The following is a 72,089-nucleotide window of genomic DNA, read 5'->3' as shown; positions in this document are numbered from 1 at the left end:
GTGGATGATGGCTCCAAAAAGGAAAGTAGACTTCACTAACAATCTAGAGTTGCGAGAAGGTATGAGTGCCAGTGCATTGTTGGATGATGAATAACCTTTAGAAGGGCATTAAGAGATAAGGTTTCCATGGACGTGTCTAAGCGTAGATGGAAGGGTATTTATAGACATCTTGAGAGTCCTTGTAGGAAAAGTAATCCCAATTAATTTGAGAGATATTTAGGAGAGAATCCAATTCTCTTAGTGTTATGATTACGTTGCCTAATCCCCATGATATCCTAATTTGACTTGAACTAGGGTTTCCTTACTTAGAAGACAAGTAACATCTTCAATGGGCTTAAGCCTAGAATGTCGGACTAAGATTGTCGGACTACACCTAAGCTATTGGCATTATGGCCCTTTTCACCCCAAGGTGCCACGTGTCATGGGCCAGAAAATCATGGTCCAACAAATATCTCCAACATGCAGTGTATACTCCTCCAAATAACTTCCAACATGTTTATTGTCCAAGGATTCTATAGCAACTTTCCACATGCATTTTTTAAAAACGATCATGTGGTATATGTTAGAGGAAAGTTCATCAAGTTCTCTACCCAAATATTAGTTAGGTACCAAAGCTTCCCTACATATCTGATGATGATTATACAATCTTTCTGAAGTCGGCCAAACATTTCAGTTTGGATTTTTGTGAGAAACTTGTTCATAGATGTACCTGGAACTTTCTTACACTCAATGTTTTCAAGAATCATCACCCCGCACCATGTTCAAGTGATTTTTTGTATCATGAATGGTGCACATGTATATTTTGCTCACATCATGTATCATATGATTATCTTTCAAGCCAGGATATACAGGTCCAGTAAGAGAAGTAACATTTTCAATAGGCTTAAGTCTAGCATGTTGGACTAAGACTGTCAAACTACGCCTTATGGGTTATTAGCACTTTAGCCCTTTTCACCCCCTAAGGTGCTATGTGTCATGGGGTAGAAATCATGTTCCCACAAATATCTCCAACATGCAGTGAATACTCCTCCAAAGAACTTCAACTTGTTTATCGTCCAAGGAGTTTATAGCAATTTTCCACATACGTTTTTGAAAAACGACCATGTGGTGTATATCAAAGGAAAGTTCATCAAGTTCTCTCCCCAAATTATTAGTTAGATACTGAAACTTCTATACACATCTTATGAAGATTATACAGTCTTTTTAAAGTTGGCCAAATATTTTAGTCTGGATTTTTGTGAGAACAAGTGAGAAATCTATTCCTAGTTGTACCTAGAACTTTCTTACACTCAATGTCTTCAACAACCCTTGCCCACACCTACAAAAATTGAAGGTCAAGTGATTTTGTGTATCATGAATGGTGCACATTTACCTTTTGCTCATATCATGTATCATATGATTCTCTCTCAAGTCAGGATATACAGGTCCAGTGGGACTATCAAACTTCTCTGTCGTGTTCACAAAATTTGTCTAAATTAGGACATCTATTCTGACTTGAATGATGTATCTGCCCAAACTCCTCATCCTCTCAAAAGAAAGCATGTGCATTATTCTCTAGAAGCAACTGAAAAAAAAAAGGAGAAATTTGAAGGAGAGATTTGCAGAGTATGCAACAAACCATGTAAAGTTTATGAGCATGGTCTTTATCTTTGTGGAAGGTGAATCCATTGGAAGTGACTCTATTTCTGATGAGGATGAAGATACTGAAAAGTTGAAGGCTAATAGTGATAATGGCAAAGATGAATACTTTTAGGGAATGACAGAGGACGAGAGAAGGGTGCAGGACTGGAAGAGGAATTAAGCTTTACAAGATCCAAACAATCAAGTGGTGATCATTACTAATGAGACTTTTTATGTTTGTTGGTGGTGTTTAGGTTTTTTAAGTCATTTTATTTAGTTCTATTAATTCTATAACATCTTATCCATGTACTATGGGATACTTGATTTTCTTTTTAAATCGTTTATTATTTTGTTGAACATATTACTAACGGCCTTTTAATTTTGGAGGAGTCTCCACTTCTTTTAAGTAGAATAAGTATAAAGTTATGGAGAGTCTCCTCTTGTTCTACTGATTGCAGTGTGTATTTAATTATGTTCATTTAACTGCTTATTGGCTAGTATACTTTGCTTACTTTATTGACATTTTGTTGTGTTTATACTTGTCAGATATGTGTGCATCATACATGTTGTTTGATCTGTTTGTACTATTTATTATGATTGTTGACTTGTATATTATGTTAATCTGTTCGCACATTCATGCTATTATCTATAAGAGTGTTGCCTCCCTTCTAGCAACTTTGTCTTACTTTTTCTCTATTTGCCTTTCCATGGCCAAATTGGGTGGAAATAATGTCAAAACAAGTCAAACAATGTCAATGTTACTATAACATTGTTAACCTTGTTCAATTTCAATTCATATTTCTCAAAACTTAAAGGACAGTATCTATTACGGTAGAAATGAACAAGGTTAATAATGTTACAGTAGTATGGACATTGTTTGACTTGTTTGGACATTGTTTCTCCACCATTTTGCCATGGAAAGGCAAAGAGATGAAAAGTAAGACATAGCTGCTAGGAATGACGCAACACTCATATAGATAATAACATACACGTTGCGAATAGATCAATATAATATACAAGTCAATACTCATAACAAACAGTACAAACAAATCAAACAATATGTATCGTGCATACATATCTGACAAGTATAAACACAATCAAAATGTCAAGAGAGTAAGCAAAGTAAACCAGCCAACATGCAGTGAAATGAAAACAATTAAATACACATGACAATTAGTAGAAGAAATGGAGACTCCCCCTTAAGTTGATCTATTTTATACTTATTCAACTTAAAAGAAGTGGAAACTCCCCCAATTGAAAACTAGTTAGTAATATGTTCAACAAAACAATTGATGATTTAAAAAGAAAAACAAGTATCCCATGATACTTGAATTTGATGTTCGAGGATTAATAGAACTAAATAAAATAACTTTAAAAAAAACTTAAACTCCATCGACCAACATAAAAAGCCTCATCAACAACAACCACCACTTAATTGTTTAGATCTTGTAAAGCTTAATTCCTCCTCCAATCATGCACCCTTCATTCGTCCTCTGTCATTCCCTGGAAGTATTCATCTTCATCACTATCACCTTCATCCTCCAACTTTTGAATATCTCCATCATCGGATGAGACACCATCATCAAAACCAAGGTCGCTTCTAGTGGATTCACCTTCCTCAAAGAAAGAGACAGGATGATAAACTTTGCATGGTACGCAACATACTTTACAAATTTCTCCTTCACATTTATCACTCATTTTTCAATTGCTTCTAAAGAGTCATGCACATGTTTTCTTTTGACAGGAGGAGATTTTGGACAGATGTGTCATTTAAGTCGGAATGAATGTCCTGATGTAGACAAAGTTTGTGAACCAGGGAAGTTTGACAGTCTAACTGGACTTGTATGTCCTGGCTTAAGAGAGAATTGTATGATACATGATATGAGCAAAATGTACAATTGCACCATTTGTTATACATCACATCACATCACATCACATGACCTTTAATTTTTGTAGGTGCAGGGCGATGATTGCCAAAGACATTGAGTCTAGAATCGTAAATTTTTCTGGACACGATTGACACACCCGGACTTGGGATGTCCACCTAGCCTCCGAATCGAGCTATGATGACGGACATTAGGAAGGTGACGAAGATATAAAGTGCAGTGACATGGAAAATGTGAATAAATGTAAACCTAAAAGTGCCTAAATATAAAAGTGCGCATGTGAGCGGGATTGAACCCAATTCACACGTGATGCAAAGCATAAGTAAAGTACAGTAAATGTAAAAGAAGTATTATACCATCGGGAGTATCCCCATAACAACGTTTTTCTCGAAAGTTCTCGTCGACACGAAAGCTCTGCCACTAAAACCTAGAGGGGCGAAAAACAAGGGTAAGTAGGCCTCAAACTAAAGCTTTGTAAAAACCTTTTCGAAAATATAATAACCCCTGTCGTAAAACAAGTATAGTTTTCAAAATATACATACTACGCATAGTATGAAAATACTTACTGTAACCTGCAATATCTCAAGAATTCAATACGTCACAATATTTCGTGAATAAACACCTAACGTCCGATAAGCACATAATCTCACATAACAACATATTGTATCAAGTGCTCATCAACATATACTGACACACGAGTTCATACAAAGGTATTCTAACATGAATAGAACTAGGTGCAATAATGATTTATGCTCTAGTACTACAATCACGTGAAGAATGGCACTATGCGCATCATATACGAGTCCTAATTGCCTATTGAAATCTAGGACAAGACTAGCCCCTATAATGGATCCAAAGTGATCGTGCGGTGTGATGTGAACATACACGTGAAGCCTGGTCTAGCCCTGACCCTGGTGAGTACTAACACTAGTGTAGCACATAATGAGCAGATAACGTAAATATGATCATGCCACAATAATTCAATAATTCTAGTCAATATAATATTATTCATGGCTGTAAATATAATTAAGGAATCCTCGTATAGTATGCTTACCTATGCATCCCGTAAGATGATAACAATTTCCTAATTTCATTATTACGACATTTCTTATAAACTCTAATTAAAAGCTAATTTAATTAAGGAAACTAAACAAATATATATATACACACACACACACACTATATAAAAGAAAAGACCCACTCACAGATACTTGCGATGTCGTAGCCGTTCAAACGAAGGAAGTCGGAGTCTCCAATAGTAATTGCACCTAAGCATAATATTGGGACCCATTAGTAAAACCCAACTAAAACGACTAAATTTGGGAGAATAGATTTGGAATCAGGGCGTCGAAATATGCTAAGAAATGTCCCAGCCAATTTTTCGTAAAAAGTCAACGGTCAACCCTAAAAAAGTCAACCGAGATGCAACTACATTAAAACTTCGGAATTTCACTAAATGGATGAAAAAAAAGAACTCAGGGCATCGAAATTAGTATAGGAAGGTTTCCGAGAAAATTTCATAAAAGTCAACACAAGTAATATTTAAGAATATCCAAAGAATATTCTAGGAATATTTTCAAAAATGGGCCAGATTGGGTCAATGGTCCAAAAGTTTGGGCCGGGTTTGGGCTTGGGCCCTCTTTATTTCTTTTCTTTTGGTCGAGTCGACCCGGTCCCAATTGCGGGTTCGGTCGCCGAAATTAACGAAAGAGAAAGTCAGAAATTCCCAACTCCAATCAGGGTCAAAACTCAACCATTATCAGCATATAAGTAGTCAAATTGAAGCTAGGGAGATAAAGAGTAAGATTATACCGTCGTGGTCTCTTGTCATGGTCGAAGTTGGCAAGAAAAAGGTCTAAAACTGACAGACTTCGCCGAAATCTAGGAAATAGTTTCCTTAAGCTATTTTTTTGTCATAAAACCAGTCCAAAACCACTTATCACATTTAGATTTACACTAAACGACGAGAGATATTGATCTCGATGCATTTTCAACTCACCTTCACCGGAAAATGACGATCCTCACCGGAGAAGTGGACGTCGATGTATGGGTTCAAGATGAGGAAAAAAAAGGATGATGGTGCGCTAGCTTGGGTTGGTTGGTGCAGTTCGCCGGAGTCGCAGCGACAAGGTGGTGGTGGTTCCCAGTGTCGTTGGGTTTCATCAAGGGAGAAAGAAAGGGAGTCTTACTAGAGAGAGAGAGAGAGAGAGAGAGAGCGAGAGAGAGAGAGAGGTGGAGTGAGGGAAAAGAGATCGAGAGAGAGATCGAGAGAGAGATCGAGAGAGAGAGAGGGAAAAGAGATCGAGAAAGTTAGGAGGAGTGACATGTGGCAGAGATGAGTGGTGGGTGTGGGCCCCCACAACATAAAAATCCTACTTAAAATAATATAAAATAATATATTAATAACTAAAATAGTAATTGTCCTTTTTCAAAAATAACCTTTCAGATTCGTAGTTCCGTAAAATCTCCATCGTAATTCAGATTTCGATTCTGCATGCGTCTAAACGTTTGAGTATACGGTAAATTAATAGCTCATACGTGTCACGAAATGGCAATCAACGAAGTTAACAATCTCGCCTCTAGGGCATTTTCGTCAATTCATTGTTTTAAAATTAATAAAATTGTAAAATTAGGAAGGGGTTGTTACAACGATCATCCAAGTAATTACCTGTTCGTTATATTTGTTTTTGGCTGAGTTTTGGTTACACACACAAACTGGAACGAAAGAAAATAGACAGGAACGAAGGAGAATACACTACTACAAATTTTGACTTTACCTACAAAACTACTTTGTCTGCAAAGGCCAAAATTTGTCGGCAAAGAGTCTTTTCCGACGAAAAAATTTGTCGGCCATTTTGTCTCGCAAAGCATGTCACCTAAGAGTTTTCCCGACAAATTTTGGTATTTTGTCGGCTAAGGTTCAAATTTTACCGACAAATAGTTTTTTGTCGGCATTTCCATGTGTCCCAACAAATATTTTCGTCGGTAAAAGGCATTTTAGCCGACCAAAAGTACTTTTAAGCCAACAAAATATGTTTGTCACCATGGATATTTCGTCGGCATAGTCTTCTCTGTCTTGACAAAACTGGTTTCGTCGGGAAGGACATTTAATTTATAAAAAAAAATTAATAATTACTTTAATGCTCAACAACTACATAAACATATCAAAATACAATACACAGTTGTTAAGAAATAATACTTTATTGATTGATAAATTTTTAATGTACATCTAGAGTGCTTATACGAAAGCATATGTTACACAATAATATTATCCTACTGTCATTCCTCAAAATTGGCTGCCATGTACGAGAACTTGGTGATCACAGGACCCCACCATCTGTGTACGTGGTTGATTTGTATTGGTAGACCAAACAACAAGTACACATAGTCCAAAATGAACGATATCTTATGAGTAGATTTTCTTGTAACATAACAATGATGATAACAAAAGGAATGGTATCATGGTTATTATTTATTTTGTGTCAACTAACAAGCTACTGGGGTATATTACAAGACATATATTATTCAACATCTATGGTCTCAACAAAGCAGCTAAAAACAAGAAAGTCATGCTTTAAAAAACTTGTAAGAAGATATATGTATTACTTCAATGATATTCAGTGATGCACTAGGATATCTAATAAGGGAAACTTGACGCAAGTTTTAACCAACTAGACAAGCCTGACTTCCAAGTTAGACTAATTTCTTGAAAAAACCTTATTTAAGCATGAAGATACTTATAATAGGAAACATTAAATAGTTAACTATTTAAGATAATGATTTTCACCTTTTTTTTTTGTTGATTTTTTAAGAGTATATTTATGGAAGCAATATGCAGCCACATAAAATTAATTGAATCTAAAGTGGTATTTTGGCCATATGAAGCGTGTATTATATAGAAAGTAACTGTCTTCATACCTAAACTGGACTAAGGTTCATTTAGAGGTTATATCACTCTTGCTATGGGTTATTTGCAAGAAACATTTACCAAATACATCTAATCCATCACTGAGTACTCAGATGTCATGGTACATGACATGAGCTTTCCTTACTTTACTCTTCATCACCAATAGCCATGCATTAGCCACCTTAATTCTCTTTCTTTTATTATCCTTTACTCATTCTTTTAACGTCATTGTTTCTCTTCATCAAATAAGGAGGGGTCAATCTCCCTCTCCCAACTTATGTGGATGGAACCATCATTCCTATCGAACTTATGCAACATTCATCCTTGCCCTTGGTAAACACTTGGTCATCTCGTCTGAACTATTTTCATTTGAGTGATCTTCTCAACCTGTGGTTAATGGGCTATTGTGATGGAACCTTAAATTTAAAATAAAGTATCAGAAAAACCGAACTAAGGAGAACGAAGAGATCCTGACTTGTATATAGGAGAAAAAGTCCTCTCGAGAGAATGTATCACACTCTGAACCTAGAATGGGTAGAAAAATTGAAATCTGATACACAAACTAAAATTAAACAAAAAGGAAAAAGGAATAAAAATTAATGTCCTCTTATAAAAACAATTCATAATTCTTTATGAGGCTAAATTAAATGAATACAACTTCTATCATTATGTCTAATTCAATATCATCCCAAATATGAAATGAATAATGAATAGATAGTTATATTTCAAACTACTGTATGGGAAATTAATTAAAAATAATTAACAAATGAAAAAGATTAAGCAGGTCATAATTCAATGGTAAATAAAATTAATTGCAATAACTCATTTATCTTATCTTTACATCCAATTTAAAAAATTATTTTAAAAAAATCCAAATGTGGCCTGAAATAAATAAAAAGATTTTAAAAACAATTAGAACTTGTATATGCTCAAGGTCATCCACAAAATAAAATAGTGGTGGTGGGTTTAGGGTATTGGGCATTTTATTTTTGTAGAATTTTCAGGTCGAGCCGTGGGTCCACTCCAACAACACCGATACTGTCACCACTTTACCACCTGCCCAATCCGTCAAGTATGGGATTTTATTACAAAATGTCTCGGTGTTATTTAGAGTGGGGTAATTATATATAAATTGCTTACGTGAGATGACACACCCTAACCCGAAGACTAGGACGTGCTGGCCGTCACGTGAGTGTGACGTAACCATAACGCAAGCGGAAACGATTTAATAAAAAAATACGAGTCAACGAAAACCACTAATTGCAGTTATTTACAACCTAACATTCTATATGCATAAGAGTGTACTAAACACACATAAACAGAGCATAAGCGTCTAGGTGCAGTCAAGTAGGACCATAACTATTTTACAACACCCTCGGGTGAATCCTACATTTATTTAGTCTGTCAGAACGCCGAAGCAGTCCTCGTAGGCCACCAACGCCTCAACTATCAACTAGAACCTGGAGGGGCGAAAAACAGAAAACGTGAGTGGGCGAAAATCAAGCTTTTCCAAATCATTTCATAAATCCACATTTATAACCCCTTTTTGGAAAACCTGTATACTTTCCCAGAAAAATAGTATATAGCATATATATCTCAACTGTCTCAATCATCAATCTTATAACAGATTCAATAAAGAATGTACCATGCCAATTTCAACAGTGTAGTATGAATGCATTAACATAATATAATCAGGTAAAAGAAATAATCAATCGGAGGCCCTCTAATAGCCCTGAACGATTGAACCTAGAGCTCAACATCTATCAATCTCACTCTCTGCCGGAGTCACTCCGCGTGACCTGTCCGGCCTTCTGCACATAAGTCGGAACCACCTAATGTAGTCTGAACGACTCATGGTAATATTCGCTCTAGTGCTTCTCTCATCAATCATCTGTATACAATAACCTAAGGTCACCCACCAGTCATAATCTCACTAACACTCTACGACTGGCCCGTCGTACCCACTCCGCGTGGACTGTACGACCAGCATCTACTTGGATCCAAGGCGAGCGTGCGATGCGGTGAATACTATAAGCACTAAACCATGGTGCAGGATATGAGCTCAATATATCATCATCATCATCATAATATTAATTAAATACTTACCTGTGCTTCCACAGCACCATCATACATATATGCTGTTGGAAATGTGCCCTAAAACCAATCATATGATGATACTTTACGGACATTTCAAATGTTAAACTAATCTAGTTTAACATATAAAGGGCAAAGATTATTGTTTGAGCCGTCTCATATAAATGTTATATGCTTAAACGATAAAGTCCAAGGAATATGTGATTGGGAGAATGCAATCTAATGAAGTTAGATTAATGAGACCATTCTTTCGTAGACACATCCTAAATGTTCCTGATCATAGGATTACCAATTGGGCATTGACAGTCCGTTAAGATCAGTACGTACTGTGTCTTCTCTCAGGGAGAGTGACTAGTCTCGAGTCATTGGTGTGTGTGACATCAAGACAAGTACGTAGGTGCTCAATAAGAGAATGAGTTCACTGAACGTGATCAACGAAGAGTTCTTATATTCCATGTCACATGAGAACTCATGGTTGGGATAATGCAAAGTAGTCCTTTGACCTGAGGCATCACAGTTGTCTTGTGGTTAAGTCCTTAATCTTTGATTATGTCTAATTCACCCCCTAGGGGTGTCACGGCATCGTTGGGGTTAAGCCACTTAGCTATGGAGACAAGTAAATGCGCAACAAGGGATCTCTAACCTTCAAACAGTTGAGGGAGAATACTCTATGATATGATTTGGAATCTCTGGCCAGAGTATGAATGAGATTGGGGAATGCGTTTCAAATCACATTCAAGGAAATCATATAAGCAAATGAATCACATTGGATAGTAGACATGAATAAATAAACTATCATACCAAACAATGTGGTCAAGAGTATTAGATTAGAGAAGGACCGTATTGCATTTGTAATCCCGAACTGAATAGGTTCTCTAACCTCTTCTGATTAGCTTGGGTAACCATGACATGCTGCTAGGCGTCAACCATGGTTTGTGGAAGCCCTATACGTGTATAACCACTAAAGGGAGAATTGAAAATTGTTTCAATTCACAATCGATGTAAAATTGTTTTAATCGCCCACTGCCTCGCTAAAAGGAACCTAATGGATCGCACACCGTAAAAGGTAGAGATTGGAGATTAAACGGAAATGAGTAAGAATGATTAAATGGTTTAATCATTTAATTTATGGCAAGGATTAATTAATATGTTAATTAATCAAACGAATAAGTTCGTTAAAGACCTCGGGATAGTTTTGGACCTTAAGGCCCAATGGGCTTCGAACGTCAAGCCCATTGACTTAAGTTGTATGACAACTTAATGAATAAAGATTCACAAAGGCCCAAAAGCCCAAAATTCCCAAGGTAGGCCGGCCATGAAGATGAATTAGGGTTGTTTGGTTATTTAGGTCACTTAAAGAAGTGACTATATAAATGACTTTATAACAAAATATTCAAAAAGGTGATTAAGGGTTTATTTTGGGTGAAAATGGGTGAGAATTGTCTCTCCATTTTCTCTCTAAAGAGGCCAACACCTTGGAGGGTACATCTAGCAATCCTACTACTCCAAGGTCACTCATTTTTCTTCTACAATCAAACCTTGGTGAAGAGACTTAGAGGTTCTCAATTTTGGGAACTTAGAGAACCTATTCTTCCATCCAAATCCATGGATCTAAGAAGCAAGGAATGAAGGCCCTATCTCTTTGGGTGATTAGCCTTTGCTTATGCAAAGAGGAATCTACAAAGGTAATAATTTCAACTCACTTTGTTTTGAGTTGATTATTGGTTCACCAATCTACTAGGCTTTGAATTTCATGGTAATGTTTTGTTTTTGAGTGCATGCAAGCATGATTCCGCCTTTAATTGTTAATTGCATGCTATATGATGTTGCTCAAATGAACATGTTTTTCAAAATAATTCCTTCAAGTGGTATCAGAGCCAAGGTCTAGTAGTTGGTGAATCCTTTTGGGTTTTGTAGTTCATAAGTTTATGATTTAAAAGTTGTAATTGTTACAAGCTTTATTCTTGCTTCTTTGAATGTAAATTTTGTTTGAAAATTTGCCATCTCAAATGTTGTAGATGTAGTTCATATGAGGATGAATATTGGAGCTAAAATTTGGTGCCATGATTTTAGGGATTTTCGGCCAAATCCAAAGGGTGATTTTTTGGGTTCATGTTTGTCTTGTTAAAAATGTTTTAAGGTGACTTTTGGAACCCCTAAGTACCCTAGGATGTTAGCCTCATTTTGAATGATAAAAATTTGAGTTTTATTGCATGAAAACATTCATGGAGCTCTTATGGGTTTTCATGGATGTTCTTCATATGTTCTTGATGTTCTTGCCAAGAACACAAAGGTTTGTGTTTTGATTCAAAGTTTTGATTTATTTCATAAAGTTTATGATATATGTTTTTCAAATGATTTATTATGTATTTAAAGTGTTAAATATTTGTATAAATGATGATGGAAACATCAATCATCAAAACATATATTAATTTTATGAAAGTATTTAAAATGTTAAATATTTGTATAAATGATGATGGAAACATCAATCATCAAAACATATATTATTTTTATGAAAGGTGAAAGCACTACTTGATTGTTTTTGACAAAACTAATAAATCAAAACACCCACCAATTTTTTTTTTATCCCTAAAAACCGGCCACCCTAATAAAATAGGGTATTTTTGGGGCTTTTATGCAATTACATAAAGTTTTGATACTTTTATGTATTTGTACTTTGACCCGAAAGTTTACGTTTTGACGTTAAGGCCTAAAAACGCTAAAGGACAAATTGTTTTGCTTCTTTAATGAAGTTTTTGAATTTATTTAAATTTTGGGTTCTAGTTGTATTTACATGAAGTAGTGACTTTTGTGTTTTTACAAAGTGACCCCAAAAGTTTATGTTTTCGCAATATGGCCCAAAAAGTTGTGGTTATTGCATGATGGCCCAAATAGGATGAGAACAAAATTGTTTTGTCTCTTTAAATGAGAATTGGATTTTCATTTTGTTTAGCTCCACTTAAATCAATTTTATGGATACAAAAACCAAATGAAAATGTTGCATTCAATTAATTAGTTAAAGCGTTAATTAATTAAAGGATGATTATGAACCTAAGCCTAATATAATTGAGCTATGTGAAAGGCGTTTCAAATTTGTTTGAACCATGGGAATGTGTAGATTAGATTTTGGTTGTAATTTGATTTGATCAAATGTTGTAAAAGGGCATAAGTCCTTCTTTACTTTAAGGTAATTTGTTTTATGCAAATGTTGTAATGAGCATAAGCTCATCCTTTACTTTGAAGTATTTCTTTCTTGCTTTATATGATATGCATGAAAATGAAGTAATTGGGTCCAACGCCCCTAAGACAACACGCCTTAATGTGATTAAACGCGTAACTAAAATCAATCTCCATCCCTAGACCGAGATTCAACACAAGGCTCGTGTTGAATCTAAACAAAGGTTCATAGTCATCCTAAGGCCCTAAGGCAACTATATAGTCCATCAAATGAATGCAAACCTTATGTTAGTAGTAACATATACTCTTGCTTTAAAAACCGTTTTAAAAGCATAGTGGGAGTATTATGTACAACTAAAACAATCATATGGACCAATAGTTGTAATAGGACCAAAATTGTTTTAATAGAGATTAAAATGTATATTGATATGTGATGAGACCTAAAACCCTCAACCAAACCATTATTAAGTTGATAAGCGGAGAGTGCTTTGAACACTCTTTCGTGGCCTTCCACCGTGGTAGGCTTCAATCGTTTGTGACTCATACACCGTATTCGTCCAGTTCTGAGGTTGCAAAGTATGTGCTTACATTCAGGAGAAGCCTATAAACATATGATGAAGTGAAAGGTAGGCAACGAGTGTGGCCAATATGGAGTTCTTCTGAGGCCATTCTTGAACCCCTACTTGAACTAGCATGGTGGGAATGACTTAACTAAGTGCAATGGTGCCAATATGGAGTTCTTCTGAGGCATCATTCTCTAGAGGCCAAACGAGATGGGTACTTGCATTAGTTGCAAATGAGTAAGCGTACTCTCTCATTATTATTGTTGCTAGCCAATATGGAGTTCTTCTGAGGTGGGCTTGGTAATAGTGAGCCTCCCATAACCTACTAAGAGTTTCATCCAAAACTCTCGAATTCCAATGAGGGATATGGAATTTGCCAAAAATAGTGGGTGGTGCTATTTTGATTTAAAGACCCGAATCAAATGGCTTAAAATCAATCAATTTATATTCGTTATGTATTTGATTACCAATATATTTGCAAACGCTATCCAACACTTGACAAATAAAAGCCGAACGTTTAGTTTACGGACTTGGTACTACAAAACCATAGATTGTCTTTAATGGCTTGTAAATGTACCTAAGTAGTCTCATCCTCACAATCTTCCTATTGATAATGTATCATTAGAAGAATATGTTAGAAAAGGTCTATCATAGAGAGGACAACACTTTTAATGTCATAATTCTTCAATTACAAATTGTTGTATGAAGAAATAAGAGTTGCTTTGAACAACCCTTAGTCAATACAAACACTTAGTGCTTATTTCTTTGTTAATTGAACAAAGAACTTGAGAAGTAAGCACAAGGGCATGGACACTTTATGTGCCATGATTCTTCACTTACAATTTGTTGTGTGAAGAAATAAGAGTTGGCTTGTACAACTCTTTAAAGTTTGTAATTATGTTTAGAACATAATGGTTGGTTGACAAAAATAGTCCATTAACATGGACTTATGATGATTTTGAATCATTGAATGTTGAAGTGATAAACCACTTAACGAGACGGAAACTAGGCAAGGACTTCACCTTTGTTTCCCTATCCTAATCGTTCACTAAGTTTATTGTAAACTATGTAGTGAACAATAAACCACATGCTCTCCAAAATTGTTTGATGTGTATAACACAATTGAAAAAGGTTTCAAGAGAGATAGTGGGAGTTTAGGGACCATGACTAATGTAGTCAAAGGTGAAAGTCAAATAAAGAAGATAAATAACTCCAAGGGAACAAACTTTCTTTATGAAAGGATGGACATTGGAAGGGGTATTTGCAAGAAATGTCTTGCAAGTGTCAAGGACACACTTTTCGAAAGTGTTGTAAAATGTTCTTGAAAAGTTCAAAACAGTTGGTTCTTCTACTTGAATGTATGATTCCGTATTAGTAACTATGTTTTACAAATCGTTGTAAAAGTGTGACTAATAAGAAGTAGAAGATATATGAGAGAAGAAAAGGTGCTTCACATACGAAACGTGAATCAAATGTAGATCTCTGTGAAAACAGATAGTACTTACTTCCTCATATGAACTACCAAAGAAATTGGATTATAGTAATCTAATTTATTGTCTCTATAGTAGAGATGATATGGTAGTGTTAACTGTTTAGAATATAATGATGCTTAAAACCCAAAACGTTGCAAGGTAGTGACTAATCCCAACTAAATTGTGATACCTCTAAAAACATAAGTTACGAGTTGGTGAAACAAGGATGCTTTGGATCGTTAGATCCGGATCCAATACCTTCTTGTTAAAATTGTATGGAGGCGAAATGTTCGAATCTTTATTCTTTTGGAAAGAAGAAAGAATCACAAAGTTGTTGAGGTTAATTCACTTAAATGTTAGTGGCATTTGTCCACAAACATAATATTACTCATGTTGAATAACATTCACCGAAGATCACTCTCGGTTGGACTATAGTTTATTTTGAATAAACACAAGTCCGAATACTTTGCAAAATGTTTCAAAGAATTCAAGTAATGTAAGTTGATGAGTAAGACGTCTAAAGTATTTACCTCCTTAGATTTGATCCAAGATAAGGTAACACTTTAGATGAGTTTCCTTGAAAGATATCAAGGAAATAAGCATCATAAGATAATGTATTTCTCCATTAGGAGAAGAACGAACTTGAATAAGATTTAGTTCGTTAAATGTTATCTATTACCCATATATAGGATATATACTTCTAAAACAATATGATTGTCGATGAGAAGATCTTCCAATATTTTCATGACTCCATAAGATGTAGTTGGAAAAGAAAAACAAATCTTAAGCATGTTAAAGATTTGGGGTTGTGTGCTAATAAGCAATATTTGTTTGATAACAATCTTGTAGGATATCCTTAAAATAACTTTTGGATATCGCTTCTATAAACCAACTAACAAATGTTGTTTTGTTGGGTAGTTCATTGTAATTCTACAATGTGATTTGCCTAAAAGCAAATGAACGAGAGATAGAACTCAAAGAATGGGTTCTTTGAGAGACAAGATAGTAATCAACAAATATAAACAACCTAGTTCCTATACCACAAGCTCCAAGGTAGTCGATAAGAATGAAAATCCTTATGACTACATTGAGTGCATATACGATATATACTCAAGGAAATGGTAAAGTACCATTTGACTCGAAATAATGAAACCTTCATAGCTAATTGGTAGCTTAAGGTAACTACAATCAAAGAGAATGGTTGACTTTGAAGAAACCATCTTTGAGATAGTCTTAGTTTCAATTAATTCGAAGATTGCTAGCTACAACTAAAATGGTGATTCAATGTTTTGACATAATATGGGTTTCCGAAACCATTATTAAGATAGTCTTGATAATATATGTCCAAAACTATAAATCACAAGACATGTAAGTTGTAGAGATCCATCCATCATGGATCTTAGCAAGTTAGTGGGAGCTATTTGCATTTTATGAGGAAAAAGGATCAAATCGTTTGATTTCTCATCAAGATGTAAATGAATCTTTTGTTTACGAGTTTTACAAAAGATTAGTGGGAGTTAATCATGTTCCTAAAATTTAAATATATATGATATATTAATTTTGGAAATGAAAAGAATGCTTCTTCGTTAAAGTTATGACTTTAATACATTATATGAAGATAGAATGTATATGGGAGATATAGTCTATATACATGGGATGGAAATCTATAATGATATATTTCATGATATAATTGGATTATATCAATCCCTAATAATAGACAATGGATGCTAGGAAGTTTCTCATATAATGATAAACTTCAATAAGAAGGACGATTCTAGTGAGACTAGCAAGTTGCCCTTCTCAAAGGGAGTGTACCCTTTGACTCCCAAAGAAATAATGCGTAAATTGAATCCTTTATGCATACGCAGAAAGGTGATTTATGTATTTCATATTGTATGAAAAACATTGATATGAGTTGTACCTAGAACGGTACAAGATGATATCAGTGCAAGCCCAGGATCAGAACCATGGCAACTGTCAAGTGAGTCCTTAAGTATTTAAGAAATACTAAAGGATAAATTCTTCAAAGATCGAGGAAGAATCAGAGTAACGTAATGGAAGCGTAAATGTATTAGATTATGAATCTAATTCATCATTGGATGTTTCTTCATTATGAATGAAGAGATAAACAAATATCTCTTTATTATGACTAAAGAGATATTTGGATGGAAACATTAAAGTAATGACTTTAGTGTGTTCCATTATGAATGCAAGATATATTGCCATATAGAAGTTTACAACAATGTTGTTTGGATGGGAAAGTTCATTTATGAACTCTCTATTCGATTCCAACCAGAAAGTGTATGACACTAATGGGGCGATAGCTCAAGCCCGGGAATCAAGGTCTCATCAAGATCCGAACACAAATGAGAGACTGAACCACATGATTGAGAATCATGTATAATGGTGACGTCGTTATTCTCAAGGTTGCTTCTGTGGATAACACATATAGATATCCACTGTCTAAGGCCTACTATTCAGCCATTTATGAAATGACTACAGAAGAGGTATCATCAAGATGACCTAGCTGATTGGCTCTAGTGCAAGTGGGAGATTGTTGGAAATGTGCCCTAAAACCAATCATATGATGATACTTTACGGACATTTCAAATGTTAAACTAATCTAGTTTAACATATAAAGGGCAAAGATTATTGTTTGAGCCGTCTCATATAAATGTTATATGCTTAAACGATAAAGTCCAAGGAATATGTGATTGGGAGAATGCAATCTAATGAAGTTAGATTAATGAGACCATTCTTTCGTAGACACATCCTAAATGTTCCTGATCATAGGATTACCAATTGGGCATTGACAGTCCGTTAAGATCAGTACGTACTGTGTCTTCTCTCAGGGAGAGTGACTAGTCTCGAGTCATTGGTGTGTGTGACATCAAGACAAGTACGTAGGTGCTCAATAAGAGAATGAGTTCACTGAACGTGATCAACGAAGAGTTCTTATATTCCATGTCACATGAGAACTCATGGTTGGGATAATGCAAAGTAGTCCTTTGACCTGAGGCATCACAGTTGTCTTGTGGTTAAGTCCTTAATCTTTGATTATGTCTAATTCACCCCCTAGGGGTGTCACGGCATCGTTGGGGTTAAGCCACTTAGCTATGGAGACAAGTAAATGCGCAACAAGGGATCTCTAACCTTCAAACAGTTGAGGGAGAATACTCTATGATATGATTTGGAATCTCTGGCCAGAGTATGAATGAGATTGGGGAATGCGTTCCAAATCACATTCAAGGAAATCATATAAGCAAATGAATCACATTGGATAGTAGACATGAATAAATAAACTATCATACCAAACAATGTGGTCAAGAGTATTAGATTAGAGAAGGACCGTATTGCATTTGTAATCCCGAACTGAATAGGTTCTCTAACCTCTTCTGATTAGCTTGGGTAACCATGACATGCTGCTAGGCGTCAACCATGGTTTGTGGAAGCCCTATACGTGTATAACCACTAAAGGGAGAATTGAAAATTGTTTCAATTCACAATCGATGTAAAATTGTTTTAATCGCCCACTGCCTCGCTAAAAGGAACCTAATGGATCGCACACCGTAAAAGGTAGAGATTGGAGATTAAACGGAAATGAGTAAGAATGATTAAATGGTTTAATCATTTAATTTATGGCAAGGATTAATTAATATGTTAATTAATCAAACGAATAAGTTCGTTAAAGACCTCGGGATAGTTTTGGACCTTAAGGCCCAATGGGCTTCGAACGTCAAGCCCATTGACTTAAGTTGTATGACAACTTAATGAATAAAGATTCACAAAGGCCCAAAAGCCCAAAATTCCCAAGGTAGGCCGGCCATGAAGATGAATTAGGGTTGTTTGGTTATTTAGGTCACTTAAAGAAGTGACTATATAAATGACTTTATAACAAAATATTCAAAAAGGTGATTAAGGGTTTATTTTGGGTGAAAATGGGTGAGAATTGTCTCTCCATTTTCTCTCTAAAGAGGCCAACACCTTGGAGGGTACATCTAGCAATCCTACTACTCCAAGGTCACTCATTTTTCTTCTACAATCAAACCTTGGTGAAGAGACTTAGAGGTTCTCAATTTTGGGAACTTAGAGAACCTATTCTTCCATCCAAATCCATGGATCTAAGAAGCAAGGAATGAAGGCCCTATCTCTTTGGGTGATTAGCCTTTGCTTATGCAAAGAGGAATCTACAAAGGTAATAATTTCAACTCACTTTGTTTTGAGTTGATTATTGGTTCACCAATCTACTAGGCTTTGAATTTCATGGTAATGTTTTGTTTTTGAGTGCATGCAAGCATGATTCCGCCTTTAATTGTTAATTGCATGCTATATGATGTTGCTCAAATGAACATGTTTTTCAAAATAATTCCTTCATATGCATCATACGATAGTTCATAATATCCATAATATTCTATGCATGGCAATCACATCATATTTCATTTCATTTCACTATACTTTTCATTTAAATTTGATTTCTGGGGAAATCGAGTATATAGGTATATATAAAAACAAATGCCCACTCACTGGTATGTCGCCGGGTCGTAACCCCCTTGACGCCCCTGGATGTGCTCGTCCTCGTTAAAAGTTCCACCTAGAAGTGAAATAACTTAAAACAATCATTTAACGCACATTTAACGCACCTAAACCAAACTAGGTAATTAATTCTTCATACGATGCTCAAATTGGGTATATGAATATACCACAGTGACCTACACAACCTCAGGATCATCCCCAAATTTTTAAAATAATTTTTGGAGTCCTCACGCGCCCCCACGCGCCTGACGTGGCACGGACCTACGCGCGGCCCACGCGCGGCCACGTGGCATGCACACTGACGGCTACAGTGAACGGCGTTAGAGAATATTCCGTCAAATCCTAGTATATTCCGTTAAAAACTAACGGTTTCCGTTAAAGTTAACTAACGGCGTCGGAATATTCCGTCAAACTTGACGGAAGATTCCCTGTCTTCTCCGGCGAGTCGCCGGTCGCCGGCGACTGTTCGCCGGTTTCTGGAAAAATTTCAAATCCACTATTCTCCTTCGTTTTTCAACCAATTTCTTCGCATTTTATACCAAAATGAAGCATTTAACATGTACTAACACGTTGGAAGGGTTTTAGGGCCTAAAAACAACTAGATCATACCTTCCAAAATTCCTCAATTTCGGCCAAACTCGAACCCGACGATCCCGACGTCCATTTTGTTCAAACGAGGCACTCCGAGCCTCCTTAGGACTTCCTAAGACTCGTGGTGATCTTGCTTTAGCCTAAAACACAACCAATTTTAAGTTCGTGAACAGTGTCAATTCACGGGGTGTTTTGAAACTAGGATTTCAGAAATGAAACTTAATTGAAACTTATACCCCCGTGCTCGTGAAGTTCCCAAGATCACGAAGATGATCTTAGATTGGACGTTGGTGCACGTTTGTGGTTGTTCTTGGTGTTTGTCCGAGAGCTTGAGAGAGTTCGAGAGTAAGAGAGAGAGAGTGTTTCTGAGGGAGAGATGAGGAAGAGAGAGACAACCTACGGGTTTTGGGGAAGGATTTCAGGAGGTGGGGATCCCACCTAAGTCCAATACAAAATTATTAGACCAAACAAATGTAAATCTAAACCCTAGTTTAAGTCCCTAACATAAAATAATATTCTAAATAACAATAGTTTAGGATCTTTAGGTAAAACAAATGTCAAACATTTACACACCTTAATCCCGTTTAAGGTCACATTGGTCATTTCACGTCCTCGAAATTAAAATTCCGGGACGGGCTGTGACAATCTCCCCTCCTTATAGAATTTCGTCCCCGAAATTCCAGTCACCAACCAAAACATCAAAACTCATAGAATAATCTCGGATACATATCTCTCATCCGTTCTTCTGTCTCCCAAGTAGCTTCTTCCGCTGAATGGTTCCTCCACAATACTTTTACCAAGCTCACGGTCTTATTCCTCAAGGTCTTATCTTTCCAATCCAGTATAGTCACTGGTTCCTCATCATACGTCAAATCCGGATTAATTTCCAATGGTTGAGGAGGAATCACATGTGAAGGATCTGACACATAATGCCGAAGCATCGAGACATGGAACACATTATGTACCTTAGACAACTCTGGAGGTAGCTCCAACCTGTAAGCAACTTCACCAATCCTCTCAGTGATCTCATAAGGTCCAATGTACCTGGGACTTAGCTTTCCTTTCTTTCCAAAGCGAACCACACCTCTCCAAGGCGATAATTTCAGAAAAACATAGTCGCCCACATTATACATTCTGTCCGTGGTATGTCGATCCGCTAGGCTCTTTTGTCTATCCTGGGCCACTTTCAGGTTAGACTTAATTACCTGAATATTCTGAGTAGTCTCATCCACAATCTCTGGGCCCTCAAGTATTCTTTCACCGACCTCTGACCAACATAATGGAGTACGACAAGCTTTACCATAAAGTGCTTCAAATGGAGACATTCCAATACTCGAATGAAAACTATTATTGTAGGCAAACTCCATCAAATCCAAACGATCATGCCAAGAATCACCAAATTGCATCACAGAGGATCTCAACATATCCTCGAGTGTCTGAATAGTTCTCTCTGACTGACCATCCGTCTGTGGATGATAAGCTGTACTGTAAAGCAATCTAGTACCCAAAGCTTCTTGAAAAGCTATCCAAAACTTAGAAGTAAATCTTGGATCTCGATCAGAAATAATATTCACTGGGACACCATGATACTTTACAACCTTCGATATGAATAACTGAGCCAACTTATTTAAAGAGTATTTCTCCCTTACTGGAATAAAATGTGCTGATTTGGTAAGTCGATCTACAACCACCCAAATGCCATCAAAACCATTTTGTGTACGTGGCAGCTTATACACAAAATCCATCGTTATATTCTCCCATTTCCACTGGGGAACGGGAAGTGGTTGCAATCTTCCAAACGGCCTCTTTCTTTCAGCCTTAACCTGCTGGCAGACAATACACCTACTCACATACTCCGCAATCTCCCTCTTCATACCCGGCCAATAATAGAATGGTCGAATGGTATGATACATTTTAGTTCCTCCTGGGTGCATAGCATAAGCCGAACAATGTGCTTCATCCAAGATTTCTTTCTTCAGTTCCTCATTATTAGGCACATACATCCTGTTCTCTTGCATAAGCATACCATCTGATCCTCGGATCTTGAGATCTTTCTTCTTCCCTTCATTTCTTAAATTGATCAATTCTTGAATTTCTTCATCCCACGATTGAGCTGCAAGCACCCGATCAATTAAAACTGGCTTGACTTGAAAACTGGCAAGAAAAGCTTCACTTTGCTCTTCCAATTCTAACTCTACTCCAGTAGATCTCAACTCTGCCAGAAGAGAAACACGACTGGCATACAAAGCATTAAGTCGCCCTTGAGGTTTTCTACTCAGAGCATCAGCTACCACATTTGCACGACCCGGATGGTACTCAATCGTGCAATCATAATCACTTAACAATTCCAACCATCTTCTCTGACGAAGATTAAGATCATGCTGAGTGAAAAGGTACTGAAGGCTTTTATGATCGGTAAAGATCTTACATTTCTCGCCATAGAGATAATGTCTCCAAATCTTCAAAGCAAACACAATAGCTGCCAACTCAAGATCGTGAGTCGGATAGTTTCTTTCATGAGTCTTCAACTGCCTAGAAGCATAGGCAATCACTCTACTATGCTGCATCAAAACACAACCCAAACCATTCAAAGAAGCATCACTATAGATCTCGAAGTTACCGTTATCATCAGGAAGTACTAACACAGGTGCATGAGTAAGGCAATACTTCAACTGCTGGAAACTTTGCTCACAACTTTCATCCCACTCAAACTTAACATCCTTCCTGGTTAACTTCGTTAATGGCAAGGCAATCATAGAAAAGTCTTGAACAAACCGTCTATAATAACCTGCCAAACCAAGAAAACTCCGCACCTCAGTAACCGTTCGAGGTTGTTCCCAATTTTCCACTGCTGCTATCTTTTGAGGATCCACTTGAATTCCTTGAGCTGATACCACATGTCCCAAAAATGCCACTTGATCCAGCCAAAATTGACATTTACTAAATTTGGCATATAACCGGTGTTCCCTCAATTTCCTTAACACCAAGTTAAGATGTCGAATATGGTCTGATTTCGACTTAGAATATACCAGGATGTCATCAATAAAAACAATAACAAACTTGTCAAGATATTCCTGGAATACTTCATTCATCAATCTCATGAAAGCTGCAGGAGCGTTCGTTAATCCAAATGGCATCACCAAAAACTCATAATGCCCATAACGAGTCCTGAAAGCTGTTTTATGAACATCCTCATCTTTAATCTTTAATTGATAATACCCAGACCTCAAATCGATCTTAGAAAACACACAGGCACCTTTGAGCTGATCAAACAAATCATCTATACGAGGCAATGGATAACGGTTTTTAATCGTCACCCGATTCAGTTGCCTGTAATCAATGCACAATCTCAAAGTTCCATCTTTCTTTCTTACAAACAACACTGGAGCTCCCCAAGGTGAAGAACTAGGCTGAATGAAACCTTTATCAATTAACTCTTGCAATTGAATTTTCAACTCTCTTAATTCCGCTGGTGCCATTCTATAAGGAGTCAAAGAGATAGGGTTCGTACCTGGAAGCAAATCAATCGAAAATTCCACATCTCTATCTGGAGGCAACCCAGGTAAATCATCTGGAAATACATCAGGATAGTGTCTGACTACTCCAACTTCCTCCACACTACCGGAATCAACATCATTTAACACCACATGTGCCAAGTATCCCTGACAACCCTTGGATAACAATTTCTTTGCCCTTATGGCTGAAATAACACCATGCCTCACCCCACTTCTTTCACCCACAAATGTAACCTCGGGTAGTCCAGGACGAAGAAAAGTAACTGATTTCCCGTAACAATCTATATGGGCGCGATTATAATGCAACCAATCCGCCCCTAAAATCACATCAAAATCCACGATGTCTAACGGGATAAGATTAGCAGGCATAATGACATTATCTACCATCACTGGACACCCAGAGTAAAAACTATCAACATAACATTTATCCCCTCTAGGCATAGCAAACTCTAAATCAAACCCTAGAGGTGAAGGATGAGGTTGCGTTATTTGAGCAAATGTATGAGAAATCACAGAGTGTGTAGCACCACAATCAATCAAGACTCTAGCAAAATGACCAAGAACATTCAACGTACCCATAATCAAGTCTGGATGGTTCTGAGCATCTTGCAGCGAGATGTGGTTAACACGTCCCTGAGCTGGCTGTCGTCCTCCACGACCTCTGCCACTCTGGTTACCTCGTCCCTGATGAGTACGTCCTTGACCTGCCTGGGCAGGCGGCCTAAACGACCCTACACTACTAGCAGCAACTCCGCTCTGTTGGGGCTGACCCCCCTGATACCACTGAGATCCGCTAGCTGGCATAGACGGATATGAAGTATAACCTCCTTGATCCTGAGAATATCCACTCTGAAAATAAGGATCCTGGGAATAGTGATACTGTCCCGGAGCATAAGGAGCAGCATCACCCTGATAGTGATAAGCACCACCACGACCACCCTGGCCATAACTGCCTGAATTAAAGTTCTGTTGAGTCGGTGCTGATGTTGGCATAACAGGCTGCTGGGGCCTCTGCTGATTCTGGGGACAATACATAGCTCTATGTCCTGTCTGACCACATGTAAAGCATGCACCACTGCTTCTCCTACATTCCCCATGATGTCGGAAATTACAACGGCGACATAACGGAGAACCCGAATTACCAGCACCACTAAAGCCTCTCTGACCAGAAAATCTAGGTCCATTACCAAACCTACCACCTCCTCTCCTCGGACCTGTGGCACTAAATCCACCACTGGAAGAACTCGAACTCATTCCACTTTTCTTGAAATTATGCGTCTGACGAGGTCCTGGAATGGAAACACCTTTACCTTTCTCATCTTTCTTCTGACCATTACCCTTATCCTCTTCATCCTCACTGTCCGGAAGATTATCAGAGTCTTCCATCCGGACCAGAATCTCAAAATACTCATGATAATCGGCACAGGGAAGTGCATTGGCAAACGTTCTGTACTTCTTCTTAGATCCTAGCTTGAAACGACGAAGCATTTCTGCTTGATTACCCGCTAAATCAGAATCATAACGGGATAAATCAGTAAACTTCCTGTAGTACTCATGTGCAGACATATTTCTCTGCTTCAGACTGGTGAATTCCTGTTTCTTGCGATCTATATATTCCGGAGGAACAAATCTCTTCATAAAATTTTCCTTAAATACCTCCCATTCGGCTGCCCTTTCAGGAGTCATGTGCCTCGACTGATTTATCCACCACGCAGCTGGCTCACGGCCCAAAAACCAGGTGGTAGTCTCCACCCATCTATTAGCTGGCAGGTTTCCCTGACTTTGCATCACTTGAAAGGTCTGCTCAATTCGATCCAACCACTTTTCTGCCCCTTCATAACCTTCATTTCCCTCAAAAGTTTCCAATTTCAGATTATACATCGTCTCTACGGGCGTTCTCTGAGGAGGACGGATATTAGCCTGAAAAGCTTGAGCCATTGCTGCCCCTAACTGAGTTATATCGGGGAAATTAGGCTCAGCAGCACGGCGAGGATCTCTACGAAGCGGCATAATTCTGACAGAAAACATAACAAAATCAATAGAAGAACTCATTAGTTATACAGGACTGCAACCTATGCTCTGATACCAAACTGACACACCCTAACCCGAAGACTAGGACGTGCTGGCCGTCACGTGAGTGTGACGTAACCATAACGCAAGCGGAAACGATTTAATAAAAAAATACGAGTCAACGAAAACCACTAATTGCAGTTATTTACAACCTAACATTCTATGTGCATAAGAGTGTACTAAACACACATAAACAGAGCATAAGCGTCTAGGTGCAGTCAAGTAGGACCATAACTATTTTACAACACCCTCGGGTGAATCCTACATTTATTTAGTCTGTCAGAACGCCGAAGCAGTCCTCGTAGGCCACCAACGCCTCAACTATCAACTAGAACCTGGAGGGGCGAAAAACAGAAAACGTGAGTGGGCGAAAATCAAGCTTTTCCAAATCATTTCATAAATCCACATTTATAACCCCTTTTTGGAAAACCTGTATACTTTCCCAGAAAAATAGTATATAGCATATATATCTCAACTGTCTCAATCATCAATCTTATAACAGATTCAATAAAGAATGTACCATGCCAATTTCAACAGTGTAGTATGAATGCATTAACATAATATAATCAGGTAAAAGAAATAATCAATCGGAGGCCCTCTAATAGCCCTGAACGATTGAACCTAGAGCTCAACATCTATCAATCTCACTCTCTGCCGGAGTCACTCCGCGTGACCTGTCCGGCCTTCTGCACATAAGTCGGAACCACCTAATGTAGTCTGAACGACTCATGGTAATATTCGCTCTAGTGCTTCTCTCATCAATCATCTGTATACAATAACCTAAGGTCACCCACCAGTCATAATCTCACTAACACTCTACGACTGGCCCGTCGTACCCACTCCGCGTGGACTGTACGACCAGCATCTACTTGGATCCAAGGCGAGCGTGCGATGCGGTGAATACTATAAGCACTAAACCATGGTGCAGGATATGAGCTCAATATATCATCATCATCATCATAATATTAATTAAATACTTACCTGTGCTTCCACAGCACCATCATACATATATGCATCATACGACAGTTCATAATATCCATAATATTCTATGCATGGCAATCACATCATATTTCATTTCATTTCACTATACTTTTCATTTAAATTTGATTTCTGGGGAAATCGAGTATATAGGTATATATAAAAACAAATGCCCACTCACTGGTATGTCGCCGGGTCGTAACCCCCTTGACGCCCCTGGATGTGCTCGTCCTCGTTAAAAGTTCCACCTAGAAGTGAAATAACTTAAAACAATCATTTAACGCACATTTAACGCACCTAAACCAAACTAGGTAATTAATTCTTCATACGATGCTCAAATTGGGTATATGAATATACCACAGTGACCTACACAACCTCAGGATCATCCCCAAATTTTTAAAATAATTTTTGGAGTCCTCACGCGCCCCCACGCGCCTGACGTGGCACGGACCTACGCGCGGCCCACGCGCGGCCACGTGGCATGCACACTGACGGCTACAGTGAACGGCGTTAGAGAATATTCCGTCAAATCCTAGTATATTCCGTTAAAAACTAACGGTTTCCGTTAAAGTTAACTAACGGCGTCGGAATATTCCGTCAAACTTGACGGAAGATTCCCTGTCTTCTCCGGCGAGTCGCCGGTCGCCGGCGACTGTTCGCCGGTTTCTGGAAAAATTTCAAATCCACTATTCTCCTTCGTTTTTCAACCAATTTCTTCGCATTTTATACCAAAATGAAGCATTTAACATGTACTAACACGTTGGAAGGGTTTTAGGGCCTAAAAACAACTAGATCATACCTTCCAAAATTCCTCAATTTCGGCCAAACTCGAACCCGACGATCCCGACGTCCATTTTGTTCAAACGAGGCACTCCGAGCCTCCTTAGGACTTCCTAAGACTCGTGGTGATCTTGCTTTAGCCTAAAACACAACCAATTTTAAGTTCGTGAACAGTGTCAATTCACGGGGTGTTTTGAAACTAGGATTTCAGAAATGAAACTTACCTGAAACTTATACCCCCGTGCTCGTGAAGTTCCCAAGATCACGAAGATGATCTTAGATTGGACGTTGGTGCACGTTTGTGGTTGTTCTTGGTGTTTGTCCGAGAGCTTGAGAGAGTTCGAGAGTAAGAGAGAGAGAGTGTTTCTGAGGGAGAGATGAGGAAGAGAGAGACAACCTACGGGTTTTGGGGAAGGATTTCAGGAGGTGGGGATCCCACCTAAGTCCAATACAAAATTATTAGACCAAACAAATGTAAATCTAAACCCTAGTTTAAGTCCCTAACATAAAATAATATTCTAAATAACAATAGTTTAGGATCTTTAGGTAAAACAAATGTCAAACATTTACACACCTTAATCCCGTTTAAGGTCACATTGGTCATTTCACGTCCTCGAAATTAAAATTCCGGGACGGGCTGTGACATGAGACCCCATTTTATGGGTCACGTGGAGATCCACACATCAGTAACCACGTGGAACCATGTCGGGGCTCACCCATCGCGCAGGGCCAAACAGGGACCCACCCAATCACGTGGCTTCTTTGGCCTACGTGGAGCCATGTCGAGACTCACCCATCGCGCGGGCCAAAAGGGACTCACCCAATCACGTGGCAATATGAGCCCGTGTGAGATCCCATAATTTTATATATTATTTACAGTTATTAGAATGAACTATAGTTAGGTAGCAATCAATTATCACATAATATGTCCCATTTTAAATTATTATCTTTTTCTTTAGCAGCCACATAGGTTACAGGAGGTGGCTTCAAAAGGCCATGCAATATGAGGTAGTGTGATGTATTAGAAGTGAATAAGCAATCTAGTTGCTGAGTGTTCCAAGCTATAACTTGGACGTGGCTTCAAATAGCCTTAGGTGGATGCACTGTATCATTTATTCCTTATTTGGTTGACACCTTGCATGCCGCCATTGTTTGGCCGCCAAACCAACCAAATTAGAGTCTTGTGCTAACCGTTTCCTACTAGTATAAATAGGAGCTTTACTCCATTTTTTATGGAAATAAGGCAACATGCAGTGTTGGTGTTCAAGTATAAGGAAGGAGAGTTTAGAGTTGGAGTTTGATGTGTTGATCTTGTTAGTTGGGTTGTCTTGCCAAAGATTTGAGTTATCGAGGTGAGTGGTTTATGTAATGTATTTAAAATATTCTTATTTTCTGATAAATGAAAACCACGAGTTATTGTGGGTTTTCTATATTTCAAATCTCTATCTATTTTAAGTCAAGCATGTTGGATTTTGTGTAAATGTTTTATGATGGGATATATATTGTATATGAAATTACTTGAGATGTTCATGGAGCATAAGAACTTTAGTGTTGCATTAATCTAAGGGATAAATGTAAACTGCACATGGGGACATTAGGGCAGATGGCCATTAGGAGTCACGTGGTGAGTTACAATTTATGAAGGATATAATGGACACGTAAAGGGATGATGTGATATGGAATTATGTGGCTAAAGCTTTGATATTATTATCCTATTTTATAGTGTGATTAAAATGGCAAGCTTGACTGGCATATTATATATTATACTCATTGAGAGACGGTGGTTGTTGCTCACCCCTCACCTATTATTTTACAAATGAGTTGTTTGGCAAGACAAGTGTTGGAAGAGCTGAGGTTGTGATTGAGGAGAAGTTTAAGGATTTTAATTTATTATTTGTGTACACCCTATAAGGATTTTGGAGTTATATTTAATAAGAGAAGTTTATATTTTTCAACCAGTGTCAATTTCCTTTTATTTATTTATTTTACTTTTACTCGCACGCCGGATGCGGGGTTATTTTTTTCATCGACCCCAGGTCCGGGGTGTGATAGCCCGTCCCCTGACTTTGATACCATGTAAAAAAATTTAGATCGACGGGCCGAGGGCCCACTCCAACAACACTAATACTGTCCCCACTTTACCACCTGCCAAATCCGTCAGGTGTGGGGTTTTATCACAAAAGGCATCGATGTTAGTTGGAGTGAGGTAATTCTATATAAATTGTTTTTTCTCATTATTTTCTTTTTCTTATCTGTTAAAGGCAGATTTGAGAATTTGTTGGACAAAATTATTTAGTTGGATGTAGATATAAAACAAATGGATCCATGTTGTAATTCACAGGCCATTCATTGTGGATGGCCACCTATCCCACTACCAATCCACTGTTCATCCCACTACAACTTTGTCTAAAGCTTTGTCTATAAAATGAATGAAAAGAAGGAGAGCGTATATACACAAATGGACATACAGCTGTGAAGAGAGAAAAGAAAGAAGGAAGAAGAGAGGAAGAAGAGAGAAGCCATAAGGCTCACGGCAGATCGAAGAAAAAGAGAGGAGATAATAGAGAGAGTTATCTTTGTAATCTTACTATTTCATATTATAAATGAAAGCATCACTACTGCCCCAAGGACGTACTCCAGTCACACTGACTGTAGAGGAGCCTCGTAAATTTTATGTCTTGTTTATTTATTCCACTGCACACACCGTCAATTTTACAACACGTTATCAGAACGAGAAGCTCTCGTGTCAGTGGAAAGCACAACGCCACAAATCATGTTCACCTCTTCGCCTAGAATCTCACATATAAGAAAATCCTTTCATTTCATCCAAAAATCTTTGTACTACTGATTTTCTTGAAGCAAATATATATATTGTTGTATGACTGTATATCATCCTTTGTAGAAGCAAAAGAGTACATACTCAAAATTCGTAGAGAATCTGACAGCCATGTAAACAGCCTCGCATCTTCAACTTGCAAAACTCGGATTGAAATATTTTCTTCTTCAAAGTTGCTCGTCCGCATAGTACCTACAACATATCAAATTTTCAGAAAATTCCAACGGTGCGATCATCGTAGATGCGTGAAATGCCAAACCCGTTTCCAATTTCCACAAAAAATTGGACAGGCACCTTATGAGTACCAAAACTTCATTTCAGTAAATCATATTGAAATTGTTTCTTCACGAAAGTTGTTCGGTATCCTCTTATCCATATCATACTAAAATTTAAGCTAAATCTAACAGTTTGATCTTCTCATAAGTTGCAGACACTCTTGACTCCAAAACTTATGGGAACCGCTTCGATTTTTTCAAAACTCACGGAGGAGGAGCACCAATTGGAACTTATTGTTACTATTATTTCCTGAGTAACCAAAATGACTTCAGAACTGTGAAATAAAAAAAATAAAAGAAATCAAACAAAAGAAATGGCAGACCAAGAAAAAGAAAAAGCAAAAGATGAGGACTTAATCATTGCATTTTTCTGTTTTGGCATATTTATGTGCATAGTGTTGGTTTGAAGCCCTATCACAAGTTCTGTTTATTTACAGTGGGTAGAATTATTACCCTTTGCTTTAAAGCTTTGATATTTATGTGATTGGTGCTGAATCAAAGCCCTTGTCACAAGCTTTATTTACTTAAAGGCAATTTATGTACTATGGCTAGAATTACCGTCTATTGCTTTAATTTATTTATTGTACTTCTTTTTGTTACGATAAGTATATACTGGACCCAAAGTTTCTTGATCAGATCAGAACTTGAAGTTTCTTAATCTTCATCACATAAAATGATTAGACCTGAAGTTCAATCATGTAAAAAGATTAGGAATGAAGTCCCTAGATCCTCAAGATTGGACATGAAGTTCCTTGATGAGTACCTTAAGTTTGAAGAGCCGAAGTGCCACAACTTAATTGTAATAAAGGCCATGAGAATCCCAATTCATAGGCTATTAAATAAGGACCAGAAGTTCCTTGATTTATGTAAATGATGATATAATGCATATTCGCTAGAGAATTTACATCTCGAAGTTTTGATGAGTATTGCATGTCATTGGGCATTGATGTTGAACACCATGTTCCTCATGTTCATACTCAAAATGATTTAACAGAAGCATTTATTAAGCGGATGAAATTGATTACTCACGCTCTGCTCATGAAAAAGAAATTGCAAGATGGGTAAGTACCATTTTACATAATTCATTATTAAGTTCGGTTGAGACCAGTTGCCAATTATCAATATTTCTCAGTGCAACTAGTGTTTAGGCACCAACCAAACATTAACACTTACGAGTTTTTGGTTGTGTTATCTATGTGCTTGTAGTACTGCCACAACGTACTAAAACAAGGCATCATTACAAATTGGGAATTTATGTTGAATTTGATCCACCATCTATCATTCAACATTTGGAGCCCTTGACTGGGGATATGTTTACCGCGCGGTTTGCAGACTATGATTTTGTTAAGACAGTTTTCCCGCCATTAGGGGAAGAAAATAACATCATTCCAGAAAAATGATATGAAAATATCATTCCAGAAGAATAATGAGAAAAGACCGTTCCAAAAGAACGAAGAGAATTTGTCTTATTTTGATTTATGAAGCAATCAATATAAAAACGAAGTAAGAATGATTAAATGATGCAACGATATGCAAGTCAAATGCCAGATACATTTAATGATGCAACGAAAGTGATAACATCACATATACTTGCTACAAATGTGCCTACAAGAATTGATGTCCCTGTTGGACAAAATAATAAGGCAGTAAATGAGTTATCTGTTACACGCCTGAAGCGTGGCAAACTCTCACACTCAAAATGTTCAGTCATTCAAAAGAAAAAGAATATGGCACTATTGAATTATTGCATTCCCGAAGTATAACTGTTACATTTTAGAAGCATAACAGTCGCCGCATGGATACACATCCCAGAAAGGACAATCCGCGGACATGGGAATATTGATGTCTCATGCATGAAGCATGATAGACGTATAGGTTCCAAATGACTCAACCCCCAAAAGTGGAGCTTAAAATCCAAGCTTTATAACGCTCCAGATGAGGTTATGATCCACATTCTCTAAATTATGACTATCCTGAGAGAGATAGTATAATGCCCTTGAAGAGGCAATGGATATCCAAAGAAATGAAAAGTTTATATGCATGCGTATGCACATTAGAATATGGGATCACGGATTGATGATAACCAATGATAATTTTGGTTTTTACAAGTAGCTACTAAATTCATCAATGAGCTGTATTGATATTGAGTCACGTTCTTTTGTTCGTCGATGAAAGGAAATATTATTTGCCAAAAATGGAGAAAAGGCAATTCCATTACAATCTTGTAAGAACGTGGAAAAATGGATCTATATATATGTATATAATACAAATAGCCAAAAGATGTTGAACCTAGAAGGTTACATATGAGTATTTGTAATACAATGGAATACACTCACATGATATGACACAAGGTTACTAATTGAAACCTAAAATTATACTCTTGTAAACGAGTTCATATGAATGTAGAATTATATACGAAGGGTTGTGAGTCGCCCACATCATATCTCCATAAGTAAATCCCTCAAGTATACATGGGAGCAAATTGCTCTGTATATATTCCAAAGGAAAATGTGTCCTGAAGTGTAGAAAATCCCTAAAGGATTCAAATTGCTTGAAGTAAGCCCCGGAAGGGTAAAACATAAAACATGTACTCAATACCAATGGATGGTATAAATTGTCTTAGTGAGAACTATCATTATGATATTGTTGTAACATACTAAAATTTCTTGCAAGAGTCGATAATATTAGGTTGAGACTCCTGAAGAATCTAAAAAGTTTATAAAGTGTTGAGAGAAATATTGTCTCGAGCTGCAGATCGAACAATATACTAACACGAATCTTATCCATGATGTTTATAGTATTAAAAGAACCATATGGATTGAAGATCATGAGTTGAATACTCAAGTGGTTAATTAATATTTAGACACTAAGAAAAATCATTCATCATCGTGAGGAAAAGATGAATAGATGTTCGGTCCAGAAGTACCACATCTTAATGAAGTATATGCTTTATTGTATTTAGCACAATACACTGAATGAAATAAAGTTATCTATTAATATCTCCAAGAAATTACAGACATGTACATACACATGAGTTAAAATGAACAAACAGGAGGGAACCTTTACAAAGGTTGCTCATGTAAAGCCTCAGTACTCAGAAGTACCCCAGAAGGAAGAGGCACCGAAGGTTGATTATTTGGAGCCTCAATACTTGGTGAAACTCCAGACGGTTAAGACAATGTGTGTCTTTGGATTAAAGACTTGAACCCTTGATTGTCATTTTGAGTTCGACCTTCGGATTCCAGTAGTTGGTCGGGCTCGTTGAGTAATTATTTGCAAGCATGTATAACACTCTATTCTCGTGCTTGAGCCATCCAATCTCTTGTTTAAGACTTGCCACCACAGCCATTAATGATTCAACTTGGTGAGTTCGAGCAAGTAGGCATTGGCCTATATTAGAAACAGAGCCCGCACACTGAATACTAAGAGCCAAGGAGTCTTGAACAGTCGACTCATCAGACCGGTTTGAAAGGATTCTGTTATCCTTGGGAGTGAGAAGATTCCTAACTACCACTATAATGGTTAGGTCATTCTTCATCACAGAGTCCCCAACCATAAGAGGACTATTTGAAGATAAGAAAGATGGGCATTATATATTATCCTGATGCGGCTCGCCTATATTAGTCCTAAGACTCAAATCTAACCAAATGTTAGATGGGCAAGCCATTTTTCAGAAATGATGAAGGAAAATGAGGTCAGATAAAATCTCAGAAGTGCAAGAAGAGGAAATTTCTACAGGCAACAATTTTATGAGTGTATCTGAACAAAATTGATATATCTATAAAAGAAGAGGCAACAGGGTCACCTGTTCAAAAATCAAAGAGACATCGCTCTCCGAATTTCAAAAGCTAGATTTTCAGGATAAAGTTCGTCAACATTTCTTAGACGCAATTTCAGCTTTTGGATATCACTTGCAACTTTGTCAAAGATCTCTGATAAAGTTGAAAACGCATGAATTTCACAATTCCAACTACAACACTGTTGCCGACAAGCGTGGATGACAAAGCCACATCCACACCACTACCTGCTATTGGGGAAATCCCTATATATATCGACCTTCATCCTCTATGGCAAGGCACACATCCAAAACTCCTAACTCTCTCTCATTGCCGAAAATGCATCTGCAACCAAACCTCTCAACATACTCAGTTTTCTTTCTCTTCGAGAATAACTCTTCAAAACAAGTCATACCAGAGCAAGAGTATCTCATATCATTAGGGATGAGAGCAAAAGTATCTCATATCATCGAATTTCCCTATCATTTCCTTTGTCCTTGTTCTTACCTACAAAATAAGGATAAAGAAAGAAATCAGTCAGAACCTGCAATCAACCTTCTGGTAAGGATCCGATTGCCTGAAAACTTTCCTGATTACTTACCTAGTATTTCTCTTGAGTAACCATCTTCAACTGTTGATGAAGATGGGTCTCCAGTCACCAAGAAGTGATGAATCATCCAAATGCAAGGGTTGCATTCCACTCCTGCATCAGGGGACAAATACTACAAGAGAAGATGCCACACATACATAGGGGAAAACCAGGGAAAATACCACTTATGCAAGGGAAACAAGTAAGGCAAGTGAAAATGATACATTGAAGCATGTGGAGACAAGCGCAACAAACACATACTGATTCATCCTCGATAAAGCCGAAGATCACTTGCCATGTGAAGCTCTTCATGGTCCAATTTCATTCAAGATTAAGCCTCGAAGGTCCTTGAAGAAATCACAAGTCCGATTCAATATCAAGTGTCCACCACCCTTGAATCAAATTTCGCTCCAGATAAAATGAGTAAATTCAGACCTTTGATGCAAGTCTAGCAGAAAGCCCTCCAGCCCAGTTCAAGAAAAAGCCTATGGAAAGTTAACAACAAGTAAAACACCTCTTTCGGCAACTCTCCCCGCTAAGAAACTAAAGCAGAAGGATCAATGATCAGCTTAAAGAATTTGGAAACAGGGGGAGATACTCATCATGGGAAGCATCCAAAACAGATCAAGATTTTAACAAGTCAATTGAAGACTTGTGGTCATCCAAGGGGGAGTGTTGTAATGCACATGCCATTCATTGTGGATGGCCACCTATCCCACTACCAATCCACTGTTCATCCCACTACAACTTTGTCTAAAGCTTTATCTATAAAATGAATGAAAAGAAGGAGAGCATATATACACAGATGAACATAGGGCTGTGAGGAGAGAAAAGAAAGAAGGAAGAAAAGAGAAGCCACAAGGCTCACGGCAAAGAGAAGAAAAAGAGAAGAGAGAATAGAGAGAGTTATCTTTGTAATCTTATTATTTCATATTATAAATGAAAGCATCACTACTGCCCCGAGGACGTACTCTAGTCAAACTGACTGTAGAGGAACCTCTTAAATTTTGTGTCTTGTTTATTTATTCCATTGCACACACCGTCAATTTGACAACAATCCACATAAAATTTCCCTAGTTAAGAATTCAGTTCTTCACAGAATGTGAGAGATAATATAGCCACTTTTTGTGTAATTATATTTGTATTTCCGTTTTTATAGTGGAACTACTCAATTAAATTACACAATGGCAAAAAAAGTTAGATCCAGAGACTGTCACTTTACTTATCAACTTTTATTAATTGCTATTTTTCTCAACAGATATTTTATTGGTCCCAACAAAAATGATCGTATTTATATACCATGCTTATCTTGGATTATTCCCTGAAATTATCTATCTGCTTTTTTGGACTTATATGTGTTTTGTACTAAGTAAGTTTGTTACTTGTAGAAGTTTTGAGCATTAAGTGTCAAACCTAAACGAAGGATGAGGATAATTGTATGTTAGGTAGGAGCATGATGTAATACGCATATTTAGATCCGGCAGTTTCTGACACGACACAGTGATACGACACGAAAACTGTGGAGCCAAAAATAATCACAAGGCGACACGTGGATCTTTGGATAAAAAGAACAATAATACCCTTAAGGCACACCGAGATTCCTACACGCGAGCAGCGGGCAATCATCTTTCAATCAAGTCAAAAAAGTACCCAAAATAGGTATTTATTCAAAACCTATTTCATCCATCTTCTCCGCAAGGTAACCCCCAAAACATTCCTTTTAAATTATGTTAATTGGTTAATTAATGGAATTATTGCCTAATTAATCTATTAATTGCCAATTAAACTATCAATCACAACCAAAAAATACACAAGAGGCTGGTCACCTTCTCTCCCAAAGGGACTGGCCATGCATTATATATTTGACCTCATTTTCTTTAAAAAGCTAGGTCTTCACTCTTGCTAAACACTCAAAATTCTCCAAACATTTTGCCCTCAAAATTCTAACTTTGGCATTGGAGGTTCTTCGGCCAAAGCCCCCCTCCATTCATCGTGGATGGGTGAGACTCTTAATGTCACATCCCGGCCCGGGGTGGATCACTTCCCGGGCCCGTTCCACTACTGTAGCACGATATTGTCCGCTTTGGGCCCCGACCATGCCCTCACGGTTTTGTTTCTGGGAACTCACGAGCAACTTCCCAGTGGATCACCCATCCTGGGAGTGCTCTGCCCTCCTTCTCGCTTAACTTCAGAGTTCCTACGGAACCCGAAGCCAGTGAGCTCCCAAAAGGCCTCGTGCTAGGTAGGGATGGGAATATACATTTAAGGATCGCTCCCCTGGGCGATGTGGGATGTTACAATCCACCCCCCCTTAGGGGCCCGACGTCCTCGTCGGCACACCACGGCCAGGGTTAGGCTCTGATACCAATTGTCACATCCCGGCCCGGGGTGGATCACTTCCCGGGCCCGTTCCACTACTGTAGCACGATATTGTCCGCTTTGGGCCCCGACCATGCCCTCACGGTTTTGTTTCTGGGAACTCACGAGCAACTTCCCAGTGGGTCACCCATCCTGGGAGTGCTCTGCCCTCCTTCTCGCTTAACTTCAGAGTTCCTACGGAACCCGAAGCCAGTGAGCTCCCAAAAGGCCTCGTGCTAGGTAGGGATGGGAATATACATTTAAGGATCGCTCCCCTGGGCGATGTGGGATGTTACACTTAACCTTGACCCAAGGTGTTATTTGTTTTGTAGGTGCAATTTTGTCCAAGAACAAGGAGGAATAAATTTGCATCCACAAAAAAGACACGAAAATAACGAGTTTCGAGTCATTATCAGGTGACCCATTAATAACGGGTTTTTAACAGGTATACATGCGAGTAACACGTGAGTAACCCGTTTCGACCTGTTAAGAAAAAAATTATTTTGATAGTTTTAAAGTTTAATTACCAAAAGATTTATTATAAAATACAATAGCCATATTAATATATACAATATATTCTATATTAAATATATAGTTTTGTATTATTATTCTATATAAGTAAAAAAAAAAAAAGTTTTAGTCATTATTTATTTTTATTATGAGAGTTCCTTATTATCATTACTAGGATAAATTTTACTTAACATGTTGTTGTCCAAAATTAAAATAAACTAGTATAGTATTTGTATAGGTAAGAACTAAGAAGACATACATACAAGTAAAAAAAATGTGAAAGAATATATAAACACTCGTGATTCATCATTATTCGTCTACAAGTAGATAATGGTTATACTTACAATATTGTTTAGATTTTTAAAATTCTCCAAACCCTCATGAATAATGTTTTTTATTTGAGGGCAAAATTAATAAAATTAATAATAATTATTGTAGAAGTGTAAAAAATGTAAAAAAAAAAAAGCTTTACAACTTTCATGAATGGGTCAGTTTCGAAATCCAACACTATAATCCATAAACCTTAAATTTATATTTAACTGTCGATTATCATTTACGCTTTATTCTTCTTACTGAATTTCATTTTTAAAATCTTCTTTTTTTAAAACATGATCATCTGGCAGATGTAAGAAGATGAATAGTTCAGATATTTGATATCATATTTCGATATTTACGCTTAACTGAAATATGAGTTGATGTCATATAGTTTGTAGAAACTTTATAAACATCAAACAATATTTTCACTAACTGTAAAACTCTGAATATAATATCAATGATCCAAACCGTTCATCTTCCTGTATCCTCTAATAGATCATGTTTTCAAAAACGAAAATCTGAAAAAACAAAATTTGATAAGAACAATGAAGCGTAAATGAAAACAACAATCAACAGTTAAATTTTGATCTATGATTTATATGATTATAGTGGCGAATTTCGAAGTTAAGCTCTTCATAAAAGTTGTAAAGCTTGTCATTATGAGCGTTTATATATTCTATATTTTTTACACTTCTACATTAATTAAAAAAAACTATTAAAGCCTTTACTTAATTAATTAAGCTATTAATTAATTTATACCCTTTTTGTTTCAGAAGCAATGGATGCTAGAGATTCAGATTCAGTAAACCTTAGTGATGAGGAGTCCGTGGAGATTATAATGGGAACAGAACGAGATCTTGGAAGCGAAAGTATAAACAATACAAATACGAGTCTTGCAAAGAAAAAGGCTAGAGCAATCAATTTAGGTAAGCGAAAATATACTTAAAAGAAAATTGCGTTTTTATGTTTTGGATGTGACAAAATATAGTATGTATATACTTATTTAGTATTATGTTTTTCATTTGATTATTTATTGGTTTAAAATATATTTTCCTTAATGGGTAACGGGTCGGGTCATATTACCTGTTAATATTATCGGGTCGATTTTTGATCGGGTCATTTTACCCGTTTATTTTAACGGGTGTTACATGACATGACCCTTTAAGATATCGGGTATGGCACGAAAACGACACGAATGCCAGGTCTATATTATTATATATTTTGGTGAAATATCTAAATTAGTCTTGCTTTCGTCATTTCAATTAAGTTGAGTGTGTAAGTTCAAATCTTTTGCATCTATTTTGCGTGTGACATCTCTGTGATCTCTATTAATAATTGACACATAAAATTTTGGAAAATGTCCATAATGTTGATTTTGCCCATGGCAATCGACCAGACTAAAATAGCGGTCGGTCATCCATGCCAAACTGATGAACTCGAGCTCCTGAAAAATTACAACTGATCAAATGAATGTTAACCATCGGTCCGCTTGCGATTTGAATTTGAATTTCTCATACATTTTTTATTGTTATGGTTGGGTTCTTTGCTTTCAAACTTTGATATTACGTGTATCGCATTGAAATACCTTCACAAACATATCCTAAGCAATTGAAACACGACTCCACCTAAAGAGACAAGTTTCATAGGAAGTGGTACTGGTACTGGTACGTACCTCTTGGTGAAGAGATGGTTAATTCAACACCAATTAAGTTTTATCTTGTATAAATAGGGAAGATTTTTGTAGAAAATAAACATTCTCTACTTCCTCCATATAATTCTATAACAATAAAACTCTAGACGTGTCTAGTCCGAGAAAACTTTGAGACATGTCTGGTTTGAGATAAACATTATTGATTACGGGGTGAGTTTGCGTTTATTATCACAAGGCATAGTTGTGGTTCTTTTTTGCACAACCATAAGTTTTAGGAGCAAACGTAAGATACATAATACATTCCTTGAAGCAACTTATCTTTATTTTAACCCTTCTCCTAGCTATTTCCCACTATATATCCAACATAAATGGTGTTGGGGTTTTTGATACAAATAGAATTCAAAGTCGACAGAGAATCAAATACACGATCTTGAATGCGAGAATAAATATCCTGAAGCACTTGATCTACGAACCCTTAAAATAAGTGAGGAATTCAGTTGATAACGTGATCAAATGGTCCATTCCATTGTGCGTAATAGAAAGATATTTGGGACCATGCGATCTTTCGAATGCTCAAATGACGAATATTGTCCTTCTTGTTCATTCACTCACCACCACAACAGAGATAGAAAGAGAAAAAGGGATTCAACTTTCTATATGACAAGAAAGAGAAATAAGATACAAAAAATAATAAAAAGAGAGAAGAGAAAAAAGATGTTTAGAAAATTTGGACAACAGTCTATTGACACCGGACGCACTACACTCCAGAGAGCAGGTGGAGATGCAAAATATCACCTTCTTTTTTTAGAGTTTGTATTGGTAGCTTGTAAATGTTACCATCAATATTTTTGTGGGAAAAATAATATTTAACATTTTAATTTCTTTAATTTTCTCTTTCTTTTTTCTTTTGAAGGATTGTCGTCTTGGCACCAACCATGATTCTTCCAAGAAATTATGCTCTTTTTTCTTTCTAATTAATCATTTTAAATTGCCTCGGTACAGGCTATTACTCACTAAATAATCAAACTTTCAACAACTAAATCTTCTCTTCTTCAACACTACATATGTTAATAGAACTGAATTTAGCCAAGTTGGCTAGATCGCAATATATATGCTCCACCTTTCGCACCTAAGTTCGAACTCCCCCTCTCATAATTTAGATGAATTAATTAGTGTAAGTATCCTATCGTTTGTAAAAGAGAACACACTAAATATGTATATATCCTAGAAAAAAATTTAGATGGTGGAAATAATGCTCATGCATGCTTACCGGATCCACATAGGTAACCGGTGCTCCCATAACCCTCCAAAAATTGAGAAAAACGCATGTAAAGGTCTTTTAGGAATCTTTGAATGTCTAATATATGAAATATTTTTGTGTCCATCAAGTGTTTGATAAACTGCCTTCTTGCAATATCTCAACACCATTTGGCAAAATGTGTCGACGACACTCAACATGGGATCTTGATATCCTTTGACAGATTGTTTTGGCTTTTGTCAACATGAATGCAGATGACTATAGGCCCACCAGAAGAGAATGCTTTGAATAATGATTTTATTCTTCTCAATGAGAGGGATTTATACAAGGTGTACAACCCTAATGTAATAGGAAGAAAACTATTTACATGGGATTACATGGAATTGATATCAATTAGGAATCATACCTAAAATACAAAGTCAACACTCCCTTCAAGTTGGTGCATATATGTTATTCATGCCCAACTTGTGTAAGAAATATGAAAACTTATGACTTGAAACAGCTTTCATGAGTATATCTGCCAACTGATCCTCTGTTCTTATTGTTGGTAGCTCAATTATTTTTTCTTCTAATTTTTCTTTGATGAAGAACTGATGAACTTCAACATGCTTTGTTCTATCATGTTGTATCGGATTATGTGCAATGTCACGGGCAGCTTTATTATCACAAAATAATTTCATGGGCTGATCTGTAGTATACCAAAATCGCAAAGCAGGAGCCTAAGCCACATAATTTCACAAATCCCCAAAGTCATACCTCTATATTCAGCTTCTGCACTAGAACGGGTAACCACATTCTGTTTCTTACTACTCTATGTAACCAAGTTACCCCCACAAATGTAAAGTAACCTGATGTTGAGCGTCTATTGTCAGTTGAACTCACCCAATCTGCATCAGTATAACCTTCAACTCTAAGATGTTTATTCCTTTTAAACAAAATTCCTTTGCCGAGACTTCCTTTCAAATATCTCAAAATTCTCATCACTGCATTCATATGTTGTTCTCCGGGATCATGCATGTATTGACTTGCTACACTTAAGGCATAAGCAAGGTCCGGTCTTGTGTGTGGCAAGTACATTAAACGACCTACTAACCTTTGGTATCTCCCTTTGTCAACTGGTACTTGATTAGGATTAACACTAAGCTTCAATCCTTCCTCTAATGGTGTAGCTACTGGTTGACAAGCTGACATGCCAGTTTTGTGCAACAAATCAATAATATATTTCCTCTATGATAAGAAAATTCCCGAATTGCTTCTCGATACCTCAATCCCCAAAAATTATTTCAAGGATCCAAGGTCCTTCATCTCAAATTCGGTAGACAAACAACTTTGCAAGGTTGCACGTTCTTCTGGGTCATTACCTATTACCACCATATCATCTACATACATAATAAGTGCAGTAAGTTTCCCATTTCATCTTTTCAGGAATAGAGTATGATCAGAGTTACTTTGTTTGTAGCCAAATGCTCTCATAGATTTTGTGAATCTTCCAAACCATGCCCGATGGGATTGCTTCAAACCATATAAGGATTTCTTCAACCTGCACACTTTTCTTTTGTATTTATCTGGAGCATTACATCCCAGTGGAAGATCCATATAAATCTCTTCTGTCAAGTCCCCATGCAATAAGGCATTCTTCACATCGAACTGCTGTAATAGCCAATTAAGATTTGCAGCCAAGGACAACAAAACACGGACTGTATTGATGTTGGCTACATGTGCAAATGTATCTGTATAGTCAATTCCATATTTTTGAGTGTATCTTTTTGCTACTAGTCTTGCCTTGAAGCGATCCACCATCCCATCAGCTTTGTACTTCACTGTATAGACCCATTTACATCCCACAGGTTTCTTACATGCTGGCAAGTCTGTGATCTCCCAGGTAACATTCTTCTTCAAAGACTTCAATTCTTCATTCATTGTTGATTGCCAACGTGGATCAGCTAAAGCCTCCTGCACACTGTTAGGAATAGATACAATAGATAATTGATGCACAAATGACTTATTTGATTCTGACAGGCGACTGGTAGACACATACTTACTTAACGAGTATAACACATTAGACTCAGGGTTGGGCTTACTCATCGGATACCTAGTTTTGCATTTAGGGTCAACTTCATAAGTAAGTTTAGGAATACCTCGGTTAACGCGATCAGGGAGACGACGTGGTAGTGGTGCATACGGGATCGAAAATGATTGATTATGGTTATTGGGACTCAAGATCGACTGTGAGATAGTTGGAGATGTAGAACTATCCAGTGGTGAGGAAACTGGCAGTGAGCCATCAGGCAATGAGTTATCTGGCGATGTCGACTCGTCTCTTTCAAGGTTTTCAACATTGTTTCCATGTGAATGATCACCACTTGTTTCCAAGACATCACCACTTAGTTCCAATTCATTCACATCATTGTTCTCGTGTGAGTGATCACCACTTGTCTCTAAGATATCACCACTTAACTCCAAATCATTCACATTATTTATATTTGGAATAGGATAATCAAGAGTTTGAACGTCTGTCTGATTCTCCCCCTGAAGTGAAGACTCGAGATGGGCAAAGTACATATCATTCTCATGAAATGCAACATCCACAGTGACAAATAATTTTTTCGTCGAAGAATGATAACAACGATACCCCTTTTGATTTGAGGCATACCCTACAAACACACACCGTAAGGCCCAAGGCTCAAGCTTACTTCTCTGCTGTTTATGAAGATAAATGAAGGCCACACAACCAAACACGTAAGGTGGAAGATTAGGAACTGTAGGAGCATCAACATATGAAGAAAAAGTCTGGAGCGGTGTCTGAAAGTCGACTGATCGGGATGGAACATGATTCATGAGATACGCAGCTGAAGTGAGAGCTTCTCCCCAAAAAGAGAACGGGAGACACGCCTCAATCAAAGAAGCACGAACAACCTCTAGAAGCTGACGATTCTTGCGTTCTGTAATACCATTTTGTTGTGAAGTATATGGACATGTAGTCTGATGAACAATACCATGATGATTAAGAAAGGCACGAAGTTCAGAGTGTATATATTCGCCGCCATTGTCACTCTTGAGAACCTGTATATGTGACTTATATTATACTTGTACCATTTTATAAAATCGCTGAAACAAAGAAGTAACTTCACTTTTGGACTTCATCAAACAAACCCAAGTCATACGTGTGCAGTCATCAATAAAAGTAACAAACCAATGAGCACCACCAAGTGTAGTAGTTGTAGATGGTCCCCAAACATCAGAATGAATGATCATAAATGGGATTGAACTTTTATTCAAACTAGGCGGAAACGAAGTACGATGACTTATAGCCATTTCACAAACACCACATTTAAAGTTAGAATTATCATGCTTACCAAACAGGCTAGGAAACAATCTTCGCATATAGCTGAACGAAGCATTTCCAAGTCGACAATGCCACAACCAAATCTCCGAAGCTTTATTCTTATCCCCTGGATTTCCTTCCACTGCAAGAGCTTGAGTTAACATTCAGGAACTGTTTGATGTCAGCTCCAAGTAGTAGAGCTTCCCTTTCCTAATACCATAACCAATCGTCTTGCGAGTCCGAATGTCCTTAAAAACACAAATAGAAAGCCAAAAAATCACAAGACAATGCAGGACGACAGTTATTTGAGCAACAGATAATAAATTATAGTCAAGAGAAGGAACAACAAGTACGGCATCAAGACTAAGAGTATCTAAAAGGGAGACGGTTCCTTCCCCGATAACAGGGGCGGGATTACCATTAGCGACACTGATGATAGTTTTGGTGGATGGTTTTAGGGTTTCTACCTGTCTAGAATCACAAGTCATATATTCAGTAGCACCAGAATCAATTATTCATGTATTATTCGTAACAGAGGCAGAAACCTTTAAAGCCTTACCATTGTTACCTGTATTAGTAGAGGCAGACACTTCCGCAACTATATTTTCAGAATCTACCTTTGCATCAGCAAACGAGGTATGCGTGGTCGTATTCTCATGTCCGAGTTGGTCAGATCGATTTGGAGACGTACAAGTCCAGACTGCCATTCCTAAGTAACGTTAATCAATACATCACTCGGTGATCAGTAAAGCCCAAATTTCCAAGCAAACCAAGCTCAAGAAGCTTCAATTTGCACGGGCCAACAAGAAGGATAACCATACAACAATTAAAAATAATAATAATCTAAAAAAAACCACAATTTTTCCCTTTGCCTGTGTGGGCCTAAAGCAACAGCAAAAGATTCTTTTTTTTCCCTTTTTTTTCTTTTCTTCAGATTTCTTTTATCCTTCCCTTCAACCTTTCTTTCTGGGCAGACAATGCAAAATCAAACTGGAGGTCTGTGGTGCATTGGTGCCGCGGCGGTGGGAACAAACAGCAACAAAAGAATGGTTCTAAGGCAGCAGGTACAGCAGCGGTGCAAGACTGAGGTGCAACAATGCTATGGTGGATCGATCAGATCAGCAGGTCGGATTGGAGCAGGTTCGTGGGTCGTCGGACCACGAGTCGGGTACGGGGCAGCAACACAAGTCAGTGGGGTTGCAATTTGTGCAATCCTTCATGGTTTTAGATCTAATCAGAAGCAAACAGGCCAATTGGTCTGTCGTGTCACAAACAAAGAGTGAAACGATTCGATGAATTCGGGTCAGCAACAACGGCGTTGCTCGCTGTTCGTTTCGAATTCAGAGAGGGTAGCAACAACAACAGTCGCTTGCTGATCGAGGTCGACGCACCACACACGGCTGAGCCGCAACAATACTATCACAGCTATGGGTTTTTTTTTCCTTTTTTTTTGCTTTGAATAATTATTTTATTCTTCTCAATGAGAGGTATTTATACAAGGTGTACAACCCTAATGTAATAGGAAGAAAACTAATTACACGGGATTACATGAGATTACACGGAATTGATATCAATTAGGAATCCTACCTAAAATACAAAATCAACACCACCTAGTGCTTGACAAATTTCCTCACTAAAAAATTTTTGCAAAGTGTGTGCACAATTTCCATCTAAATAAAACTTAGATATTTGATACTAAAGTACTTCCAAGATTAGAATTCTGGATTCGTACTGCATGCATGTGTACTTAATTACCTTTTAATAAAGAAAATATTATTTGTATGTTATAACCTTTTAGATTCTGCCGATATCCTTCTCCACAACACCTTAATATCGTAATTTGAATTTTTTAGGCAGTACTGGAGCTAGGGTTGATTAATTTTTCACTGATGTCAACAGTTCTTGGATTGCAGATGAGTATTAGACACAACAACTGCAAATGTTAAGCTGGCAAGAATTAAGAAGAGAAACTTGATATCAATTTATAACATGTTTCAGTATGGATCTAATAAAACACACAAAATTTCATCACTCATTACCAATAAAATAATATTTAAACATTTGTTGAATATATGGAGATTCAGTACAAGGAATTCTATATGCATCATCAGATTAGATATATTTTTTTTTTTTTTTCTTAATATGTCTAAACTAATAACTTAAGTAGTTCTGTACAAACCCAAATAATGAAATTAAGGAAGAACCATGATTTAAACTACATGGATTGTTTCCCTCTGACCCATCATAATCCCCAAAAAACCAATGACCTAGATTATGACATACGATAACAACATTTATAAAATTGCAGCAGAATTATTAGAAGGCATGTGATAAAACTCATGAATATTCTTCCATGAGTCTTCTCTCTGCATTTTCAGCTGCTTGTAGAAGTTGCCAATAAAGTTCTCAGCTTTTGCAAAAAGCTCTTGCCGGCTAAGCTCCCCCAAAACTTCTTCTTCTTCTTCCTCCACATAACGCTTTTCCCCGATCACCTCGTAATCTCCATGATCAGTCTCACCTCCCCCTATGAAGAAAAGGCTAGGCATAGAAGTACACTTCTTCACACTCTCCACCTTCACAGTGTCCACAATCTTCTCAGACTTGGATTTCTCAACAACCCTAGCCTTCTTTTCAGCATATTGTGGAGCAACAACCGTTTGATTTTCATCGTTACGGGCAACAACCCTTTTGTCGGAGGAGGCCAATTCCGTGGGAACCACAGGTTTGGGAGCAAAAGAAAAACCGGTGCCGGAGCCATTCTTCTTGTCATTGTCTGAATTAGGTTCGGTAAAAGATGAGAGGAGGCCGGCTTGCGCTCCGAGGGCGATGATGAGGAGGTTAGTGATGATGTAGAGGTAAGGAGTCCTTAGGGATGAGGACAACAAAGGTGCAAGGACGAGAAGAATAACTAGCAGAGAAAACATAAGAATCTGAGATTTTTCATTAAACTTGCTCATTGGCGTTTGCTGAGGGACTGAAAAGGTGGTGCGGGTAATAGGAGGATGAAATGAGAGGAGTAAGAAGAATGAGAGGAGTGAGAGGGATGTGGTTTTTAGTAGTAGAGAACAAGTAAAAGGCTAGGGAGATATTTATAGAGAGAGAGAGAGAGAGAGAGAGAGAGAGAGAGAGAGAGAGAGAGAGAGAGAGAGAGAGCTGCAGAATATTATTATACCAGTCAAAGAAGTTATACATAAGAAATTCATAGGAGTGTCACAGTAAATAACTAACAAATTAAATGGCTAAGAGCATTCAACTTTATATTTGAGATTTTATATTCAATTCTCCCTTCTACAATCTAGTATCTACAATATCATCGTAAGCCACTTGTAGTTCATGTAGTAAGGAACATTTGGCCTTACATTTGAGACTTCTACAATATTATCGAAAGAGCATCTCCAATCATGCTCTCTATTTTTTAGTTAGATTTTAAGAGCATTTCGCCTTACATTCAATGCTCTATGTTTGATTTCTACTTTTAATATCAAATAATTAAGAACATTCAACATTATATCGCAAGTGGCCTTTACTACAATGGTGGAAATAAGTGAGCTCTTGTATGACGGCGTGGGTTTGAACTCCGTCGCTGACTAATCTAACAAAATCTATCGTTTAACAAAAATAAAAACCATTATATCTCAAATTTCGTATTTGATTCCTCCCTTCCACAACATAGAATACCATCCATTTTCGGAGCACGTTCTATACAAAGAAAGATATAACAGCAGAGAACATGCAAGAGGGAGCGAGATTTGAATGTAATTGGACAATGGTTGATAAGGTCGGTGAAATCATATCTTCAATTGCTTTCTTTTGTTCTTTTTGTTTCCACGGTTAACTACCTTTAGCAGAAATGAGTGCATTTTTGCTCACCACCATAAACTATGGTGTATGCTCACCATACACCTAATCAATTGACACGTGTCATTTCACTTAACTCTAGTTAACTTTCACATTAAATGTTAGTTTTTCAATTTTGAAAAAAATTAATCAAGATTAAGTGAAATGACACATGTCAATTGATTAGGTGTATGGTGAGCATACACCATAGTTTATGGTGGTGAGCAAAAATGCTCCCAGCAGAAATGTGCGGTTTTCTAAAGATTAAGCTTGAATCGGGTCCCACAATAGACTAATTGTGTTTAAGTTCTATTACTAATTTATAAAATAAAAATGAACACGATATAATTCATATGATAAAGATTCACGCTATTAAAAATTACATTTATTCTAATGACATAAGTAAATCAATCATAGCACGTATAGGTGTGATGTCAAGCTCAAATTTTTTAAGAATCAGCTAATTTGGAGTCTTCTTGTGGACCCCACAAGAGAGTCCCACTTGTAGCACTAGTGCGCCTGTGGTGAGCGGTACCTCACAATCTCCCTCCAATTCCAAGGCCCACTTGTCCATGCACTTCAGCCTCTCACAATCAAAATAAAACGACCCGACTTTTTCCTTTTCTTCTACTATTACCTGTTCTAGTAGTCTCGCACTCCTTGGTACAATGCTAATCTCATCACGAATTACAACGCAAAAATGCACGACGCTTATTTTAAAGTGTCGATAACAATCTCTTAAAAATAATCCTGAAAATAAAGGCGAATTTATTTACTAAACCCTAGCTTTCAATATTTCTCAAAGGATAACCTATAAATAGATGGCTCCCAAAGAAAAGTGGATAAGGAAAAAGGATGCAAAGAGCACATGGATTTTACTATTCAATTCAAACTTTTCTAGTTTATCCACAATTTTTCAAAAGCAATTTTATCAACTTTTTGAACAATCTCTTATCTTAAAATTTAAATGGTCCAAAGTACTAAATAGATCGCCGAAAGAGAGTTTTTAATGTGTCCAGAACACAGGATAATATATTATTTATCATTATACAAGTAGTGAGATAGTTGTATTAAATAATTAACAACTTAAAAAAATAAAACTTTCCTTCACTTATATAAGGACAAGTGATGTGTCAACCGTGTTTTGAACATAATGAAAAATTTATCTACTAATGTAGTCAATAATATTTGGGTAGACAGACAATTATAGGACCCACGTCAGATAGCCTACACAAACATGTAGGTAGTAAGATGATGATTTCACTTTTCCTAGGTTTGGAGGTTGAGGATTCACTTTTCTAATTGGAAGAGATCTTTGGCTTGAAATGGACAGGAAAGAGAGCAATGATCAACGTGCTTTGCACCAACGTATGTTTTCCAAGGATTTAGATACTCTCTTATCCTTTTGATCCAACCAAGCGCCAGATAAGTCACAGTTTTCTTCATGTATTTTTTGACCGGGATTTCGTTTGGTATGTATGATTTGATTGGAATGAATAAATTCTTATTTTTAAGGCTATTGAAAGTAAAAACGAATAATTTTTCATTTGGAGCAAATTCGAAGAGGATTAGGCATGAAAAAAAACTCATCCCTTGTAATCCTGCAATTTTAAAAGAGATTGGAATGGATAAATTTTTTTCGGTGAGTAAATCATCTCAACATACCTTATAATTAGAAGTTACCCAGTCCAATCCAACTCTACGTATCAAACAAGCCCAATTATGGTATAACTTGCCCTGCCAGCAAACAACTTATTGACTTTTGAGTTGAGAGCCTAGCAGTTAAAAATAGCTACACTGCATATAATTGGTCACATGAAACTACAGTCCCAGCTCACCTTGCATGCCTTGTCAATTTCTAAATATTGACACAAGGGTTGTGCCAGCATCAATCGCGCGTGAGCCCTGTTGATCCTAGCCGTTGATCATTATGGGACCCAAAGTGGGAAACATAAAGAACAATGGCTAGCATTCGGTCATGCGCAACTAGTGTTAGCATTCTGACAAAATGGTTCGCAGTTAAAGTGGAAGGTTGGCAATAAAATGTTGGGTTGGAAGCAACAATCAAATCAAATTAGTACACGGAAAGCAATTGGGAGCTGATATTTCATATCATATTCACCAAAGACGCATTGGACAGCATATACAGAAGCTGGATTAGCTTAAGCAAGTTCAGGGCATGCTCAAAATCAACACAGCATCAGGCAACAAAACATGATAACGAAGGCGACTGAAATAGGCTTACGTTTCTTTCAGTACTGCTCGAAAGGCCCTGGCAGCTTGCATATCGCGGAGGCATGCTAGTCTCAAATATTCACATATCAAAATGTACACTGCATCTTTGGCTACGATGAGGGCTGGTCCACTCCATCTGAGTTTCAACGAGAGGGGAGATGAATGCTAACGTCATCTAAAGTTGGGCTGTCATGTATGCTTAGCCCGTGATCTTAGCCAGATGCAAAAGGCAAATGAAACACAAATGGGGCGTTATGTCCTGAGATGCTGCAGCTTGGCAATTGACAGGATATACTTGAAGGATACATCTTTCAATTCCTTCTGTAAGTAAGATAGTATTCAAAATGATTCATTTAGTAGATAAAACAACAAAGTATACCCCTGGGGAACTTGCAAATAGATACTTAAATAATGAACTTGGAAAAAAATTTCATGAACATGTTGAAGAAGAAAATGAATTCCGCACATGCAAACAGAATATGCTTACCGCAGTAGGAACTTCGGCAGATTCTTGCATATGACCCCACAGAGTTTCCTTCAATGCATGAACATCAACTTGTTTTGAAGTTCTGTCGTACTGAACTTCAATTTTGCTTACCAGAAACGTCACAAGTCACAAGTCAAGACAAGCATGACTAGCACAGTATTATGAAGTAATTTGTCTGGTGACAGTCCTTAACCAAAACTTCCTATTGCGGAACCACAACGCCAAGAATTCCCAAAAAAATGATTTTCTTAGTGCGTTCTTATCATTAGACAATGAGAACATTGTAATTTCAGATACAAAGCAATTGCATGTCCAGGAAAGCAACAAAAAATGAATAAACCCAGCATGCAAGGTAGAGTTAGCCACGTTTTCCCAACCTAATTTCAGTGGCACCCTGTAACCCATTTCAGAGAAATCTCTTCACTTCTATCTCATTGCAGTTTCGCCCAATCTATTGGAACATCTACTGACCTAATCCAAAATTCCAAATGAGCACCAACTACCAAGGATAAAGTTTTCATGTTCACAAAATAACGAAGAAAAATTTGAAACCTGACGAGGTGGAGAGGCAAGAGCATCCGAGTCTTCAACATCGCTATGAATACATCCATCGTAATATTGGCCACCAAGCACACTCTCATTGTCCCATGATGGCAATGCTTCATCAAAATTATGACTTTGTTTCCAGGAGTTATAATCCGAAAATTAAAAATAAGAGTCATACTTCAATACTAGTAAGAGTTGTGCAAATATTAGCCTTTTTCGTTCTAAATTAAAATAAGATTGCTATCATAAGCCAATAGATCAAAAATCATTAAAAACAATATCACAAGTGGATGCTAAATGGACATATGAATCATGATGGATGTTTAAACTGAGATACACACACACACACACACATATGCATACGTACGAAGAAGCTGATACCTGTAAGCTGTTGTCTTCTCTTCCCGAGGCACTACAGTCAAAATTGAAATTTTACCATTAGCCACATCAAACATAAGGATCCAGAAACTTATGAAACCGGGGCAGAAACATGAGAAAAATTGTCCAAAGTCCAATATTAAGCCTACAACTAGGACAGGCAACCATTTGGCCATCGTTTCGAGGCACAAGACCATTGTATGATTTTAGACCTGAGAACCAGCCCTTACTACATTATGAAATTAAGCTTGTACGCAAACACAATATGAAACATGGAATTGCACAACATATTCTGAGCAATAGCATGTTATCATTTGTATTCAATTCTAACTAAGTGGCAAATTTTATTTGCAGATTCTTATACTGTAGCAATCACAAACTCAACCAATGGATTATCTACCCCAGATTGGCGTCCTATTCTTGGAGTGAGATCATGATCACGACAGAATCTCCATCTTTCCTTGATATTTTTATCATGGATAACAACATATTTGTATATTGTATAGAACAACATGGAGAAATCATTACCAGAACACTGGGAAGAAGAAACAACTTGATAAGATTCTCAGGTTGATAATGGCAGTCTGGTAGCCTTTTACTGACTGGTACTCTATTTGCAGGTGGAAGTAAAGACTTGGAACTTTTTGGCACAGCAAAGATATTTGGAATTTCGTTGTCTAGAGATGCTGTGAAATTAAGTTCAACTTCCCTATGGTTTGTGTTCCTTGATCTATTAGTACCAGGTCTGCTTCGAGTGGCAGGAGCTTCCTCCGTACCTACAGAGTAGATAAGAAAGACAGAAAAATCAAGGCTTACCCACAAGAAAGCAAACCGAAAAGTCATTTCCTTTGTAATACCAACCCTTAGGCCTACAATACTTCCAGTGATCAGGACCAGCCCATAAATTTTTCTCTAATCCCAAACCTTGAAACGAAAACGTGGAAACTTTCTCAAATCTGTCATCCACATCAGCTTCATATAATGTATGAGAGTTACTATCCTACACAAATTAGAAAACGCATTCCATTTATCTTATCCTTTTCATTCAGCAGGGATCCATAGAGAAGATTAGAGAATTGTTGGCGGAAGCGTGTTATGTAACAAGCAATTTATCAAGGTCTAAATGACTTCAGCATATAGCCATAACAGGTACCTTGTGATGACTTTGAAATGAGGGATCTCCGAAACTCATATTCTCATGATCATCACCCATATTATCATTATGATAAATGTTCGATGTGTCATGGCTCGCAGCATTAAAGGCATCCGTTTTCAGATCTGCACTCTGGCTTATATTAAAATATAGAGATGATCGATGATTATTTTCATCAAATTTGCAAAATATCTCCTTGGGAGTAGGACATATTTCATTCTTTGCGCATATGCCCACCACCATCTGCTCAAGAGATTCTACATAGAGACCAAAACCAATCAATGGCTGAAAGAGAAGACAAATAAAAAAGGCAAGTGAGGGAAGAAGGGGTAAGAAAGAGGTGGCAAATCAACGGATTGGGTTGTTAATGGGTAAAAGTGAGGTTCTGACAGAGGAATCCTATTATTCATCGTGTAGTAGGTCAAATAGAATTATTATAGTTTTTATTCTTCGTACTACCATTAAGACCCATTTAGTTTGATTTCACCATGATCGGGTATTACACCATCATCACCACTATCAATCCCACCACCATATTACGGTGAAATCAAACTAAACGGGTCATAATGATTATCCATTAACAACCGAATAGGTTGATTTGCCACCTCTAGATGGTTTTTTTGGTCAAATCAAGCAAGAGATTCTAATCTCACTCACCTTTGGCAAAAGAGAGATCAATCAATTCCAAGGCATTACTGTGCAACGAGCACGATCTGCACTTCCCTGGAACTTCGTACGCATCAAAAAGCACCTTGCATCCTCCATATACTCCAAGGTTATTCGGTAGCAGACCCTTGGCTCCACCTTCATTCAACTGTGCAGATGTCTGATGATATAGAGGATCCGCCACCAATGTGACTAAAATTCAAAAATAAACCAAGTTAGAACTTCTAAAAAATAAAAAGATAAAAACCAAAACGGTCGTCTACGTTACCATCAAACTTCTTTAAGAGCTTTGAAGGAGGATTCCACTGTGGACATCGGATCTATCTGTTAAAACTACATTCATTACTTTCAAACTGCAGTCAAATTTTGTAGTGAAGTTCTAATTTGTATTAAAATACCAAGAAAGTTCATACCTTCCTCTCTGACTCTTTCTCCCTACCCTGCTTGTTGCTGACATGGTCATCCTCCAGAGTAGATTCTGTCGCCAAAGCAACATATTAGGGAACTGACCAAAGCAAAGAAGCAGTGAAACTCGAAGCTACTAAATCCGAAAACTAACTGAAATAAAGAAAAACAAACCACAAAATCTGAGACACAAAAATAATCAGATCTAAACCAATGTCTAATACCACCAACCTTGTTCATCTTCAAGACATCGATTCATCCCACTTAGGACCTTATATGCCTCAGCGTGCAATGAATCCACCCTCACCGAGTAAATTTTCAACCCGGCTTCCAATGTACAACTTGCCTAGCCACTCAATACCAATAACAGTATTATCTGCGTACGTACATAAACCCCAACAATATCTCAAATACCAACCAATTTTCACGATAAGTGCTCCAAACCTTTTGGAAATTAGCCTGCGTGCCATTTTCGGTTTCAACCTTAATAATGTCGCTAAGATAAAAAAATCACAACAATATCGAATACTTAAAAATAAAAAATTAATGAGCCTCATATCTTTTCATTTTTTGCTTTAGGAATGAAAAAACTAAGAAAGGTATGATTTTTAAATATATGCTTCTTATTCCTTGTCCTTAATATGATGACTCTAGTGCATTTTCCTGTCCGCATTTTCTCAGCAATCAAACAAACCCTCATAAAATCTAGTCAATAACAGAAAAGTTCACAAATTTTTTCAAGAAAGTAGTAATTATACTACTAAACGCAATCAATAATCTATTATTTGTATGCCATTCATAGATTAGAAGCAGAGCGAGTGTGAGTATGTACGGACACTTTCTCTGGCAAGTTTGATGCATTCTTGGAAGAGTTTGATAATCTGCTCTCTACTGAGACAATCGTCAGGCGGAGAAGACTGAGCTGCAACCGTAGCCGCCTTGCGACGAATCCCGGCGGCACGTGCCGCGCGTGCCTGTGCACGTTCGAGCTGGTCGTCGTTGGATCCCAAAACGAAGAGTGGACTGGTGGGAGGATGGGGACGGTTCGCCGTCGACTCCGTATTCCTCGGCGCAGCTGGCGGTTTTGGACTTATTGCCTCCGCCATTGATGAGCAAAGAGAGAGAGAGCAGGTGAAATTTTGAAAAGAGGGGAAAATGACGGTTGCGAGTGGGTTTGCAATTTCAAAACGGTTACTATTCCGATTCCAATGCCCGAGACGGGAAACGACGTGTAGTTGAAAAAATTGATGTGGTTCCCGCCAACATGGGACTGAGAGGAGACGACATGTCGTTTATTGTACAATTCCAACCCCTTCCTCACGCATAAACCCTAAACCCTCCACGTGCAGCTCAACCCTGTTCGTCAGAGGACTCTCCAGTCTCTGGTGATTTCTGTTCGATCTTTTCTGTATTTCGTGTTTTAGGGTTCCAATCTATCCACCCAACTTTCTTCGACATTTCTACATTTTTGTGTTTGTTTTGTGTTTGGATGGTGAGAAAGTTATTTAGCAAACAAAAGAAACTTTAGGGAAAAATCGAGAATTTGGATCTTAGTTTTCAACCGATGGTTGTTTAATCGTTCTTTGTTTACTGTTTAGGCAACAAAACAATGAGATTTGCAAGTTGGGTTCGTTTTCTTTTCTTATTTTCCTCCAAGTTTCTAGGTTATGTTTGACAGGTAAAAAAATTTTAGGAGTAGTAAAAAATGAGAATACCTGTTGGGATTTATTTTTTGGTTGCCTTGGCCATTAGGGTAATCGACATTTCTGCATTGTGTTCCTTATGGTAGCACTGAGTGTTTTGGAAAGTGAGAACTGGGCATTCTTAATTGGTAATTTTGTTGTCGAGGTTACTCGATTTGGGGTTCTCTTTGTGTGGAAGTTGAAACAGCTTTGGTTACCAATTTCCTTTTTGTTTCTCATTTATCTCAGAACCAAAAGGAAAGAGGATTTTATGAGAAAATTGTGCGTTTCTTTTCTACTCGTGTGTATCGTATACCTTGCACATCGATCGCTTTATATTTTTTATCTCTGTATCTCTATTCTTCAATGCATATCTAGATTATTCCTGCAAGTTCTTAACGTTTATATCAAGCATAAGGATTGAATGATTTTACTTGGATTGATAACATTGGCATTTAACTTGTCCACACTCAGCATTCACAAACACGAATCTGAACAAGATGAAAGTTCCCAAACTGCCTGGAGCTCGTGGCATTGCTACTTTGCTTACGGTGGGAGTTGTTGGTGGTCTTGGTGTATATGGACTTAACAATAGTCTCTACAATGTCATGGAAGGCATAGGTCCATTGTGTTCAATCGTCTTGTTGTGATCAATGACAAGGTTAGTACTTTTCTCCAATTCTTGGGAATTGCGTAACGTTCAGTCGTCTTAAAAACTTGTTGAACACATTGTCCACGACCTAAGAATGACTTTAAGAGGACGGTTGAGGTTTGCTGTAATCGCTTATATAGCCCACATGGAGCCGATCTATGTCGAATTCAGCACACACTTTGCACAACGTGGAAACAAAAGTGGAGTATCACATTACTACGAATTGAACAGTTTTGTTCTATACTTGTATATCCATAACTATATCTATAGCATGTCTTTTTTCTATATCTACTATGTCAACACAATATAATTACATCTTAAAATTGCAGGTTTATCCTGAAGGGACACACCTAATAATCCCATGGTATGAAAGGCCAGTCATCTATGATGTTCGTGCAAAACCTTATGTAGTGGAGAGTAAAGCTGGAAGCCGTGACCTCCAGATGGTATGTATATTTCCTAATCCTGTTCCAGGAAAATTCTTAAAAAAAAAAAAAAAGCCTTAAAATAGATACGAATTGGCCACTTAATGTAATAAAGAATGTGTTCGCGGTTATTCAAATTTTTCCTAAACAATTTTCTCATTGCCTTGTTTAAGTTTGTAGTGAACTTTGAAGAGCATGGCTTTAAAGTCTTAAAGCAGGACATCCTATATCTCTATCAATGTTTTAAAAAACTAGACTCGGAGTGCACCTAGGCGGTTTAGAGGCAGGGCTTCAATATTTTTGCCTCTGTTTTGTGGGAGTTCGGTGAAATACTCGCCTAGGCTTTGTGGGCGGCTGAGGCGTCCCTTTTTCATTCTTAAGTTGCAGAAATCTAGAATTCTTTAAGTTGTAGAGTCTGCACAACGAAGATGATGAGGATAGCTAGGATTTTTTATTTCTGACTTTTCATTTTTCTAAATTTTTTATTACCTACTTTGCCGACATTTATTACCCCTATTTGTTGATCCCACTATTTTCCTTTCTCTTCACTTTTTGTTTTTCTATACTTTTTAGAGTAAACTGTCAGTTTACCCCCTGAACTTTCACCTCACTTTCGATTTCCCCCCTGAACTTTTCCATTGGAAAATTAAGGACTCAAACTAATTTTTTTAGCCAATTTGCCCCATACCGTTAGTTTTTCATATATTCCATCTATATTTCCGTTAAGTGAGACCATGTGCACAACATGTGAGGGTAGTTAAGTTATTTCACTCTTAAAAATGATTAAAAAACTGAAAATAATAAAAAAAGCAAAACTTTACCTCTATTTTTTCCCGCTAATTCCTATCCTCGATTTTATTTTTCTCTCTCATTCCTATGCATGAGAAATGACATATGGTGTTATTGTCTACCATTTTTATTTTCTCTAACAAATTAATAATTTGACAAATGCTAATGGTGCTATTGTCTCCAAAGCAGTGCATTAATATAAGAAACCCTAGTCTTTTTTATGGACATGTTTCTTATATTAATGCATTGCTTTGGAGACAATAACACCATTATCATTTGTCAAATTATTAATTTGTTAGAGAAAATAAAAATGGTAGTACATGCTTCAAAAAAAAGATTAACTTAGCTACTTATGAAGACAATAACACCATATGTTATTTCTCATGCATAGGAATGAGTGGAAAAATTAAAATTGAGGATAGGAATTAGCAGGAAAAAATAGAGGGAAAATTATTATTATTATTTATTTTCAGTTTTTAATCATTTTTAAATTGAAATGACTTAACTATCCTCACATGTTATGCACATGGTCTCACTTAACGGAAATATGGATGGAATATATGAAAAACTAACGGTAGGGGGCAAATTGGCTAAAAAAATTAGTTTGAGTCCTTAATTTTCCAATAGAAAAGTTCAGGGGGGAAATCGAAAGTGAGGTGAAAGTTCAGGGGGTAAACCGACAGTTTACCCATACTTTTTATTACCTCACCTCCTAACATTTATTACCCCCCACTTTGCTGATGATTATTACCCCACCATCTTCCTTTATGTTCATTTTTTAGTTAAGAGCTTTAGCAAAGTATTATATATTTATATATTATATAATCTCTACTAATTAATGAAACCCTCTTCGTCAACCAAAAGAGGGTGAAAAGACAAATTAGTCTTCTATCACACAAAAAAAATGATGGGCAATAATGTAATTTCAAAGTTCAAATTTTACTGTTTTTTATTGAAACCTCACCTACAGGTGATGTTAAAATACCTCTAATATAAAAAATAAAATAAAAAAGACCAAAAACAAAAACCTCTCACTCTCTCCCTGTCTCCTTCTCATTTTCTAAAAAAATGTGTTCATACACACAAAATGTGTAGGCAAATGCTAATATATGTTAAAAAATTTAGGTTTCGTGAGGCTTCACCCACGTCTCAAGGCTTTTGCCTAGGTGGGGCTATCCATGAAGCGGCCCGCTCACTCCTTCGCCTTTTAAAACATTGATCTCTATGAATATGATCAGTTATTTTCCATATGAAAGTTAAATTATGATTTATCTTTCGGATAGGATATGGTAAGGTACAAAAGCAATCCCCACGAATAACGTACGTCAAAGGTTAAAACACTTGCATCAACTTTCATTACATCTATAGAACACTTCATAAACCCCCTTAAATCTTGTGATGAAGTTATCGTTGTGGCTAATGCCTACAGTGATGTTTCATCAACTCATCCTTTATCAAAACCCATGAGCACTTGTCATGGACTTATCCTAAGTGCTCTGCATTATTTGGTGTTTATTATTCTACCCATCAGTTCCCAAAAGTTTCAGAATTCTTATGAAATCTTGTATCGTTAACTCCTCCCACCCATTATGTTTGGCACCCATTTTCCCTGTCACTCCTGGTTGTTTATGTGTAAGAATTGTAGTCTGCTGTCGTATTGAGTTGAAACTGGTATATCCTTTTGTAGTTTCTAGTTTCCAATGAAGTGTTTATAGTGCTGCTTAAGAATTTAAGGTACATAGGTTTAAAGGGTAGTAATAGTTTTGGTGAAATTTTTCTACTAAATTTTATTTCTACGTGCCTTGGTTTTTCTTTTCAGGTGTTAGTAGAGCTTCGAGTGCTGACCCGTCCCGTACCAGACGAATTACCTACAGTTTATCCAACTCTGGGTGAGAATTATGTTGAGAGGGTCTTGCCTTCAATTATCCATAAAACTTTGAAAGCTGTAGTTGCACAGTATAATGCCAGCCAACTTATTACTCAGAGAGAGGTAAGCAGAAGGTTTATCATTTTCTTTTGGCTATAATTAGGACTGTTTGGTTATGTTCAGTGGCTAGTGGGAAGTGTTTCTTGGATTATTTCTGGTGCAATTCAAATGGTTGATTTCCATAACTCAAATCATTTGAAGCAGTACTGATGATTAGTAAGGTCTATTATTTCCCCTTCCTTCATGGTACATCCCGATGTACATATTATCCGAGGGAGAACTTACTAACTGTTTATTGACTGTATTCTTTTTATTTCGTAGGCCATCAGTAGGGAGATGCGGAAAATTTTGACAGAGAAGGCAGCGAATTTTAACATTGCACTGGATGATATGTCTATCACTAACCTGACTTTCGGAAAGGAGTTTCTGAATGCAATTGAAGCGAAACAGGTAGCTGCACAAGAGGCTGAGAGGGTAAAATTCGTTGTGGAGAAAGCCGAACAAGACAAGAAAAGTGCTGTCATCAAAGCAGAGGTGAGATGGAGGAATGCTAATTCCTCAAATTTGTGTCTACTTATCCGTAATGTATTTCATAATCAAAGATAGCATGGTGGTACTGCGGCGGCAACGTTGTTCAGTTGCCCATCCTTTCCAGGGCGAAGCCACGAGTGCAAAGCTGATCAGTCAAGTCATCGCCAACAATCCAGCGTTTATCACTCTAAGGAAGATCGAGGCTGCAAGAGAAATCGCACGAGTTATCTCAGATTCCAAAAACAAGATTTACTTGAACGCCGATGAACTTTTGCTGAACATTCAGGAGACGAATGTACAGTAGTTAAGCAAGCAAAGTTGTTTGATCCTGGTGATGCATCAAAAACTCAGAAATTAAGAAACTGGATATTCCTCTTTTGTGACCACTTGCGACTTTTAATTGAGATTCACTGGTTTCATGTGTTAATATTATCTGGGAATACTCTTTTAAGTAACTGCCTCGGCAAGCTTGTATGCGGCCTTGTATGCCGGACTAGTGAACCCGACCAGATGTACCGGGCACGGTTCTGTTCAGCCAGTTATTTGGCTGGGTTGTACGGGACTTTTGCCTATCAGATGAACCGTGGATGAGTGAAAATGCACGGCACTGTAAGTATAACAACAACAACAACAAAGCTTTTTCCCACTAAGTGGGGTCGGCTATATGAATTCTAGAACGCCATTGCGCACGGCACTGTAAGTATCCAAGCTGAAAATCATCTTTATATAATTGGGTAAACAATCATATTATCATACAGCCAATTGTTGAAGGAAATTAAAACGCACTTTCTAGCGATTTTACAGTTGAGTTCCTGGGTACAAACTTGGCATTCTTTTTGCTAAATCCTTTCACTATCGGCGGGGGAAAAAATGTTGAGAAATCTTTTGTGGAAATGCAAATCACCGCTAAAGCCTGTGTCGTACTAATTATCTGCTAGCTGGAACTTTTCATAAGATACGCTACTATACATCCCAACACTGCACCTGCGAGAACCTGCAGCAATATGAATCCAACAAAACTGAGATACAGGTTATGATCATACGTATTTCATCACTGACGATCAAGCGCATAAATAAACAAAGGCTCATGCTAAATGAACATGAAGACGCAAATGTAGCAGACCTGCAATGGAGTATGACCAAGTGAATCCCGCAGAGGTCTAACACTAGAAACAGGGTGTTCTGGAGGTAGCTCACACACTATTTGATTTAATAACTGCAATAAGCAACATATTGTATGGAATTAGAAAAGAAAAATACAATAAAAACAAAAGCATGGAACAAACCAAATATACAGTAACACTTACACAAGTCACGTGAACAAGTACACACTAAACAACCACCAAAATCAAATCACTAGTCTTCATATATTTACAAAAAACAACTAAGGTTTTGAATCGAAGATGAAGGTTCGTAACTTCAAATATAAACCAGGCCTTATCCAGAATTTTAGGTGAAGTTAACATGAAACGTCGATAATGAATGAACACATCATGGATCCATTGTTATATGGCTTTTTTCTCTCTTTAATATAAGAGTTAACTGTGAACATGTGTGTCTACGTAATATATGCTACAAGGATAAATAAAACAATGCATACTAATAACTGATGTAAAGAGAACAATTATCACATAGCATCCACAGAAAATAAAATAGAAGAAACTAGAAGCAAATTGGCTAAAATGGGGGCATATTCAATCAGTATGCATCCCGTTACCCCAAGCTTACTTAACAAACTTCACCAAACTACCCCCATACTTTAGTTAGTGCAATTGTATGTGTAATATCAACAAAGCATGTGGGGTTCAAAAAAATCTTACTTCAGCTTGACGACCAGCATGAAGTCTTACACCAGTGGCATCATACATGACCTGCAAGAAACAGTAATTTTAGATGCACGAAACCTAATTCCACGAGAAATTGTGCATGGCAAGTAAAGTCACAAAAAAGGTTGAGAACTGGGAATAGAGGTATCATCTGTTTAAATTATTATCAGTTTTGATTGTGATTCTCAAGTTTCATCTTTGTTTAAGGTCAATTACCACCTATAGTAACTTTTGTATCAAGGGCTTCTAGGACTCTACAGCTATAACTGGTCAAACCTCACGTTATGAAGTAGAAGACTTACATTTTCCCAGGAAACAAAAAGACAACTGGGTGTGTTTAAATATCAAAATAGACAGAGTAAAAACAATAAGAAACAACAAGTTCATAGTACCAGTAAAAGGCTTCATTAGATCTTAAATCTATATTATTCACTTGACGGTTCACAAATGTGTCAAAGATCAACATTCTGGCACTTATCTTTTGTTATGTTCTCTTCAATCAAAGAAGATTGTTGGTCCAAGATTAGTCAACTAAGTTGTACAGAACAAAGATAAATGATTCCATATAAGTGAAGACAATCCAATCACAAACGGAAAGTTGATGACACACAAGCAAAAAAGAGATAATCCTCTTGCAGAAGTAGGAGTAATGAGTGTGTGAAGCACAACAAATCAATTGCAGTTTCAAATATGACATTAATAAGAATTCAGGGTATTAAATCTAGAGAGAATGCAACAAGTTCAAAAAACAAACAAAATGGGACTTTGGCGTTATGCGGAGCATTTCACATGACAATCCAAAAGATATTAAACGTGAGCATGCGAGCCTACCCAAAAAGAATGAACAAAACCTGGTTAAGAGTTACATACAACACATGCCAAAACTACGGCAATGGCAAATGCAGACCCTCCGGTTCCTTCCTGTAAACCAATAGCAACTACCAACGCCGTCACAGTTGAGGAATGCGATGAGGGCATTCCTCCTGACCCAAGCATTCTTCTGGAATCCCATCTTCTCTCTTTGTACCTGCACGTCTACGACGAAATATTTTAAAACCTGAGCAAACTACTTTGTTAAGCATACCCAAAATGGAAAATCAAAAGATCAAGATAGAATTAACAAAACCGAACAAAAATTCGTCTACTTTTTAACAGAATGGTGCGTTTAGATTAACTTAATCATCCAATTAACTCAAACTGTCACATAATTTCACAAAATCAAAAGGAACCCATTTTACCCATCAAGCAAAATACCAGAAAATGCAAAATAACAAATCACTAGCATAAAAGTACATGTTCAAATGCAGAGAGAGAGGATGTTACCAGGTAGTGAAGAGCTTGAGAAACTGAGCGAGAGCGCAGGACAGGAAGGCAGAGAGGAGGGGGAGATTGTAGGGAAGAATGGACGGCTGTGATGATGCAGATCCATTTGATGAGGCATCAGCAGCAGTGAGTACCTCGTCCATGGAAGCCCCGATGATCTGAGTCAGGGAGGGATAGAGCTCGAAGACGACGAGATCGATGCAAAAATAAAATGAAAAATGAAACCGCGTGGTTGCGTACCCAGCTGGAATTGGATTCAGATTCTGACTCGTGAGACGTCAAAATTACAAATTTCCGACTTTTTTTTTTCCACATATTTCTGACTTCATAATCCTTTTTTTTTTTGTCGACCCAATAAGTTATGCCATCTCCAATCGGATTCTGGTCAGAGAGCTCGTTTTAGCTCTATGATCTTTCAAGATATTAATATTTTAATGAACAGTACATGACTATATTTGTCTCCGTCTCTAATCGAGGGCCAAAGGCCATAGGGCTCGTTTTAGCCCTATCACAAAAAACAGTCTCCAACCAAGGGTCAAAGGGTTATAGGGCCAAACATAATTTATTATTTAAAATCTACAACTTATATTTAAAAAGTACAACTTAAATTTAAAAACGACAAATTAAATTTAAAGCTACAAATTAAATTTAAAAACAACATTAACTTAAATTAAAAAACTACAATACCTTAAATTTAATATCCATAATCAACATCATCTTCATCATCTGCCATTGTAGAAGTATAGTTAGAGGTAAACAACTGTCGTCGAGTCATAATTTCTTTCTTTTTTCCTATCAAATCGGCCTTACTCATTAGAGTGTAATTCGAAGTGTTAATTTCCATATTCTTATCATTCATATCTTCTTGTATTTGTTGGGCCCGTTCTTCATGCCTACATGTCCTTTCTTCCGCCTCAAGGGCATTTTGCTCTGTCATTAATCGCAATGAGGCCGCCACTTCATGTTGAGCGGCGTAATCATCATTTGCCTTGCCCTTTTCCTTCAACCTCCGCGCCTTGTTTTGTCCCATAGCCCTAAGTATGGAGCCTTCACCTGAAAACAAATTTTCTACCCTTGTTTGTTGAATGGTAGGAGATCCATCTTCATCCATATCTGCAGCTGAGGATGCAGTTCTAAACACCAGCTTAGGAGCTCTATGTTGAGGTGGATCATCAAATAACACCCACCCTTTACAAATTTCCCAACAAATGTGAAACTAAAAGGGTTTCGAGCTACTCTCCATATACAATTCCTCCGCTTGGCGTACCTAGAAAATATAATTACAAAAATTAAGGGAAATTAATTTATGAAATTAAATGTAATATAATTAAATATTTAAAATAAATTATGAAAACACTTATCTTCCGACACCCATCTATAAGCCTTGCAAAGAGCTTCATCTTTTTTTCGGCTCCAAGCCCTACCTTTCATTGCAGACGAGGCCATTTGAAAATTATTGAAAAAATTGAAGGATAGATTTTTGAAAGAGGAAAGAAAATATGAGAATTGAAATGGTGTAGGAATAGTGAAAATTTTGTGAGGAATGTTGAATGAATGGTTTAGGTATTTATAGGAAAAAAAAATTGGCCCAAAAAACCATAAAATAAAATAAAATAGAATCCAACGGTAACTGGCGTCAACTAGCCGTTGGATTCAAATTTTTCTTTAAGCAATCATGTCGGATATAACTGACAAGAATATATTTATATTAAATATACTCATGTCGGTTATATCCGACAGGATTGCTCTAATTTTCTGGCGAGCCCGGGCTGGCTGCATGAGGCCAGCCCTTTGGCTTTTTCAGATTCTGTGGGGCCCACGAGTCCTTTGCCATCTGGACCATTTGGTTAGAGATGGCCTTAAGGGAGAAAGCTTGGCTGCTGAAAAAATCAACAGCAGCTCCTGCTGCTAGCGAATCACGGGTGGACATGTGTCCAAGGAATTGATTTTAATCACAACTTGGACATGTGTCCACCCGTGATTCGCTAGTAGCAGGAGTTGCTGCTGATTTTTCAGTAGCCAAGCTCTGTTCTAAGTTAAATTTGTACCTCGCTATTCACACATCGAATTTACATCCCATACATGTTTGTTAATTGTTTTATTTTTCTTCTTTAATTTATTCAATCTGACAATTGAAAATTGAGAGAATTTGTGTGAGAAGTAAAAATTGATGTGTGCATAGCACTACCTAATTTTTATTTTATTTTCTTTCTAAATAGTTAATTAAAGATGGTGATTATCCAAATCTAAAAAAGTTCGAATTTTTAATATACATTATTGAGTGAGTCTCATAAAAATGTATGTTCAAATGTGTTTTCGAATCTTAACCCTTTTAACACAGCATTAAATAGAATACAAAATAATTTAACTTTATTTTCATATTTGGTATGAGAACAACTTATATGAGACACGTTTACAGTTATCGTGGTGTCTCGGCACAATAGTACATTGTCATGTAGAGAAAAACTTATACATGAAAATACATTATAGGACAAAACATAAAGTAAAGTTAAACACATTTACTGTTGTGTGTAAGTTCCTCTCGTTTGCAGGGACAAGCGTAGTTGGTTAAATAGACCAATCAAAGGCAACTAAATATAGGGATGGCTATTTTCTCAACGGATTTGGATCTTCGTAGGTTTCTTCCCTTAATGAGTCGAGTATGAAGAATAAAAAACATGGATGGGGATTGGATTGGAGGCAGAAAAAGAATGATATTTTAACCTTATGCGTGAACAATGGCAGATTTAGAAAAAATTATTTAGAAGGTCACATATAAAAGTTCACAAACATTTCTTAGACATATAATAACCTTAAAAATTAACCATAGTTTCACAATTTATTGAATTGGTAACAGTCAATGTGATTAGCAATTAAACATGATTATATACTCCCTCCCTCCCGTCTCCACCATTCTTTTTTTTTTTTTTTTTTGCAAGATTACCAATTCTTTTCAATTGAGAAAATTCATTACTCGAACGCATATAAAAAATATAATGCCCAAGTTGATATTGAAGCGTCAAGAGTTCACAAGTAGAAAACTCATCATACCATTCAGAATTAAAGCGTCGAGGAACTCCAGAAAAAAGTCTTTGTGGAAAATGCTTTATTATAGGCAACTCCTCTAGGCCGACAACACTCCTTTTGTAGGTAATAAATAAATAAGAAGGCAACTTCTTTTTGAGGCATTTTATCAAGCAATTGGAGGGCATGTATAAAGGGCAAATCTAACCTTCGAAAAGGCATCACCTAAATTATTCATGGAAATTTACTGAAATTCAAATGGGCAGCTGAACCTCTTGCCCCTTAATGGATCAGCCTAGTCTATGAACTAACCCCGTTTAGAATAATATATAATAAAATAAAGAAAAAAAAAAACTCTTTTTTCACCCTTATTACTCAAATCTAGTTTGAAGGGCTCATGTTGCAAGTAATATGTTGGTACGGAGAAAAAATTGGGCTGCAAATGAGAATGCATTTTAGAGAGCCGGGTAAGATGAATTGGGCCGAATCCTTATGCTGGCATGTTTCAACCCGAAAATGACATGCTCTTATATATAATATTATTTTTTATAGGGTATAAAACTTATACTTTGCAGCAGTGAAAGATTAATATTTTGAAATAGTTCAGACTACTTAATAGTACGGGTGGGTTCAAAAAATCAAAAATCGAAAATCGAAAAAAAACCGAAAACCAAACCAAACCGAAACTGAAAAAACTAAACCGAACCAAATTCTTTTGGTTCGGTTCGGTTTCAGTGGTCTAGAATTTCATAACCCATCCCGGGAGATAATTCTTGTTGACGTGAATTGACGAAAATGTCCATGGGCGTTAGATTGTGTGATGTGGTTTAAGTGTTGTTTTTGGGTCACTATTCTTAAATCCTAATTGTTTGGAACCAATTAGGATTAAGTTATTGTGTATTTTGGTTGTTAACCAATCCCAGACCACACACACACCCACCTATGTTCTCTCTTTTCTCTCCCGTACCCTCTCATCTCTCTCAAACTCACTCTCTCTCTCTTCTTCCTCGTATGGACCAAGCTCGAGGTGAGCTTCCTAGTCACAGATCGAAGATTCTAAAGGCACCATTGCATTCCTCATGCCATTTCGAGTTGGTTGGTACCCATTTCAGGTAAGGATTCCTTCGAAATCTCGAGAACCCAAAACTCATTTTTCATGCACTATTCATGTGGACGTAAAACCTTGTGTTTCAGAGGATTGCAAGCTCACAGGGAGCTTTAGGAGGTCTTAAGGAAGCTTGGGGTAGTTCGTTGGAAGAGTTTGGACGTCGGAGGGCCGAGATCAAAGTTTTTCAGAGTTGACCGGATTATCGAGCTTCCTCAGGTAAATTCTAGTGGATTTCAAGGCTTAAAATAGTATAACGTGATTCTACATGTTATTAGCTTCATTTTGGTACCAATTTTATGAAAAATGGTGAAGAAATGAGAAAGTTATAAGGTTTGGAAGTTTTTCCAGAAAACTGGCAAAATCATCGGCGACCGGTGACTCATCGGAGAAGACAGTGGCATATTCCGTCAAAACTGACGTAATATTCTGACGGAGTTAGGTGACGGCGTTAAGGAGGGTTAAGGAATTGACGGAATATTCTCGGAATATTCCTAACGGCGTTAATTGACGCCGTCAGTGTGCCTGGCACATGGCCGCGCGTGGGGGGCGCGTCTGGCCTTGCCATTGCCGGCGCGTGGGGGCACATGAAGCTTCCAAAAATTATTCTAAAAATTTAGGGATGATCCTGAGGTTGTGTAGGTCATTGTGGTATATTCATATACCCATTTTGAGCTATGTATGAAAAGTTATTAGCTAATTTTACCTATGTGCTTTAAAATAACGTTTTTATAGTTAATTCGCATATAGGTGAGACTTATCCCGAGGACGAGTGTATCCAAGGGCTACTCGGGGCTACAACCCTTCGACTTACCAGTGAATGGGCTTTTGGTTTTCGGTATTGTTAACCCTAAAAACTACCAAGCCTACGTGGCGCGCAGGCCGAGTAATCTATGAGCTAACTACGTCCTTCGGTGAATGCGGGGCGTGCCAACTCGTCGGCCGAGGAGTAAAATTTGTTGATGTTCCATTGGGTGCGCGGCTGACTTCTACGTCTTGCGATTGCGGCCGAGGAAGGAACACGTCTAGACCTCTTGGGTTCTCGAACCTGAAGATAAGGCTACTATTCTTACGAAGTTCACGAATTGTCGTCGCCAGATTCGATCACAGTGATGGTATTCGTCAGAGTAAACTTATGCCGAATCGACACCAAAGTGTAAGGGCACAAATACTCAAAACGGATATAAGTCTTAATAGTGAACGTGGTTCGGCCATCCGAATGCGAAACTCTAAATTCCACTTGAGAGTATCCAATCATAAAATAACTTTTGCGTGCAATGCGCCGAGCTCAGTAAGCTGTAACACCTCACTTCTCCGAGAAGGCTAATGAGATGACCTCGATCAATAAGGATTCGGAAACCCCTCTCGACCGACACTTGGATAGGTAACCAATCGTCCTAACCGCAGTGTTGTTGATGCCAACGGAAGATGTGTCAGCGAAAAGAGAAAATAAAAAATCTCAAAGTTGTTAAAAGAGTTTGCGCAGGGCAGTTGTGTGTTGAATTGGAGGGGTTTGAACAATGCACAGCCTCCTCTATTTATAGCATCAGATACTTTACAAGTAGAGTTAATCCGAGTAGTTAAACCTTACTCGGATTAGGACTTCTTCTTCTAATCAAACACCATCTCGAGTATTCCTACTCCATTTAGGATTTTGGACCTAACCTTTTTATCAGGCCACATTCAAAATGTGTCTCGACATCCTCATCTCACCGGGACTCCTTATCACACCAGGATTTCTATTAACTGCAGAACTTCCCCCGCCTCTTCCTTATCCAGGCCATTCATTTTCCTAAAACGACCCTAACCATGCGGCCCATGAACAAGACGACCCCTAGCAGTTTTTTTCAAATAAATCCTTCCGGGTCGAGAATGATTCTACACTTGGCCCAAACCAATATTTTGGGCCTCAACATTGCCCCCTTGCTTCTGAGGTCTTCGGCCTGAATTCTCTGGTTAAGCTTCGACCTTGAAGAAGCAAATTTAAACCTAAGAATCCGAATACTTTATTTCCAAGGTCCATTAATGGAGCACGATGGACGTGGCATCTTCTAACCCGACTTCCCTCTAATAATGACACTAAAAGCATGTGGCTTACTGAACCGTTTCGTTATCACGACCCTATTGCTGAACACAACCACGCCACCTTGATCCACGAACACTCTAACATCGTGCAGATTCCAAAACGTCATTTCGTCATAAATCTTGCCGCCACACTCAATCGTGCGACCCCCAAAACACGAAATCCTCAGTCCTTTCAACCGGATTCCCTGAATGTTCGTAATGATTAGCGAATTCTTCGGTCGATTTTACCTCTTATTTTGAATTTCAAACGTTTGAACTTTTTCCTTTCCAACAGTCTATAAATATCAAAATTTTCAATTTATACTTTACGCTTTCAAATTTTCTAAAAAACTTATTGCCATTGTTCTCCAGAAAATCCCTTTTTTTTGGGTCTTCGTCTTCACCCTAAACCTAAAGATTCTTTTCTTTTCATCCCTTCAAACCATTCACGATGGCCTCATTTATCTCCAAGCTTTATAAGGAATGTGACCAATGCTAGAAAATCATTGATCGGAGTTCAATCAAGACCATACGTTTTGAAAATGACATGAGCACCCCTCACCAAATTCTTGGTCTTCTTTTCAAAGCGGCGACACCACTAACTTTCACCAGCCTTCTCAAAGAACACTGCCTATCATCCATGCTGCAAGGATTTAAATGGTCGAAGTGGGATTTGGCAAGACCTCAAGGCTCTTGGCCCTCGACCACTACAACCTGGGCAGCCTGGGTTGTACAAATGGAAAAACTCTTCGGCGAGCAATAGAAAGCCCTAGGCATCTATGACGCCATTCATCTTTCATCTATGGACATCGTCCTGGACAAGGAGCTCCTCATAGCAGCCTTATGCTTCTGGTGTTCGGCCACCAACACCATGGTCCTCCCTCTTGGTCCCATCGATCCCACAATTCTTGATATTACTGCTATTTTGGGGACTTCTCCATCTGGAATCCCAATTGATGCTGCCCTCTCTGGGTACCCGTCGAACCTTGGCCTGAAGACGCTATTTTAAAAACGGGCTCTTGAGACATTGAGCGGTGAGGATCAATCACCCTCGAAAGAAGAAGTTCAGAAGCTTCAAAAGAACTTCTTCAACTACCACACCCTCTATCTCCATTTTGCCGGGCTTTGCGAAAAGGGGAACACGAGACTTTCCTCTTCTATTGGTACAACAAATATACATGTTGTACCAAATCTAACAAGTGCCTAGTCAAGAACATACCAGTGGCCGAAGCCCTGGCTAGCGGTCACACTCTGGCACTTAGCTCAGCCGTTCTCACCCATCTCTTGCGCTGCTTGGCCGAGACAACCCAACATAATATCGACCTGTACCAAAACGGTCCCCTCTGGATCTTTCAACTCTGGCTACAAGTTTACTTCGCCTCTCTTCGGCCAGAAATTGCCAATTTCTCACCTACGAAAGTGCTTGGTCCTCAGTTGGCTTCCCGGCCAACACCCCCTCACCAAGCCGAAGAGGTATTTAGATACTTTTTTATCCTCGACGACCTTTCTGACGACGAGTTCTTGATATGTCTTCGTCGAGAATACCCTTCATCAATTAAGCTTCCTACATCAGCGTGGGGTGCGGATGAAGATGTTGACCTTCGTTAGTCTTGGGGGTCATTCGTGCTTACCTGCGACCTGCCCCTCGGCTGTGATGGTCACCGAGCGGGCTGGGAAGTGTATCATCCCAACTTCCTCGCTCGACAGCTTGGCTACCTCCAAGGTTGCCCGATCCCCTTTCTCTCATCACGATCCGTCCTAAGCCGTGGACGTGAACCTGGTTCTTCAGAGAAGGAATGTAAGGACGCCAAAAGGGAGTTTTAGGAACAGTGCTAGAAATTTCGCCTTCGACCAACCGTTCCAGAATCTTTTTGCACTAACACTTTCGGTGATTGGTGGGAAGAGTATACCCAACACTTTTTTGGTGTTCCGGTCGAAACCATTCTAAACAAGATCTTCGGCAATCGACCTAAGAAGGTCTCTGCCCCCCAATCCCAAGGTAATAGTTTATTTCCACCTTTTTCCTTCAACTTTGAACTCTACTGATTTGCTTTTACTTTCTCAGGTAGTCGGTCATTAAAAAGGTGGAAGTGGTCACTGTGGCTGTGGCTAAGAAAAAATTGATCATCTCTAAGAGGGCTAGGACCACTGCGCAGGCCTTGCTGAGCAAACGACCTCATCAGGAGGCTGAGCCGGCCATCGAACCCCCTCGGCCTGCCAAACGGGTCAAAATGCTAACGAAGAAGGGAGAACGGGAGATTCATGTTATCTCTAGTCAAACTACGGGAGCGACGATTCCTAGTGTTTCCCATTCTCCCCCCATCGCCCAAACCTCGGTGGAGAAACGGCCAACTCTGGCCGAAGAAATAGCCCAAGTATGACCTGTTTCTAAGGTCGCTAAACCAGCTGGTGCTCCACTGGTCTAGGTGTTTGTGGTTTTGAGGTCGGCCGCTGCACCTGTCTTGGAAGAGGCAGTCCCATTGGTCGAGAGAACTTATCCTAAAAATTCAAAACACACGGCAGTCGTTCTAGAAAAGAGCGATGAGAGCGATGAGATTCCACTGGCGGGTCACCTTTAACCACGCAATTAACCTCCTCCTACGTCCGAGGTAGCTGTCCAAGTCGGCCCTTCTGCGATCGACCGTGGTAAACGACCTGCCGTAGAGCCAGAAGAGAGTGACGGGAGCGACGAGATTCCATTGGCGGGTCGCCTTCAATCACGCAATCAACCTCCCCATGCGTCCAAGGCAACTGTCCAAGTCGGCCCTTCTACGGCCGACCGTGGCAAACGACCTATCGTAGAGCCAGAAGCGACGGCAGAAACGCCTGTTCACCCGTAGGACCATGACCTCAACATTCCTCCCCAAGAAACCATTTCGACCTTTGTAAGTACCCCTACGGCTTTTCCCTGGTTATTTTTCTACCTTAGAGCTCTAAACCAGGAAAATATTAAAT

At 37.8% G+C, this 72,089-nt stretch overlaps 1 protein-coding gene, 1 long non-coding RNA gene and 2 pseudogenes across 2 annotated transcripts; 1 reads left to right on the top strand and 3 right to left on the bottom strand.

Moving 5' to 3' along the window:
* Positions 1-25,527: 25,527 nt before the first annotated feature.
* Positions 25,528-27,333, bottom strand: LOC139194253 (uncharacterized). Its single transcript, XR_011579012.1, has 3 exons — positions 27,206-27,333; positions 26,588-26,654; positions 25,528-25,763 (listed from the first exon to the last, which is right to left on the bottom strand). It is a non-coding gene; the product is annotated as an uncharacterized lncRNA (long non-coding RNA).
* A 22,661-nt stretch (positions 27,334-49,994) lies between these two features.
* LOC103428493 (condensin complex subunit 2-like) lies at positions 49,995-54,892 on the bottom strand (annotated as a pseudogene).
* A 676-nt stretch (positions 54,893-55,568) lies between these two features.
* LOC103428475 (prohibitin-1, mitochondrial-like) lies at positions 55,569-60,219 on the top strand (annotated as a pseudogene).
* Positions 60,220-60,493: 274 nt separating this feature from the next.
* LOC103418981 (uncharacterized) lies at positions 60,494-63,245 on the bottom strand. Its single transcript, XM_008357099.4, has 5 exons — positions 62,942-63,245; positions 62,489-62,645; positions 61,613-61,663; positions 60,916-61,008; positions 60,494-60,786 (listed from the first exon to the last, which is right to left on the bottom strand). Exons 1-5 carry the CDS (start codon positions 63,082-63,084, stop codon positions 60,727-60,729), a joined length of 504 nt encoding a protein of 167 aa, XP_008355321.1. The 5' UTR covers positions 63,085-63,245; the 3' UTR covers positions 60,494-60,726.
* Between the last annotated feature and the right edge of the window lie 8,844 nt (positions 63,246-72,089).

This window comes from Malus domestica, chromosome 03 (genome assembly GCF_042453785.1).
Source record: "Malus domestica chromosome 03, GDT2T_hap1".
In the NCBI taxonomy this organism is placed as follows: Eukaryota; Viridiplantae; Streptophyta; class Magnoliopsida; order Rosales; family Rosaceae; genus Malus; species Malus domestica.
The sequence above is the reverse complement of the archived record's forward strand: the minus strand, read 5'-3'. Positions and strand labels throughout refer to the sequence as shown.

What these genes read in the sequence shown, in the direction of transcription:
- LOC103418981 (XM_008357099.4), bottom strand. Translation starts at nt 63,084, where the DNA reads ATGGACGAGGTACTCACTGCTGCTGATGCCTCATCAAATGGATCTGCA. An exon ending in CCGTAGTTTTGGCATGTGTT is followed by an intron (nt 61,664 to 62,488) that starts GTATGTAACTCT and finishes TGTTTCTTGCAG; the next exon opens with GTCATGTATGATGCCACTGG. An exon ending in ATGCTGGTCGTCAAGCTGAA is followed by an intron (nt 61,009 to 61,612) that starts GTAAGATTTTTT and finishes TGCTTATTGCAG; the next exon opens with TTATTAAATCAAATAGTGTG.